Source organism: Hordeum vulgare, chromosome 7H, assembly GCF_904849725.1.
Source record: "Hordeum vulgare subsp. vulgare chromosome 7H, MorexV3_pseudomolecules_assembly, whole genome shotgun sequence".
In the NCBI taxonomy this organism is placed as follows: domain Eukaryota; kingdom Viridiplantae; phylum Streptophyta; class Magnoliopsida; order Poales; family Poaceae; genus Hordeum; species Hordeum vulgare.
Window position 1 is genome coordinate 502,673,432 of NC_058524.1, and position 72,089 is coordinate 502,745,520.

Consider the following 72,089-nt stretch of genomic DNA (forward strand, 5'->3'; position numbering starts at 1 on the left):
TCAAGTTGCTTGAAATTCGTGATATCGTTACTGTAAGGAGATGATGTTAGCCGGAGGAAAATACTTGGATATGTAAGCATCTTTGCATCTATCCCAAGAATCGATACTATTTTTAGGCAAAGAAGAAAACCAAGTTTTTGCGCGATCTCGCAACGAGAAAGGAAAAAGTTTCAACTTAATCACGTCATTGTCCACATTGATTTTCTTTTGCATATTGCAAAGCTCAATGAAGGTATTGAGATGGGATGCGGCATCTTCACTAGGAAGGCCAGAGGATTGCTCTTTCATAACAAGATTCAGCAAAGCTGTGTTGATTTCATACGATTCCGCACTAGTGGCAGGAGCAATCGGAGTACTAATAAAATCATTATTATTAGTTCTCGAGAAGTCGCAAAGTTTGGTGTTTTCAGACATGATGTCTTCAACAAACAAACAAGCACACAAGCAAGCAAGAAACCGGCAAAGGCAAAAGAAAACGGTGAAGGAGAAAGGCGAATGAAAACAGCAAATGTGAAGTGGGGGAGAGGAAAACGAGAGGCAACTGGCAACAAAAGTAAATGCAAGAGAAGAGTTTGTGAGACCTACTTGGATAGATCTTGATTTCTCCTCCCTGGCAACGGCGCCGGAAATACTTTTGCTACTGCAAAAAAAGACATTCCAACGGCGCCAGAAATAGGAGTGTTGCTTGATACTCCTCGGCAACGGCACCAGGAATCCTTCAGCTGCGGCTACGCCTTAAGGGACTTCCTAGGCAAGTATGCAAAGGATTTCCCCCGTGGCCTTGGAGCCTTGCATTGGTGTTCCCTCGAAGCAGAAAGGGTGATGTAGCGTAGCGGTGGTAAGTACTTCCCCCAGTTTGAGAACCAAGGTATCAATCCAGTGGAGGAGTATCTCAAGATCCTGCACAAACACAAAAACTTGCTCCCAACGCTATGAAGGGGTTGTCAATCCCTTATAGATTGTTTGCCAAGTGAGAACTGAAAGCAACAAAGTAACAAAGCAAAGTAAAAGCGGAGGTGTAAACGATGGATGTGAATGGACCCGGGGGCCGTAGTGTTTACTAGTGGCTTCTCTCATGAAAGCAAGTAGATGGTGGGTGAACAAATTACTGTCGAGCAATTGATAGAACCGCGCAAAGTCGTGACGATATCTATGCCATGATTGTTTCTATAGGCATCACGTCCGAAACAAGTAGACCGATAGTTTTTGCATCTACTACTATTACTCCACACGTCGACCGCTATCCAGCATGCATCCAGTGTATTAAGTCCATAAGAACAGAGTAACGCCTTAAGCAAGATGACATGATGTAGAGGGATAATCTCAAACCAATGATAAAAACCCCATCTTTTTACCCTTGATAGCAACTACTTGATGTGTGCCTTGCTGCCCCTACTGTCACTGGGAAAGGTCACCACATGGTAGAACCCAAAACCAAGCACTTATCCCATTGCAAGAATCATAGATCTAGTTGGTCAAACAAAACCCAAGACTCGGAGAGACTTACAAGGATATCAAATCATGCATATAAGAAATCAGCAAAGACTCAAATATAAATCATAGATAATTTCATCACAAATCCACAATTCATCGGATCTCGACAAACTCACCGCCAAAGAAGATTACATCGGATAGATCTCCATGAAGATCATCGAGAACTTTGTATTGAATATCAGAGAGAGAGAAGAAACCATCTAGCTACTAACTACGGACCCGTAAGTCTGAGGTGAACTACTCACGAGTCATTGGAGGGGCGATGATGATGATGAAGAAGTCCTCCAACTCCAAAGTCCCCTCCGGCAGGGCGCCGGGAAGGGTCTCCAATTGAGATCTCGCGGAAACGGAAGCTTGCGGCGGCGGAAAAGTATTTTCGAGGCTCCCCTGATTTTTTACGGAATATTTGGGAATTTATAGGCCAAAACCTAGGTCAGGGGGCGGCTAGGGAGGCCACAAGCCTGCCCACCGCTGCCTCCCCCTGGTGGCAGAGTGGGGGCTTGTGGGCTCGCTGGAGCCCACCTGGCTTGGCCCAAAAGCCCCCTGGTCTTCTTCCGTTCGGGAAAAAATCATTTCGGGGTTTTTCTTCCGTTTGGAGTCCGTTCCAAAATCAGATCTGAAAAGAGTCAAAAACACGGAAAAAACAGGAACTGTCACTTGGCACTGAATTAATAAGTTAGTCCCAAAAAAGATATAAAAGGTACATAAAACAACCAAAGAAGACAAGATAACAGCGTGAAACCATCAAAAATTATAGATACGTTTGAGACGTATCAGATGTCGCCCGGACCAGCCGTGGAACTAGACCAACTTAGGCCAAACGCCTAAGCTTGGGGAGTACGTGTCTCTCACCGACTTTATATTCATGCTCACACATTCACTTTGATAGTCGGTGTTCACACTCTTCCATTGTATCATCCGTGCTAGTTTATTTCTTTTTCTTGCATTCTTCTCGTGTGTTTGTTTAAAGATGAGAAAAACAAAAAAAATAGTTGTAAGTTTACTTTCGAGCATGCATATTGGTAATTAAAAAGAAAACCCAAAAAGATTTCCCGTTCTTCTTTTTCTTTGGGTCGAGGTAGAAGACCATGATTAAAATGATTAGTGCCTCTCATATGCATTATTATTTATCCGTCAAATAGTCATATTACTTTGTCTTCTCCTCTAAATTTGCTTGTAGATTCCATCTTAGTCCAATGCACGAACACTCTTATTATTATTCACATCATTCGGTCGTGCAAGTGAAAGGCAATAATGACGATATATGATGAAGTGACTGAGCCTGGAAAAGCTGGTACGAACTCGACCTATTTTGTTTTTGTAAATATGACTAGCTCATCGTTCCTAATTCAGCATTGTTATGAGAGAAACATGTTTGCAATGACAACTTAGAGATCACAGTTTCTGATGCCATGCTTAATTATCTAGGAGCTTATAATGGTTTGTCTTGGATGCCAACATGAATTTCAAGATGATTATGATGTAGTATGATAGGATGGTATCCTCCTTTGAATGATTCAAGTGGCTTGACTTGCACATGTTCACGCATGTAGTTGAAACAAAATCAACATAGCCTCTACGATATTCATGTTTATGGTGATTTATATCCTACTCATGCTTGCACTCAACATTGGTTAATTTCAATGCATATTGATGAGTGTTGTCGCTCTCTAGTTGGTCGCTTCCCAGTCTTTTGCTAGCCTTCACTTGTAATAAGCGGGAATACTGCTTGTGCATCCACTTCCATAAACCCAAAGTTGTTCCATATGAGTCCACCCTACCTACCTATATGCGGTATCTACCTACCGTTCCAAGTAAATTTGCATGTGCCACTCTCTATATCTTCAAATAATAATTTGTTTTGTATGCCCGAACCGCTCATGTGGTGACAAGGGGCGGTCAGTATCTTCCATGCTAGGCGTGTTATCCTCGATACGTGTTTATTCACTATCACTCACGAGAAAGGGGCCGGTAATCGGAATACCTAGTTCCATGCTCAAATCAAATCAAAAATATAATTGCAAACAAAACTCCCCCTGGATTGTTGTTGGTATGGACGGCACCCGAGGATTCGGCTAGTCGTGGAGTGTGATTGATCGGTGGTGGGGGAGTCAAAACTTTACTATTCTGTTTGGGAACCGCCTATAATATGTGTAGCATGGAAGCTGGTGAAAACTCTTGGTCATCGCGTTGACAATGAAAGCATGCCACCCAAAATTATTTATCTCTGTTTTAAAAAGCTTGAGCTCTGGCACCTCTGCAAATCAATGCTTCCCTCTGCGAAGGGCCTATCTATTTACATTTCTGTTGAGACATCCTCTTCTTATTAAAAAGCACGAGTTAGAGAGCACCTCCGCAATTTATATGCTTTGCTATTAATTGATATTGAGTATGACTATGACTGGATATTCTTTTCCATGAATTACAATTTCCAGTCGGCCTTTGGTCTTTGAAGGTGCTCTACATTTATGTTTTGCGGTCTCAGAAAGGGCTAGCGAGATACCATTTATTCATATTGTATCATGATTATTTTGATTGAAGTGTTGATGTTTGAAACTTATTATTATTGCTCGCTAGTTAATTACGCCATTGATATGAGTATACCATGAGACCTAAATGTCACTGCTTATGTGGTTAGCTTATGATCTTGCTGAAAATATGAATATGAGTTAGACATAATTACAACAACAAGATCAAACAGAGTTCCTAAAAGTTTTTTTTTGTCTCTTTCAGTTTATCAACTGAATTGCTTCCGGACAAGCAAGGCTTTAAGCTTGGGGGAGTTGATATGTCTCCAACGTATCTACTTTTCCAAACTCTTTTGCCCTTGTCTTGGACTCTAATTTGCATGATTTGAATGAAACTAACCCGGGCTAACGCTGTTTTCAGCAGAACTGCCATGGTGTTGTTTTTGTGCAAAAATAAAAGTTCTCAGAATGACCTGGAAACTTACGAGGAATTTTTATGGAATATATAAAAATATCAGAGAAAGAATCAACTGAAGATACGGTGCCAGTGGGCCACGAGCCCAGCAGGCGCCCACCCCTAGGGCGGGCCTAGCAGGCTCATGGGGCCCACGTGGCTCCTCCGACTTCATCTCCAATTCCATAAAACCTCTCTCGCCCGGGAAAAAATAGGAGGGAAGAGTTCATCGCGTTTCACGATACGGAGCCGCCGCCACCGCATGTTCTTCCTCGGGAGGGCAGATCTGGAGTCCGTTCTCGGCTCCTGAGAGGGGAAATCGACGTCGTCGTCATCATCAACCATCCTCCATCGCCAATTCCATGATGCTCTCCATCGTTTGTGAATAATCTTATCGTAGGCTTGCTGGACGGTGATGGGTTGGATGATTTCTATCATGTAATCGAGTAAGTTTTGATGGGGTTTGATCCCTAGTATCCACTATGTTCTAAGACTAATGTTGCTACTACTTTGCTATGCTTAATGCTTGTCACTTGGGCCCGTGTGCCATGATTTCAGATCTGAACCTATTATATTTTCATCAATATATGTGTGTTCTTGATCCTATATTGCAAGTTGTAGTCACCTACTATGTGTTATGACCCGGCAACCCCGGAGTGACAATAGCGGGAACCACTCTCGGAGATGACCATAGTATGAGGATACCATGTATTCACCATGTGCTAATGCTTTGTTCCGGTTCTCTATTAAAAGGAGACCTTAATATCCCTTAGTTTCCATTAGGACCCCGCTGCCACGGGAGGGTAGGACAAAAGATGGCATGCAAGTTCTTTTCCATAAGCACGTATGACTAAATACGGAATACATGCCTACATTACATTGACGAACTGGAGGTAGTTACATATCACCCTATGTTATAACTGTTACATGATGAATGCCATCCGACATAATTATCCATCACCGATCCAATGCCTATGAGCTTTTCCTATACTGGTCCTTGCTAAGTTACTCTACTGCTACTGTTGTCACACTTGCTATACAAATTACTACCGCTACCGTTACCGCCGCTATCGTTACTATCATACTACTTTGCTACTAAAACATTGTTGCAGATACTAAGTCTTTCAGGTGTGGTTGAATTGACAACTCAACTACTAATACTCGAGAGTATTCTTTGGCTCCTCTTGTGTCAAATCAATAAATTTGGGTTCAATACTCTACCCTCAAAAACTGTTGCGATCCCCTATACTTGTGGGTTATCAAAGAGCTAGGTAAGATCCTGGGGGAAAACCTATGGGTTACGGGCCCACTAAAAGGAAACCACTGTTGAATCGATTGCTTAGAAGATAGATTGCACCTGTACAAATTTAAAACTTGATGAGCTGAGGGGCCTGAAATAATTTGAAAGAATTTTGAACGAAAACACGAATCTTATGAGACATGCTAAAACTTCTAGATAGGAATAGAAAGAGATAAATAAACAAGAGAAGTTGGATAAGAATTTCCAACATGGGAAAGGATTTAATGGATGAAAGTATATGATGAAGCATGAAATATTGAATTGAATCCACCGGAGAAGAAAACAATAACGAAGAATGATGAACTTCAAGAACTTTAGGATCCTCACAATGAATCCCCGGATACAATATAGAAGAAAAGATAGCGGAAGCATCAATGAAAAGAAATGTATGAGAATTTAATCTTTGAAGAAAAGGGCGGGAGGATGGGAAAAAACAAAGAAGACTTAGAATGGATGAAAGGAACCCCGGAATAAAGTAAGAGGATTGACCTTGCAAATATTGGATGGAATTGCATTATCATGAAGAGAAGCACTCCGGATTGAAAAGAATTTCATGACAACTTTGATTGATCAAAAGGATTAGCACTCCCATAAAATATGAGAATACAACTTAGGAAAGATAAGAAATCACCACTTGACATCGAAGCAACTTGAATTACCATACAACAACAAAACAAAGGATGATGCTTACAAAACCAGTTGGAAACAATCACATAACAGAGATTTCGTCCGATATTTTTGCGGTAAGGCTCGCATGGGTTCGATCTTACAGCAGCCATCATGTAGAGGGCAGTGCACACGACATACGATGCGTCTCCGAGTCGTAGCAAGCTACAAGGACTCTTTAAGACACAATAATAACCGATGTAAGAAAGATCGTGAACAAATGAAACACTAGATGTCGAACCCCAACCTCACATCATGTATCTGTTGGAAGATAGCCTAGGTAACTACTTGAATTCCCACCTCAGAACTCCCGAAATCTTCCGGTTATGCAATCAGGTCCACGGATACAAGAAGAAAAATCCATCACTCAATGTAACACATCCGTCAACACATAAACAGAGGTCTTGGAAACTCATCTACCTCAGACCCTCGTAATCACAATGATACCAATTACGACAGTACATCTCGACGCTCTCCCTAGTACTGGGTGACGCCCAACTCCTCTCGCCACAAATAGTATTGAAGCAATTTCGAACATCCTCCGACCTGAGATACTAAGGAGACTGAAGAATAACGATGTGTCAAGAATCCCGTGGAATCTACTCCTCGGGAACAGGAGGCACCAAGTATAGAACTCTGTCACATCGGCATCATAGAGAATCCAAAATACCCGTGTGATCCTAAAATTTTTTGAGTCAGAAGAGGACTAGATTAAATTTCATACGTCAGGATTCCTCACCAGAGCATAGAAGAGGAGTAAAAGAATCCTACTCTCCGATATATAACTAGACTCAAAATAGTTCTACTAGACTCGACTCGACCAAGTTCGATCAATGAAGGGGGCTCCTAGGTCTGTACAGGCTCTGATACCAACTTGTAATGCCCAAGATGCGATCCTATCCTTATTTTGGGTTGAGGGCTGCGACGGGGATAGAAGCGCATCTCGTCCTTTCGCAAGAATGGATATCATTACAAGTACATGTGCAGAAGAGATGAGTATATGGAATTGGCTTACACTCGCCACAAACTACATCAAGATCACATCAATACAACAACATATTCAATCATCATACATAAGAGCAGGGTCCGACTATGGACGAAATCAAACGATAAAATGATATCCACCCTTGCTATCCTAGGCTACCATCCTCGAACCCATCCTAGATTGATGATGAAGAAGAAGAACTCCAAATCAAACAAGCATCGCGCTCACGTCAAATCATCGCATTGCGTGTACCTACAACTATTGTTGTAGTAATATGTGAGCCGCATGGACTCAGCAATCTCATTTCCAAGGGTATCAAGTTTAGCAAAGCTTAATGGGTGAGGGATGGATAAGTGGTGAGGCTACAACAAGCACTAAGCATTTATTTGACTGGCTAGCTTACGAGTACAACAAAATAAGGTGGGTGTCCTACACATTACGAATGAGAACTAGTAATGATCACTAAGTGATCCTGAGCACCTACCTACGAGTCAAACATAAACCCACCGTGTTCTCTTTCGGAGCAGACCTCACGATAAGGGACTGTCACGGTTACGCACACGATTGGCATATTTTAATTGGATTTACTTCAAGTTCGTTTTGACCGGATGTTAAACAAAGTTTCCAAGTTGCCACATAACCAGGGGCATGGCTTTCCGAAAGATTTAACACTGCAGGGGTGCTCCAACTAGTCCATCACAAACTACCACAAGTTGCGTGGAATAACCTCCATCCATGGAAAACCCGTAATCTCCTCAGAAATTCCAGTGGAAAACCTCAACCTCGAGATATCCCTAAGTATCCTCAAAATCCCGTCCACAAGACATTTGAGAAAGGTAAAACAAATCCAGCAAGGCCGCCCGATGTGTCGACGAACCCGATAGGAGCCGTGTATCTCGTTCTCAGGACACGAACGGATTGGCTAAGTTTCCGACTGGCACACCCATTGGTGGCCCCTTCTATTTCCATTTTGGACTAACACTCATGAGGAGCACTGGCCCGAGGGTTGATTAATTATCTACGGGGTCCAGAAAGTAAATATGCAAGTTTTATTAGTTAGGCAAATACAGTGCCAAAGTTGGGCCTTGCAAGATAAGTTTTATCCCCAAACAAAAATCAAGGGGGTGCCCATAACAACCCCGAGCATGGTAGGAACGCTCAGTATGGAACATAACACCGGTACACAAGTAACTAGGGCGGCAAAAGTGGAACCAAACACCGAGCAAAAGGCCAATCCTTCCACCCATTACCAAGTATAAATGTTTATTGAATTAAATAGCAATAATATGGTGATATCTCAAAAATATCCATGTTGTCACATGGAAGCAACTGCACCTCCAACTAACAACACTATAAGAAGGGCTAAGCAAGCGGTAACATAGCCAAACAATGGTTTGGTGGGAATGTGGATGGGTTAGAGGCTTTTAATGGCAATGTTGGGTGGTTTGACATACAAGTGGTAGGTAATGAGATGTAACAATAAGAAGCGAGACAACTTGCATAGCAATGATGGTAGTGGTATCCAGGGAAATGTGTCATCTTGCCTGAGATCCTGCTTGGAAGAAGAACATATCCATGAAGAAGATAATCCGTGAAGTAGATGAACGGGACATAGTCAAATGAATCCTCACACTACGAACGCTTTTGGAACTCTATCGTTAAGAAGCAATCCGGAATCAAACAATCAACACACTATACACCATAACATATACATGATATAATGTGCAAACAAATATGATACATGCCCATATAATTATGCATGACATGGCAAAGCAAAACAATCAAGTACTACACATTTAGTGAAGCTCAATATGCAATGAGTTGCATATTGACGAAACTCCACGTTTTAGTTCACTCCCGTTTAGGTACTCATCAATATTAAATGTTGTTTAATGTGGGTGGTCATGGCATAAGGTGAAGATGGAATTAAGCAAGTTTAAATGGAGAAGGAGAACATACATATAACAAATAATGACTCTCATATTAAGAGAAATGTGGTTGATGTTGTGTCAACTAAAGAATCATTTTAAACGTTGTTAATCATGGCAAGAGTTGAAGCATGAACAAGTACAACATCTAGGCATATTAAATGAGGCCGGAAGCAACATATAGCACTTCCGAAACGACCTCATATGCATATTATTATTTCGGTGTTGTTCTACCCTAATCACCATTTTAGAGTTATAAATCAGAAAAATAAATGCCACCATGTTATTCTACACATTTTTCTAGTCACGTTACATATATAAAACATTTGCATCGGAGTTACGTATCAAAAGTTATTAAATAAATCATTTTGGCATGGCATTTGCGCAAATTATGTGAAAATAGCAAGTTAAACATCTTAAACATGGTTTAAAGTGGTATATAATTAATCTACACAATTTTCATATATAAAGTTTTTGCATGCGATGCACCGTTGAAAAGTTATTGTATGCATGAAAAGTTATTATACGCTATAGGTTTAACGGTTCGTATATCAAACAGACACTCAATGTGACGAAATTTGGCACACGGTCTACCTACACTATATTAGGACCGCACGCCAACTTTTGACCCATTCCGAGAATATTTTTCGTGCACTTTTAAAGACATTTTTTAATGATGCCGCGGGCGTGTGCAAGTGTGTTCTCAAAACGGTCAATGGGGTGAACTAGCAACTACGAACGGATGCAAGTTTAAAAAAAAGATGACAACAAAGTGTCGATGCTATGCACATGATGTAAATGATGTGATGATGAATGCGACAGCCAAACAAATCACACGATGACAATGGAATAAAAGGGGAATCTTCTGGAACATCGGTCTGAGGCTGTTACACTCCTCCTCTAAGGCCGTCTTATGCTGCACCTCGTGTGCCTCCTCCACCACCAAGGCAGCCAAGACTTCCAGCTCTGCCACCCGAGCTATTGTTCCCCCTTCCTGTCCTGAGGATCACTAGTAGAAAATGGCCCATTTGTCCCAGTTCCAAAGGTCCATTAGCCCCGGTTCTTGAACCGGGACCGAATGGTCTCCACGTGGCCGCTGCGGCGAGCCTGGGCAGGAGGTTCTTTAGTCCCGGTTGGTCGCACCAACCGGGACAACATGGCATCCACGCGCCAGCATCTGCCCAGAGTTGGGGTTCTTGTTTTTTTTTTGATCGGGGGGGGGGGGGGGGGTTCAAGGGTTAATTTAGTGGTTTCATATTGTTTTAGCTAGCTAATAGAGAGAAGTATCCTCTCTTTCTCAATGCTTGGTTGACGGTAGCTACTATACATATAGAGAGAACATGACGCTAGCTAATAAGAAAATGAAGGAAACCATTTACAATACTTAACAACTTTTACAATATAACATCTTTTACAATGCCTAACATCATCTACCTAAGATCCAATCACAAATATCTCACATGGTATTCTCCGTCACTAGATATGACGTGGTCAAAAAGGAATCACATCAATTCCTCTTTAATTGCTCGTATGCCATCATCTGATAGGGGTTCATCCCGCTTCTTCCAGATCTAATTTAAAGAAGGGGGTCAATACATGCATATATATGAATAAAACTCAACACAATTGATGGTAATATATAAAATAAAATTGTGAATATTATTTACGTACTTCAAATTGTTCGTCAGAGATGCCCTGCCCAGAGGTCGAGAGGCGAATGAACTCGCATACGTAGAATGCACATTTTTCAATCCCACCTACCTTGTACAAGCACTTTACGAGAATATATAGAGTTCAATCAAACTGATAAGCAAGCATGGTAATGATATATTGATAAAAATTTGAATCAATTAGAGATGCGCGGAACTAGCTAGCTAGTACTACTTACTAGGGGGTGCGTAAATTGCAAGTCTTTGGGTATACCACGAACCTTATTTGTGAACTTCTTCCAAATCCTGCTAGGCAAATAAAATGATTACTTGATATCAGGAAGTTAACGAAAGTTGCATGTCGGTATGGTCCCGGTATTGAGTGAACTTACTTCTTGAGCATTGCAGTAATGTCCGCATAATCCTCGGATCTTTACGTCTCGAGTCTAAGACACTTACTTTTGTCGCGTCAAGCTTAATGGATAGCAGAATCCAGTGGTAAATGTGCACGCATATATAACTCATCAATTACATTTACTAATTAACCTCGAGTAAGCGAAACCGAGTATACAGAGAAGACATCAACACTCACCTGAACTTGTAAGGAAAGAGTATTTCCCTTTTGTTTTGATTTACAAGCAACGAATTTAGCAACTTAACCTCGTTCTCTTTCGTTTCATTTCGTATCGACAATACATTTACCGATTCTGGGCTAATGAACCCTACGTCGAAGATTCCTGCTTTTTTTAATTCGACGATCTTCAATATGCATAATATATATAGTGAGGATAATTATAGATACATGCAATGAACGAGGTGAACTAGAGACTTAACTATAGAAGTAATACTTACAAACAGTAGGAAGTCAGGAGTTGTTTATCGAGGGCGAGGTAATTGTATAAATGAAATAACTCCTCAAATTTCACAAGCACCACTGCAGTTCCAATGAATTCATGATCTTTTTTCACTCTCATATACACAGCCGTTTTCTCCTTGAAGATGTGCATGTACCACTCATGCAATTTGTGCATCCTCGGTGTTAGAGGAGGATGACCAGGTTTGACGAGAGGCTTCCGAGCACGAATTTATATTTTTTATTCATTTGTTACCTCAGCCATCTTAAAAATTACAGAATCGCTCACATAATCACCAGGATTGGTACCGGGCAGCAACCCCAAATCAGTAGCGACGACGATATCGCTAGACACCTTGAGAGGGGGGCACGATAGCTTCTTCTGTTGGCCGAGCTGGGGAATTGTTTTCCCACTTCTTCGTTTTGCTACCATTGCATCACTGCTAGCCGCCAAAGCGGCGGCGGAGTCTGTCTTCCGCTTGAGAGAAGGAGGAGGAGGCGGCATCTTTCTTACTTGTGTAATTTTTGGCGGACCGGCGACGACGTCTGTCTTTCGTTGTTGCGGAGGAGGTGCACTGCTCTGATACGTCCATTTTGCATCATGCTTTCATGTTGATATTTATCGCTTTATGGGCTGTTACTACACTTCACGGTACAATACTTATGCCTTTTCTCTCTTATTTTGCAAGGTTTACATGAAGAGGGAGAAAGCCGGCAGCTGGAATTCTGGCCTGAAAAAGGAGCAAGTGTGAGATACATATTCTGCGCAACTCCAAAATCCGTGAAAATCAACGAGGATTTATTACGGAATTTATAAAACATACTGGGCCAAAGAAGTACTACAGGCGAGCCAGCTGGAGGCCACAAGCGTGCTAGGCGCGGCCTACCCCCTGGCCGCGCCTAGGGGGCTTGTGGGCTCCCTGTTGGCCCTCTGGCCCCCCTCTTTTGCTATAAGGAGGGTTTTGTTCCAGAAAAAATCAAGAGGAGGCTTTCGGGAGGAATCGCCGCCGCCACGAGGCGGAACTTGAGCAGAACCAATCTAGAGCTCCGACAGGATCGTCTTGCCGGGGAAACTTCCCTCCCGGAGGGGGAAATCGTCACCATCGTCATCACCAACACTCCTCTCATCGGAGGGGACTCATCACCATCAACATCTTCATCAGCACCATCTCATCTCCAAACCTTAGTTCATCTCTTGTAACCAATCTCCGTCTCGCGACTCCGATTGGTACTTGTAAGGTTGCTAGTAGTGTTAATTACTCTTTGTAGTTGATGCTAGTTGGATTACTCGGTGGAAGATTATATGTTCAGATCCTTGATGCTATTCATTACCTCTCTGGTCGTGAATATGATTATGCTTTGTGATTAGTCACTTTTGTTCTTGAGGACATGGGATAAGTCATGCTATAAGTAGTCATGTGAATTTGGTATTCGTTCGATATTTTGATACGTTGTATGTTGTTTTTCCTCTAGTGGTGTTATGTGAACGTCGACTACATAACACTTCACCATTATTTGGGCCTAGAGGAAGGCATTGGGAAGTAGTAAGTAGATGATGGGTTGCTAGAGTGACAGAAGCTTAAACCCTAGTTTATGCGTTGCTTCGTAAGGGGCTGATTTGGATCCACTAGTTTAATGCTATGGTTAGACTTTGTCTTAATTCTTCTTTCGTAGTTGCGGATGCTTGCGGGAGGGGTTAATCATAAGTGGGAGGGTTGTCCAAGTAAGGGCAGCACCCAAGCACCGGTCCACCCACACATCAAACTATCAAAGTAGCAAACGCGAATCATATGAACATGATGAAAACTAGCTTGACAGAAATTCCCATGTGTCCTCGGGAGCGCTTTACCTCCTATAAGAGTTTGTCCAGGCTTTTCCCTTGCTACAAAAGGGATTGGGCCACTTTGATGCACCGTTGTTACTATTGTTACTTGCTACTTTTTGCGAATCATCTTACCACACAACTATTTGTTACCGATAATTTCAGTGCTTGCAGAGAATACCTTGCTGAAAACCACTTGTCAGATCCATCTGCTCCTTGTTGGGTTCGACACTCTTACTTATCGAAAGGACTACTATAGATCCCCTACACTTGTGGGTCATCAAGACTCTTTTTTGGCGCCGCTGCCGGGGAGTGAAGCGCCTTTGGTAAGTGGAATTTGGTAAGGAAACATTTATATAGTGTGCTGAAATTTATTGTCCCTTGTCACTATGTAAACTAATACTTTGAGGAGCTTGTTCGGGGTATCTTCACCTCGAACGAAAGCACAAGGAGTTGCTCCTCAACCTGCTGCACCTACTGAAAATATTTGCTATGAATTTCCTTCAGGTATGTGATGACCCACTAGTATAGGGGATCAATCATAGTCCTTTTGATAAGTAAGAGTGTCGAACCCAACGAGGAGCAGAAGGATCTGACAAGTGGTTTTAAGCAAGGAAAAATCTGCAAGCACTGAAATTGTCGGTAACAAGTGATTGTGTGGTGAGATGATTCGTAGCAAGTAACAAGTAACAAAAGTAGCAACGGTGCAGCAAAGTGGCCCAATCCCTTTTGTAGCAAGGGACAAGCCTGGACAAAGTCTTATAGGAGGAAAAATGCTCCCGAGGACACACGGGAATTTCTGTCATGCTAGTTTTCATCATGTTCATATGATTCGCGTTCGTTACTTTGATAGTTTGATATGTGGGTGGACCAGCGCTTGGGTACTGCCCTTACTTGGATAAACATCCCACTTATGATTAACCCCTCTCGCAAGCATCCGCAACTACTAAAGAAGAATTAAGACAAAGTCTAACCATAGCATTAAACTAGTGGATCCAAATCAGCCCTTACGAAGTAACGCATAAACTAGGGTTTAAGCTTCTGTCCCTCTAGCAACCCATCATCTACTTACTACTTCTCAATGTCTTCCTCTAGGCCCAAATAATGGTGAAGTGTTATGTAGTCGACGTTCACATAACACCACTAGAGGAAAAACAACATACAACACATCAAATTACGGAACGAATACCAAATTCATATGACTACTATTAGCATGACTTATCCCATGTCCTCAGGAACAAAAGTAACTACTCACAAAGCATAATCATATTCATGACCAGAGAGGTAATGAGTAGCATCAAGGATATGAACATAAACTCTTCCACCAAGTAATCTAACTAGCATAAACTACAAAGAGTAATCAACACTACTAGCAACCGAACAAGTACCAATCGGAGTCGCGAGACGGAGATTGGTTACAAGTGATGAACTAGGGTTTGGAGATGAGATGGTGCTGATGAAGATGTTGATGGTGATGAGTCCCCTTCGATGAGAGGAGTGTTGGTGATGACGATGGCGACGATTTCCCCCTCCGGGAGGGAAGTTTCCCCGTCAGGATCATCCTGCCGGAGCTCTAGATTTGTTCTCCTCAAGTTCCGCCTCGTGGCGGTGGCGAAACCACGAAAAAGCTCCTCCTTGATTTTTTTCCTGGACGAAACCCTTCATATAGCAAAAGAGGGGGCAAGTGGGCCTGCAGGGTGCCCACAAGCCCTCATGGCGCGGCCTAGGGCGGTGGTCGCGCCGTGCAGGCTTGTGGCCACCTGCATGCCCCCATGTGGCACTTCTTCGGCCTAGTATTTTTGATAAATCGGAAAAAAAATCCTCGTTGATTTTTACGGTGTTTGGAGTTGCGCAGAATAGGTATCTCAAACTTGCTCCACTTTTAGGCCAGAATTCCAGTTGCCGGTATTCTCCCTCTTCATGTAAACCTTGAAAAATAAGAGAGAAAAGGTATAAGAATTGTACCGTGAAGTGAAATAACAGCCCAAGAAGCGATAAATATCAACATGAAAACATGATGCAAAATGGACGTATCAACTCCCCCAAGCTTAGACATCGCTTGTCCTCAAGCGAAAGCCTAGCTCAATAAATATGTCCACAAGTTTAGGGAGAGAGGTGTCGACAAAGAAGATACGAACATGCATGCATCATGATCATGATCAGAACAGCAATACCAACATATAATCTCTCATGCTAAAGTGATAATTCCTTCACAAAGTAAAGCATGGATCAAGAACCTTACCGAGAAGTAACAACCGATAGCCTTTAGTCATTGAAGCAATTGCAATTTATCACAACATCAGAAAGAGTCAAATATGAGCTTGTAAAGCAAATCCACATACTCAATCATTGTTTCGTTCTCTACAATTGCTACAACTCACGTGGTACTCATGAGATCAAAGCTTCAGCTAGACACAGAGAAAGATAGGGGCTTATAGTTTTGCGTCCCAACTGCTTACCTCAAGGGTAACGTCAACAATAATAATTAATGAATACTCACCTACAAGTTGACATATGAATATAGATCTTTCCCAAGCATATGATGTTAGCCAAGATAAAGGCGAAATAGGGAATTGGTGAAGATCACCATGACTCTTTCAGGGACAAAAAGTAAAGGTACAGGATAGGCCCTTCGCAGAGGGAAGCATAGGTTGTCATGCGCTTTTGAGGTTTGGATGCGTGTCCTCTTAGTGCGGAGGAACGTCACTTTATATTGCCTCCTGTGATAAAAAACTTTATTATGCAGTGTGTCGCTTTTATGTCTTCCTCATCACAAGTTCATATAAAGCTTATTTTCCACACACTAATAGATCATACATATTAGAGAGCAATTTTTATTGCTTGCACCGATGACAACTTACTTGAAGGATCTTATTCAATCCATAGGTAGGTATGGTGGACTCTCATGGCAAAACTAGTTTGAAGGTTTATTGATGCACAAGTAGTATCTCTACTTAGTGCGGGAGGTTTTGGCTAATATGAGGTGGAAGCAATCGTCACATGCTAAGGGTTCTCTAATCATATAACATTGTTCAGAGCCAAGCAAACACAATTCATTATGTTGTCTTCCTTGTCCAACATCTACTTCTAGGCATGCAATAGTTTAGTGAGTGTTCACAATCATAGATGGTGTCAGAGATGATATATTTATATGTGAACCTCTCCTTCTTTATCACTTCCTATTAATTGCAACAATGACCAAGGTCTACGTTTGCCTACCCTCAACAAATTTCAATCCTCCTTCTTTTTATATGTGAAGCCATCACTTCCCATAAGATCATTACATGATCTTTCATGCTTTTGTTCTATTCTCACTCTTTTGATCATGGCAAGAGGCAAAGACCTTCAACTAAGACACTCTTTATTATATGTCTCACGAGCTCGAATACATCGGGGGTGACACAAAGCAAAACCCAAGACTAAAACACTAAGACTTTTAGACGACTAGAGAAAAAGAAAACTTAAAAATAAAAACTAAAAAAAGGTAAAGGCAAAAGATGTGATGGTGATACGATACCGGGGCAACTCCCCCAAGCTTTGGTAGACAAGTTTGGTAGACAACCTCATGAAAAGGAGTTGCCTAGTAAGGATGAAACTATTGCCTTAGCTTCTATTGTCGTGCCTCCTACTGATCCCTTAGAGCAATACTTGCTTGAGCATGAAAATAATATGCATATGGATGAAATGGATGAGAGAGATAGAGTTGTCTTAGAATAATATCATATCCTTAAGAATAACTTGCATGTTGAACTGCTTGGGGATCCACCCCCACCAAAGGGTGATCCTTTGTTCGAGCTTAAGAAGTTGCCTGATACTCCTTAAGTATGCCTATCTGGATGAAAAGGAGATATATCATGTCATTATTAGTGCTAGCCTCTCACAGCATGAAGAAAAGAAGTTACTAAACACTCTCAGGAAGCACCGTGCTGCAATTGGATATACTCTTGATGATCTTAAGGGCATTAGTCCCACTCTATGCCAGCACAAGATCAAAAATTGATCCTGATTTCAAACCAGTTGCTGATCATCAAAGGAGATTGAATCCTAAGATGAAAGAAGTAGTAAGAAAAGAAATACTAAACCTCCTGGAAGCGGGTATTATCTATCTTGTTGCTCTTAGTGATTGGGTGAGTCCGGTGCATTGCGTCCCTAAGAAGGGAGGTATTACCGTTGTCCCTACTGATAAGGATGAATTTATCCCACAGAGGATTACTACTGGCTATAGGATGGTGATCGATTTTAGGAAATTGAATAAAGCCACTAGGAAATATCATTACCCTTTGCCTTTTATCGACCAAATGCTAGAAAGACTGTCTAAACACACACACTTCTTCTTTCTAGATGGTTATTCTGGTTTCTCCCAAATACCCGTTGCACAATCTGATCAGGAGAAAACCATTTTCACCTGCCCTTTCGGTACCTTTGCTTACAGACGTATGCATTTTGGCTTATGTAATGCACCTGCCACCTTTCAAAGATGTATGATTGCTATATTCTCTGACTTTTGTGAAAAGATTGTTGAGGTTTTCATGGATGACTTCTCCGTTTACGGGTCTTCTTTTGATGATTGCCTCAGCAACCTTGATCGAGTCTTGCAGAGATGTAGAGATACCAACCTTGTCTTGAATTGGGAGAAGTGTCGCTTTATGGTTAATGAAGGCATCGTCTTAGGACATAAAATTTCTGAAAGAGGTATTGAAATCGATAAGGCTAAAGATGATGTGATCGAGAAAATGCCATGCCCCACAGATATCAAAGGTATAAGAAGTTTCCTTTGTCATGTTGGTTTCCATAGAAGGTTCATTAAAGACTTCTCTAAGATTTCTAGGCCTCTTACCAATCTCTTGCAAAAGGATATTCCTTTTGTTTTTTACGATGATTGTGAGGAAGCCTTCGAAATACTTAAGAAGGCCTTGACATCTGCACCTATTGTTCAACCACCTGATTGGAACTTACCTTTTGAAATCATGTGTGATGCTAGTGATTATGTTGTTGGTGCTGTTCTAGGACAAAGAGTTGATAAGAAGTTGAATGTTATTCACTATGCTAGTAAAACTCTAGACAGTGCCCAAAGAAACTATGCTACTACGGAAAAGGAATTTTTAGCAGTCGTGTTTGCATGTGAAAAGTTCAGGTCTTACATTGTTGATTCCAAAGTCACTATTCACACTAATCACGCTGCTATTAAGTACCTCATGGAAAAGAAAGACGCTAAACCTAGACTTATCAGATGGGTTCTTTTGCTACAAGAATTTGATTTGCATGTTGTCGATAGGAAGGGTGCAGAGAACTAAGTGTTGGGTAATGTATCATAAATTCATAATTTTCCTACGCATATTCAGATCTTCCTATGGAGAGACCAGCAACGAGAGAGGGGTAAGAGCATCTTCATACCTTTGAAGATCGCTAAGCGGAAGCGTTGCTAGAACGCGGTTGATGGAGTCGTACTCGCAGCGATTCCGATCTAGTGCCGAACTACAACACCTCCGCGTTCAACACACGTGTAGCCCGGTGACGTCTCCCGCACCTTGATCCAGCAAGGAGGAGGGAGAGGTTGGGGAAGAACTCCAGCAGCACGATGGCGTGGTGTCGATGGAGAGACGAGGTCTCCCGGTAGGGCTTCGCCAAGCACCGGGAGAGAGGAGGAGGAAGAAGGACAGGGCTGCGCCGAGAGAGAGAGGGAAAACCGCGTCTCTCAATGGCCAAAACCCCTCTCTATTTATAGGAGGAGGGGGGAGGGCTGCGCCACCCCTAGGGTTCCCTCCCTAGGGGCCGGCGGCCACCAGATGGGAGAGGGGGCGGCGGCTAGGGTGGGAGGGGGTGTGGCGCACCACCTGGTGGGCCTAAGGCCCACCTGCGCCTAGGGTTGCCCCCTCTCCCCACCACTTGCGCATTGGGCTGAGTGTGGGAGGCGCACCAGCCCACCTAGGGGCTGGTTCCCTCCCGCACTTAGCCCATCTAGCCTCTCGGGGTCGTTGCCCCCCTTCGGTGGACTCTCGGGGCCACCTCCGGTGGTCCCGGTGGTCCCGGTACGTTACCGGTGACGCCCGAAACACTTCCGGTGTCCGAAATCATCCGTCCTATATATCAATCTTTACCTCCGGGTCATTCCGGAGCTCCTCGTGACGTCCGGGATCTCATCCGGGACTCCGAACAACTTTTGGTAACCTCGTATAACAATTCCCTATAACCCTAGCGTCATCGAACCTTAAGTGTGTAGACCCTACGGGTTCGGGAGACAGGCACACATGACCGAGACACCTCTCTGGCCAATAACCATCAGCGGGGTCTGGATACCCATGGTGGCTCCCACTTGCTCCACGATGATCTCATCGGATGAACCACGATGTCAAGTATTCAATCAATCCTGTATATGATTCCCTTTGTGTGTCGGTATAGAACTTGCCCGTGATTCGATCGTCGGTATACCTATACCTTGTTCAATCTCGTTACCGGTAAGTCTCTTTACTCGTTCCGTAGCACGTCATCATGTGACTAACTCCTTAGTCACATTGAGATCATGATGATGTTCTACTGAGTGGGCCCAGAGATACCTCTCCGTCACACGGAGTGACAAATCCCGATCTTGATTCGTACCAACCCAACAGACACTTTCGGAGGTACCCGTAGTGCACCTTTATAGTCACCCAGTTACGTTGTGACGTTTGATACACCCAAAGCACTCCTACGGTATCCGGGAGTTGCACAATCTCACGGTCGAAGGAAAAGATACTTGACATTAGAAAAGCTTTAGCATACGAACAATACGATCTAGTGCTATGCTTAGGATTGGGTCTTGTCCATCACATCATTCTCCTAATGATGTGATCCCATTATCAATGACATCTAATGCCCATGATCAGGAAACCATGATCATCTATTGACTAACGAGCTAGCCAACTAGAGGCTTGCTAGGGACACATTGTGATCTATTTATTCACACATGTATTACTGTTTCGTGTTAATACAATTATAACATGAACAATAGACGATTATCATGAACAAGGAAATATGATAATAACCATTTTATTATTGCCTCTAGGGCATATTTCCAACACCAAGTAGCAGATAACTTGTCTAGGTTGGAGAATGTTCTTGATGACCCACAACCTATTGATGATAGCTTTAGTGATGAGCAATTGAATGTCATCAATACTTCCCGTAGTGCACCGTGGTATGCTGATTATGCAAATTATATCCTTGCCAAATATATACCACCTAGTTTCACATACCACTAAAAGAAGAAATTCTTCTTTGATTTGAGACATTACTTTTGGGATGATCCTCACCTTTACAAGGAAGGAGTAGATGGTGTTATTAGACGTTGTATACCTGATCATGAACAGGGACAGATCCTACAGAAGTGTCACTCCGAGGCTTACGGAGGACACCATGCGGGAGATAGAACTGCACACAAGGTATTGCAATCAGGTTTCTATTGGCCCACTCTCTTCAAGGATGCCCGTAAGTTTGTCTTGTCTTGTGACGAATGTCAAAGAATAGGTAATATCAGTAAATGTCAGGAAATGCCTATGAATTATTCACTTGTCATTGAACCATTTGATGTTTGGAATTTTGATTATATGGGACTTTTTCCAAAATCCAACGGGTATACTCATATCCTAGTTGTTGTTGATTACGTTACTAAGTGGGTAGAAGCTATCCCAACTAGTAGTGCTGATCATAACACCTCTATCGGGATGCTTAAAGAAGTTGTTTTCCCAAGATTTGGAGTCCCTAGATATCTAATGACTGATGGTGGTTCACATTTCATTTATGGTGCTTTCCGCAAAACGGTTGCTAAGTATGATGTCAACCATAGAATTGCATCTCCCTATCATCCTTAGTCCAGTGGTCAAGTAGAGCTAAGCAATAGAGAGATTAAACTAATTCTGCAAAAGAATGTCAATAGGTCTAGAAAGAATTGGTCTAAGAAGCTTGACGATGCACTGTGGGCTTATAGAACTGCCTATAAGAATCCCATGGGCATGTCCCCGTAGAAAATGGTTTACGGCAAAGCATGTCATTTACCTCTTGAGCTAGAGCATAAGTCTTATTGGGCAATCAAAGAGCTCAACTTTGATTTCAAACTTGCTGGTGAGAAGAGGTTATTTGATATTAGCTCACTTGATGAATGCAGAGCTCAGGCTTATGAAAATGCCAAGTTGTTCAAAGAAAAGGTTAAAAGGTGGCATGATAAAAGGATACAAAAACATGAGTTCAATGTAGGTGATTATGTCTTGCTATATAATTCTCGTTTAAGATTTTTTGTAGGCAAGCTTCTCTCTAAATGGGAAGGTCCCTACATTGTTGAGGAAGTTTATCGTTCCGTTGCCATCAAGATCAACAACACGGAAGGTAATTTTCCGAGAGTGGTAAATGGGCAAAGAATCAAGCATTATATCTCAGGTACTCCCATAAATGTTGAAAGCAATATTATCAATACCATAACTCCGGAGGAGTACATAAGGTATATTTATCAGCCTGTTTCAGACTCCGAAAACGAAGAGGTATGTGATTCGGTAAGTAAACATACTCCAAAACTTTTCCAGTAGGAATTTTTCTCCGTTTTGGACTTTTTGGAAAAATAGAAAATTTTGAAGTAGTCCGGAAAGCGCACGAGGAGGCGACAAGCTTGCCAGGCGTGGGCCACCCACCTGGCCGCGCCTGGGGGGCTTGTCACCACCTCATGTGTCTCCCGGACTCCGTTTTCTTGCGGAGTACTCCTTCTGGTTGGAAAAAATCATTATATATTCTCCCGAAGGTCTGACCCTCGTATCACGCAATTTTCCTCTGTTTTCATTTGAAGCCTGTTTCTGCTGCAGATCTAGATCGCTATGGCATCCCCAAAAGCTCCAAAGGACAAGATCTTCGAGAAGGTCATCAATCCCTACCTCGCGGGAGTGCTGGAACACCCTCAATCTATCGAGATGCGTGAGGGGTGCTGCACTGTGATGTTGAGGGGCCTAAGAATACCGGAAGCGTGGAGGCGAGGCTCGAAGCAATGGAGCAACAAGTCTTCAAGTGCCAACGGATGGTGGAGCGTGGACTCAACGCCAACCACATGATGATCACGGAGTTCACCAACAAGCACAAGATCGATGGCAATGACATCGGGAAGCACCTCTCCAGGCTCTATGACAGAATTGATCACCTCCAAGCCCAGATCTATGACCTGCAGAACCAAAACTGTGAGTATGAGTATAGATTTAAATCAATACGGTTGGCTGCAGATTTGAGGATTCCGGAGACTCGGTCATCTTTCCATGATGGAGCACCGATGCCTTGGAAGACGGAGGATCAAACCCATGTTCCAACAACTCCACCACCATCACCTCCAAAGGAAGATAACTAAGCATGGGTATGGGCAATCCCCTTGGCTTATGCCAAGCTTGGGGGAGTTGCCCCGGTATCGTATCACCATCACATATTTTGCCTTTACCTTTTCTTAGTTCGATCCTTTTTGGTTTTATCTTCCTCTAGTAGAATAAAGTTCTTAGTGTTTTAGGCTTGAGTTTTTCTTTGTGTCACCTGCGATGTATTCGAGTTCGTGAGTCATATAATAAAGAGAGTTTTAGTTAAGGGCCTTGCCTCATGCCATGATCAAGAGAATGATAAAATAACAAAAGCATGAAAGATCATGTGATGATCTTATGGAAAGTGATGGCTTCACATACAAAAAGAATGTTGATTGAAACTTGTTGAGGGTGGACAAACGTAGACCTTGGTCATTGTTGCAATTAATAGGAAGTGATAAAGAAGGAGAGGTTCACATATAAATATATCATCTTTGACACCATCTATGATTGTGAACACTCACTAAACTATTGCATGCTTAGAAGTAGATGTTGAACAAGGAAGACAACATAATGAATTATGTTTGCTTGGTTCCGAGAAATGATTATATGATTAGAGATCCCTTGGCATGTGACGCTTTCTTCCACCTCATATTAGCCAAAAACTTCCGCACTAAGTAGAGATACTACTTGTGCATCCATAAACCTTCAACCCCAATTTTGCCATAAGAGTCCACCATACCTACCTATGGATTGAATAAGATCCCTCAAGTAAGTTGTCATCGGTGCAAGCAATAAAAATTGCTCCCTAAATATGTATGACTTATTAGTGTGTGAAAAATAAGCTTTGTACGAACGTGTGATGAGGAAGACATAAAAGCGACATACTGCATAATAAAGTTCTTTATCACAGGAGGCAATATAAAGTGACGTTCCTTCACACTAAGAGGACACACATCCAAACCTCAAAAGCGCATGACAACCTCTGCTTCCCTCTGCGAAGGGCCTATCTTGTACCTTTACTTTTTGCCCTTGAAAGAGTCATGGTGATCGCCACCAATTCCCTTTTTCGCCTTTATCTTGGCTAACGTCATATGCTAGGGAAAGATCTATATTCATATGTCAACTTGGAAGTAAGTCTTCATGAACTATTATTGTTGACATTACCCTTGAGGTAAATGGTTGGGAGGCGAAACTATAAGCCCCTATCTTTCTGTGTGTGCGACTGAAACTTTGATCTCATGAGTACCACGTGAGTTGTAGCAATTGTAGAAGACAAAAGGATGATTGAGTATGTGGATTTGCTTTACCAGCTCTTATTTGACTCTTTCCGATGTTATGATAAATTGCAATTGCTTCAATGACTAAAGGCTATTGGTTGTTAATTCTCAGTAAGGTTCTTGATCCATACTTTACTTTGAGAAGGAATTATCACTTTAGCATAAGAGATTATATGATGTTATTGTCGTTCTGATTATGATCATGATGCCTGCATGTCCGTATTTTGTTTTGTCGACACCTCTCTCTCTCTAAACATGAGGGCATATTTATTGATCTCGGTTTCTGCTTGAGGACAAGCGAAGTCTAAGCTTGGGGGAGTTGATACATCCATTTTGCATCATGCTTTCATGTTGATATTTATCGCTTTATGGGCTGTTACTACACTTCACGGTACAATACTTATGCCTTTTCTCTCTTATTTTGCAAGGTTTACATGAAGAGGGAGAAAGCCGGCAGCTGGAATTCTGGCCTGAAAAAGGAGCAAGTGTGAGATACATATTCTGCGCAACTCCAAAAGCCGTGAAAATCAACGAGGATTTATTACGGAATTTATAAAACATACTAGGCCAAAGAAGTACTACAGGCGAGCCAGCTAGAGGCCACAAGCGTGCTAGGCGTGGCCTACCCCCCTGGTTGCGCCTAGGGGGCTTGTGGGCTCCCTGTTGGCCCTCTGGCCCCCCTCTTTTGCTATAAGGAGGGTTTTGTTCCAGAAAAAATCAAGAGGAGGCTTTCGGGAGGAATCGCCGCCGCCACGAGGCGGAACTTGAGCAGAACCAATCTAGAGCTCCGACAGGATCGTCTTGCCGGGGAAACTTCCCTCCCGGAGGGGGAAATCGTCACCATTGTCATCACCAACACTCCTCTCATCGGAGGGGACTCATCACCATCAACATCTTCATCAGCACCATCTCATCTCCAAACCTTAGTTCATCTCTTGTAACCAATCTCCGTCTCGCGACTCCGATTGGTACTTGTAAGGTTGCTAGTAGTGTTAATTACTCTTTGTAGTTGATGCTAGTTGGATTACTCGGTGGAAGATTATATGTTCAGATCCTTGATGCTATTCATTACCTCTCTGGTCGTGAATATGATTATGCTTTGTGAGTAGTCACTTTTGTTCTTGAGGACATGGGATAAGTCATGCTATAAGTAGTCATGTGAATTTGGTATTCGTTCGATATTTTGATACGTTGTATGTTGTTTTTCCTCTAGTGGTGTTATGTGAACGTCGACTACATAACACTTCACCATTATTTGGGCCTAGAGGAAGGCTTTGGGAAGTAGTAAGTAGATGATGGGTTGCTAGAGTGACAGAAGCTTAAACCCTAGTTTATGTGTTGCTTCGTAAGGGGCTGATTTGGATCCACTAGTTTAATGCTATGGTTAGACTTTGTCTTAATTCTTCTTTCGTAGTTGCGGATGCTTGCGAGAGGGGCTAATCATACGTGGGAGGTTTGTCCAAGTAAGGGCAGCACCCAAGCACCGGTCCACCCACATATCAAACTATCAAAGTAGCGAACGCGAATCATATGAACATGATGAAAACTAGCTTGACAGAAATTCTCATGTGTTCTAAGGAGCGCTTTACCTCCTATAAGAGTTTGTCCAGGCTTGTCCCTTGCTACAAAAGGGATTGGGCCACTTTGTTGCACCGTTGTTACTATTGTTACTTGCTACTTGCTGCGAATCATCTTACCACACAACTATCTGTTACCGATAATTTCAGTGCTTGCAGAGAATACCTTGCTGAAAACCACTTGTCAAATCCTTCTGCTCCTCGTTGGGTTCGACACTCTTACTTATCGAAAGGACTACGATAGATCCCCTACACTTGTGGGCCATCATGCTCCAACGTGCCTGAGGAGGAACCGAAGGAGGAGGACTACTCCGACGTGCTAGAGGAGGAGCCGAAGAAGGAGGCGGAGTGCTCCACGCGCCGGAGGAGGAGCCGAAGAAGGAGGCAGACTTCTCCGATGCGCTGGAGGAGGATCTGAAGTAGGAGGCGGAGTGCTCCGACGCGCCAGAGGAGGAGCCAAAGGAGGAGGACTGCTCCGACGCGCTGGAGGAGGAGCCGAAGAAGGAGGCGAAGTGCTCCGTCGTGCCGGAGGAGGAGCCGAAGAAGGAGGCGGACTGCTCCGACGCGCCGAAGGAGGAGTCGAATAAGGAGGCGGAGTGCCCTCACGCACCGGAGGAGGAGCCGAAGAAGAAGGCGGAGTGCCCTCACGCGTCGGAGGAGACAGAGTGCCCTGATCATTCGCCGGAGGAGGATGACGAGTGCCCTGATCAGTCGCCGGAGGAGGATGAGGAGTGCACTGATTACTCGTCGGAGGAGGAGGAGGAGCAGGCGTCCAATTTGGAAGATTGATGTACTCCTTCGGCCATAGACATGAACTCCTCAAAGCATGAACCAACTTATTATTCTCATCTTCACATGTAAGGTGGCCAGGCTCGAGTTGCTCAAAATCCTTATTTACTTCATCCACCATTACAAGAGCATAACCACGTGGAATCGGACGGCAGTGAAAAGTTCCATTGGATTGAGGAGGTGCAACAACGCCGATAGCAGCCTTGAAAGTGAGGTTCCGACATTTCGTCAAAAGCTCGCTGGCTCGAAAGTTCCTCTAGAATTTATAGTTTTGTGCCGCTGAGATGGTTGGTGGACAGCTCGCTGGCTCGGAAGTTCCTCTAGAATTTATAGTCTTGCCTTGATCTTCTGCATGTCGCTCAGCTCCGCTTTCCTCTTTCTCGCTCGGCTTCTGTAACCGGCTGCGCCGGGAAACCCAACCTTCCACGGAACGGAGCCTAGTGTGCCTCGTGTTCGTTCAGGGTGCTCAGCATTCCCTAGGGCCTCAGTCAGCTCGTCCTTCTCTCTTTCGGGAAAGAACGCCCCTTCTTGCGCTGCGGTGATACACTGATGAAGCTTGTTGATGGGTGTTGCAAGTTGCTCGTCCATCCAACGACACTCCCCTGTTTCAGGGTCCAAAGTTCCACCAACTCCGAAGAACCAATTCCTTGAACGGTCGGGCCAGTTCCATGTTTGTGGTTGGACCCCTTTAGCAATCAGGTCTTTCTCAGCTTTGTCCCACAACAGATGGCCTTTGAGGTAGCCACTTGACCTCGTGTGATGGTGATATTGCTTCTTTGCAGCATTGTTCTTGTTTCTCTCTGACATTTCCTTACTCTTGTCCGATGACTTGTAGACCACAAATGCGGGCCAGTGATCTCTAATCTTCTCAAACCGGCCGACGAATTCTGGAGTCTTCCCTTTGTCGACATACTTTGATTTCAACTCTTTCTTCCACCTCCTAAATAGTTCTACCATCTTCTTAAGAGCACACGCCTTGACTAGTGGCTCTATAACTGGCTTATTCGGATCCTCCTCTAGCGATAGGGTGAAATTTTCCTTCAACGCGGTCCAAAGATCATCTTCCAGCCTATCGGTGACATAATCACCTTCAGTGATGTTATCGCCCTTAGGCTTATTCCGTTGCTTCATGCTGATCGGGATGTTGTCCCTGACAATAGCTCCGCATTGAGCAGAAAATGCGTCCCTGGTCCGCTTGGGTTCGATTGGTTGGCCATCGTCCGACAGTTCTGTGATCGTGAACTTTTGATCCTTGCCCAACCTTCTCGTCGGGCCTCGTCTCATTACCGAAGTTTGGCTCGATCCGGACTTTTCAATAGCTCCCTCCTCCGTTCGGTCACCGGAGCCGTTATCATGGTCTCCTTCCTCCGGGATTCGGTAGTCACCGAAGCCATCATGATAATGTCCTTCCTCCTTCATCGTTCGATCACCGAAGCCATCATGATAATGTCCTTCCTCCGGGATTCGGTAGTCACCGAGTTTGTTGAGCAAAAAATTGACATTACTACCGTCGCCGTGGATTATATCCCCCAAAGTTTCTTCTTTTTTCCATGTCTCCTCGAATATCCATTGTTTCTGCAAATATTTCAAAGTGGGGGAAGCCCATTATACATAATCCCAAATATTATCATAAAAAGTTAATTTGTAACTTAATCTAATCTAACTACTTTTATAATTTTTATAACTTTATTTGCTATTGAAACTGAATCTAATCTAAATATTTTTATAATTTTTATAACTTGTGTCGCATTAGGGAGTTCAAAAATGTACCCAACATATTCTAATATGACTGTAATACACACACATGGATTCGTAATTAGACTACGTCTTCTCACACACATGGATTAGCAAATAGGGAGATGGAGAGATCGATGGACGTTCTACCGGTGCATCGACGGGCGACGACGGCGGGCTTCGGAATGAAGACGGGCGACGGGCGACGACGACGACGGCGATGGGCTCGGGGGCGACGGCGACGACGACGACGGCGATGGGCTCAGGGGCGACGGCGACGACGACGACGGCGATGGGCTCGGGGGCGATGGCGACGACGGGCGGCGACGGGCGACAGCGGCGATGACGACGGCGTTGGTCTCGGGGGCGACGGCGACGGCGATGGGCTCGGGAACGATAATGACGATGATGGGCTCGGGGACGACGACGATGACGATGGGCTTGGGGGCGACGACGACGGCGACGACGACAGGCTCGGGAGCGACGACGACGACGATGGGCTCGGGGCGACGACATGCTCGCGGAGGAGGCGCGGGCCGGCGTCGACGGCCTCGGGTGCGACGACGATGAAGAGAGAATGGGGGAAAATGGAAGTTGGTGGAAATTTCGACAACTTCCGCAATATACGAACATCTTTGTTCCGGTTGGTGGCCCAAACTGGGACCAAAGCACACCTTTAGTCCCGGGTTGTTATGCCAACCGAGACTAAAGGTCAATTTCGACAACTCCCGCACTCTATGCGGAACCTTTGGTTTCGGCTTGTGGCACCAACCGGGACCAAAGCTACACTTCCGCTGGCCCAAAAGGGCGGGAAGAAGAGTACTTTCATACCGGTTGGTGGCTAGAACCAGGACAAAAGGTTCGTCGGCCCATTTGATATTTTTCATATATTTACTGATTTTTGTTTTGAGCTAAATGACCCTTAAATTGAAAAGCACAACAAATGAACTCTGAAAATGTTGAAAGTTGGCATGGTATAATCATTTCACGCACATAGCATGTGCTAAAAAGTTGAGAGGGTTGCAGCAAAAACTGGATGCACATCGTGTACAAAACAAACAATCTCTTTCGAAGTATTAGGGTTCCATACGAACACTCATGTGTTACAAAGAGATTTCATTTTTTTGAACTTATTTGAACTCCAGTCTTTTTGTGTGTTCAAAATGCACCATTCAAATACACATCATCAATTTTCAACTATTTCTGACTTCATTTGGTATTTTTCATGCATTTATTGATTGTTTTGAGCTAAATGACCCTTAAATTGAAAAGCACTACAAATGAACTCTGAAAATGTTGAAAGTAGGCATGGTATCATCATTTCACCCACATAGCATGTGCTAAAAAGTTGAGAGGGTTGCAGCAAAAACTGGATGCACATCGTGTACAAAACAAACAATCTCTTTCGAAGTATTAGGGTTTCATACGAAAACTCATCTGTTACAAAGGGATTTCATTTTTTGGAACTTATTTGAACTCCAGATTTTTTGTGTGTTCAAAATGCACCATTCAAAGACACATCAACAATTTTTAACTATTTATGACTTCATTTGGTATTTTTCATGCATTTACTGATTTTTTAGCTAAATGACCCTTAAATTGAAAAGCACTACAAATGAACTCTGAAAAGGTTGAAAGTTGGCCTGGTATCATCATTTCACCCATATAACATGTGCTAAAAAGTTGAGAGGGTTGCGGCAAAAACTGGATGCACTTCGTGTACAAAACGGACAATCTCTTTCGAAGTATCAGGGTTTCATACAAAAACTCATCTATTACAAAGGGATTTCATTTTTTTTAACTTATTTGAACTCCAGACTTTTTGTGTGTGCAAAATGCACCATTCAAAGACAAATCATGAAATTTTTAACTATTTCTGACTTCATTTGGTATTTTTCATGCATTTAGTGATTTTTCTGAGCTAAATGACCCTTAAATTGAAAATCACTACAAATGAACTCTCAAAAGGTTGAAAGTTGGGATGGTATCATCATTTCACCCACATAACATGTGCTAAAAAGTTGAGAGGGTTGCGGCAAAAACTGGATGCACTTCGTGTACAAAACGGACAATCTCTTTTGAAGTATGAGGATTTCATACCAAAACTCATCTGTTACAAAGGGCATTTCATTTCTTCACTTTTTCTTCGCTTGTGTTCCTTGCTTATTGCACCGTAACCATGGATAATCTTCATCGTTTAACAGGGTGCTTGGGTCAGCCTTGACTTTGACGAGAGGAATTTCATGAAACTTTTCATCATCTTCACACATGTTTGTCTTGCCCTCCAATCCCACGATGTCTCTTTTTACTGAAAGAACTATGTGGCGTTTTGGCTCATCATATGATGTATTCGCTTCCTTATATTTTCTTTTCACCGGTTTGGTAGACATGTCCTTCATATAGAAAACTTGCGCCACATCATTGGCTAGGACGAATGGTTCCTCTGCGTGCGCAAGATTGTTCAGATCCGCTGTTGTCATTCCGTACTGTGGGTCTATCTGTACCCCGCCTCCTGACATATTGACCCATTTGCAATGAAAGAAAGGGACCTTCAAATCATGTCCATAGTCAAGTTCCCATATGTCCACTATGTAACCATAATATGTGTCCTTTCCCCTCTCGATTGCTGCATCAAAGCGGACAACGCTGTTTTGGTTGGTGTCTTTGATCTTGGGTGATCATGTAAAATGTATTCCCATTTATCTCGTACCCTTGGTAAGTCAATACAGTCGAAGATGGTCCCCTGACCAACGAGTACATCTCATCAGAAACAGTGTTGTCACACATGAGACGTTTTTGCAACCAACTGCTAAAAGTCCTGATGTGTTCAAATGTAATTCAGTCGTCACAGTGCTCCGGGTGTATGGAGCTCAGAATATTCTTGTGTTCATGGACATACGGGGTCACCAAGGTAGAATTCTGTAGAACTGTGTAGTATGCTTGAGACCAAGAATGCCCGTCCGTAGACATTATTGACTCCGCTCCTAGTGTGCCTTTTCCAGTCCGTCTCCCCTCATACCGCGATTGAGGGATACCAATCTTCTTAAAGTCAGGAATGAAGTCAACACAAAATCCAATGACATCCTCTGTTTGATGACCCATGGAGATGCTTCCTTCTGGCTTAGCGCGTTTACGAACATATTTCTTTAAGACTCCCATGAACCTCTCAAAGGGGAACATATTGTGTAGAAATACATGGCCCAGAACGACAATCTCGTCGACTAGATGAACTAGGACGTGTGTCATGATATTGAAGAAGGATGGTGTGCACCAGCTCGAAACTAACAAGACATTGCACCAAATCACTTCTTAACCTTGGCAGGATTTCTGGGTTGATCACCTTCTGAGAGATTGCATTGATGAATGCACATAGCTTCACAATGGCTAATCGAACATTTTCCGGTAGAAGCCCCCTCAATGCAACCGGAAGCAGTTGTGTCATAATCACGTAGTAGTCATGAGACTTTAGGTTCTGGAACTTTTTCTCTGCCATATTTATTATTCCCTTTATATTCGACGAGAAGCTAGATGGGACCTTCATACTGAGCAGGCATTCAAAGAAGATTTCCTTCTCTTCTTTGGTAAGAGCATAGCTGGCAGGACCTTCATACTGCTCTGGATGCATGTTGTCATTTTCATGCACACATTGATGTTCCTCCCGTGCCTCCGGTGTATCTTTTGTCTTCCCATACACTCCCAAGAAGCCTAGCAGGTTCACACGAAGATTCTTCGTAACGTGCATCACGTCGATTGTAGAGCGGACCTCTAGGTCTTTCCAACATGGTAGGTCCCAAAATATAGATTTCTTCTTCCACATGGGTGCGTGTCACGCATCGTCATTCGGAACAGATAGTCTGCCGGGGCCCTTTTCAGAGATTACTTGTAAATCATTGACCATATCTAGTATGTGATCACCAGTACGGAGGGCGGGCTTCTTCCGGTGATCTGCCTCACCTTTGAAATGCTTTCCTTTCTTTCGACATTGATGGTTGGTTGGAAGAAATCGATGATGCCCCATGTACACATTTTTCCCGCATTTGTCCAAATATATATTGTCGGTGTCATCTAAACAATATGTGCCTGCGTTGTATCCCTTGTTTGTCTGTCCTGAAAGGTTACTGAGAGCAAGTCAATCGTTGATGGTTACAAACAGCAACGCATGTAGGTCAAATTCCTCCTATTCGTTCTCATCCCACACACGTACACCATTTCCATTCCATAGTTGTAAAAGTTCATCAACTAATGGCCTTAGGTACACATCAATGTCATTGTCGGGTTGCCTAGGGCCTTGGATGAGCACTGGCATCATAATGAACTTCCGCTTCATGCACAACCAAGGAGGAAGGTTATACATACATAGAGTCACATGCCATGTGATATGCTTGCTGCTCTTCTCCCCAAAAGGATTAACGCCATCTGCACTTAAACCAAACCATACGTTCCTTGGGTCACGTGTAAAGTCGCTCCACTTTCTCTAGATCTTTCTCCACTGCGACCCGTCAGCGGGTGCTCTCAACTTCCCATCTTTCTTACGGTCTTTTATGTGCCATTGCATCAACTCGGCATGCTTTTGTTTCTGAACAGACGTTTCAACCGTGGTATTATAGGAGCATACCACATCATCTTGGCAGGAACCATCTTCCCGGTGCGCTGGCCCTCAACATCATCAGGGTCATCTCTTCTGATCTTATACCGCAATGCGCCGCATACCGGGCATGCGTTCAAATCCTCGTACGCACCGCGGTAGAGGATGCAGTCATTAGGGCATGCATGTATCTTCTGCACCTCCAATCCTAGAGGGCATAGAACCTTCTTCGCTTCGTACGTACTGCCGGGCAATTCGTTATCCTTTGGAAGCTTCTTCTTCATTAAATTCAGTAGCGAACTAAATGCCTTGTTAGATACACCATTGTCTGCCTTCCATTGTAGCAATTCCAGTGTGGTATCGAGCTTTGTGTTGTCATCTTCGCAATTTGGATACAACCCTTTTTTGTGATCCTCTAACATGCGATCGAACTTCAACTTCTCCTTTGACTTTCGCATTCTCTATGTGCATCAACAATGACCCGACGAAGATCATCATCGGGCACATCGTCTGGTTCCTCTTGATCTTCAGCTTCCCCCATTGCAGCATCACCGTATTCAGGGGGCGGGTAGTTGTCATCGTCCTCTTCTTCTACGTTGTCTTCCATCATAACCCCTCTTTCTCCATGCTTGGTCCAAACATTATAGTGTGGCATAAAACCCTTCTGAAGTAGGTGGAAGTGAAGGGTTTTATAGTCGGAGAATTCCTTTGTATTCCCACAAACAGTACATGGACAATGCATAAAACCATTACGCTTGTTTGCCTTAGCCGTTTCGAGAAAATTATGCAGGCCATTAATATACTCGAAGGTGCGTCGGTCACTGTACATCCACTGATGGTTCATCTGCGTGCGTTATATAACAAAGTGTATTAAAAACTACACAAATCTTGATGAAAATGGAGCTTGGACAAGGAGCTTCTAAAGGAGAAATCTTAAGTGTGGCTCGGGCATTTCATCGAACACCTCATGTGCATAGGAGGTGAGCTAGAGCACCACAAAGCTCTCCCACGGTCGGTTGAAAAAACAGAGCAGTGCACTGCTCTTCTCATGGGGGTATATGTAGGCCAACCGTTGGTCCCGGTTTGTGGCTGGAACCGAGACCAAAGGACAACTTGAGGTCCCGGTTCCAGCCACAAACCGGGGCTGCTGGTTGTGGGCCAGGAGTGAGGCACATTGGTCCCGGTTCGTGTCTGGAACTGGGACCGAAGGTGACAAACGAACCGGGACAAATGGCCCACGAGGCCCGGCCGGCGCCCAGACCTCACGAACCGGGACCTATGCCCACATGGGTCCTGGTTCGTGAGTGAACCAGGACTAATGGGATTTCATCAAGTGGACCAAATCCCTCTTTTCTACTAGTGGATGGGTTGTGCTTCAAGTGTGGTCGTCCAGGACACCGTGCCAGAGATTGCAGGTAGAATTAGAATCATCTTGCGTTCCCTTCCAACAACCAGCCCCACAAGAACAATGTCAGGCCTTCTTATGGTCATGGTCAGGCTAACAACATTGAACTGAATGAAACTCAAGACTAGCCTGCTACTGTGATGGGTACTCTTCTTGTTAACTCAGCTCCTGCTTCTGTATTGTTTGATACAAGAGCATTGCATTCTTTTATGTCTGAAGATTTTGCATACATGCATGAACTCAAATGCGAAGAGATGAACCTTCCAATAGTGGTAAACACCCCCGCGGGCCAATGTCAAACCTCCATGGTTAGCCACAATGTCACCATTGAAATTGAAGGGTTGGAATTCCATGCCTATCCCATTATGTTGAAGTCTTCCAATATTGATCTCATCATGTGGATGGATTGGTTGAAAACTCATACTACTTCGATAGTTCGTGCCACCAAAACCGTCCACCTCTTGCATCCTTCTAATGAGATAGAAAGCTACCATGCTAATCTTGTTCGAAATGTCGAAGCCCAGATTTATGCCTTAAATTCATTGAATGCATCACCTCTTCAGGGGATTGAAGACATTCCGGTTGTTCATGATTTCCAAGATGTCTATTCAGAAGAACTTTCAGGAATCCCCCCTATGAGAGATGTCGAGTTTTTAATAGACTTAGTGCGAGGCACCACTCCTATTGCCAAACGACCATATAAGATGCCTCCTCATGAACTCCTTGAGCTCAAGCAGGGAATCGACAATTCACTTCGTCAAGGTTTCACTCGTCCAAGCTCCTCCGCTTGGGGAGCACCTTCTCTCTTTGTCAAGAAGAAGGATGGTATGAATCGTTTGGTCCAAGATTATTGACCCATCAACCAAGCTACAATTCATGACAAATATTCGCTTCCTCGGATGAATGATTTGTAAGATCAACTTGTTGGTTCCTCGGTATTCTCTAAACTCGACTTGAGGTTGGGTTACCATCAAATTCATGTTCATGAAGAATATATTCCCAAGACCGCATTCGTTACTTGCTATGGTTCATACGAGTACATCGTCATGTCTTTCGGTTTAACCAATGCTCCAGCAACCTTCTCTCGGTTGACGAATTATATCTTCATGGACTACCTCAACAAATTAGTCATGGTTTATCTGGATGATATATTGGTGTATTCCAAAAATAAAGAAGAACATGTTGAACCTCTTTGTTTAGTACCAGAGAAGCTTTGAGAACATCAGCTATATGCCAAATACTCCAAGTGTGAGTTATGGTTGCCCGAAGTGACCTACCTTGGTCATGTGATCTCCAAGGATGGTATTGAGGCAAACCCTCAACGAGATTAGGCTATTCTGGACTGGACTCCCCCGAAGAATGTCAAGCAAGTTAGAAGTTTTCTCGGACTCGCCAGCTATTGCCGTCGTTTTGTCGAGAACTTCTCCAAGATTGCAAAGCCCTTAACCAATCTGCTTCACAAAGGTGTTAAGTATGAGTGGACAGAAAAATGCTAGGAAAGTTTCTAGGCACTCAAGGACAAGCTGACATCTGCTCAAGTGCTTGCTCGTCCGGATACTTGTAAGTACTTTGTCATTTATTGTGACTCTTCTCGTCAAGGATTAGGTTGTGTACTAATGCAAGAGCGCAAGGTAATTGCTTATGGCTCACGATAGTTGCGTCCTCATGAAGGAACTACCCAGTTCATGACCTTGAACTTGTTGCGGTTGTCTATTCTTTGTTGTTATGGCGACATTACCTTCTCGGTAATCATTATGAGATCTACACCAACCATCAAAGTGTGAAGTATTTGTTTACTCGGCCAGATGTGAATCTCCGTCAAAGGCGATGGATGGAATAAATTACTAACTATGACTGCGGTATTTCTTACACACCACGCAAGGGAAAATTCATGAATGATGCCTTGAGTCGAAAAGCTTACTACAACAACCACATGGTTCAAAAGGCTAACCCCCTCTTCATGAAGAGCTGTGCAAATTGAACATTCAGTTAATTCCACATGGTTCCCTGAATAACCTTGTCTCGGAGCCAACTCTTCCGAGAGCTATTAAGTCCGCTCAAGCCAAAGCTACTCATGTTAACCGAATCAAAAGGGATCTTGACTTAGAGAAATCCAGGGATTTCTCGCTTGCTGAAGATGGAACCTTGTATTTCAATGATCACATTGTGGTACCCCGATTCGAGCTTATGAAAAATAAGGTGATGAAAGAAGCACATGACACAACCCTGTCTATCCACCCAGGAAGTCCCAATATGTACTTAGACATTCGTCATAACTACTAGTGGTCCAATATGAAGCAAGACATTGCTCGCTATATTGAAGAATGTGACGTTTGTCATCGCGTCAAAACAGAACAATAGAAACCGGCTGGACTTCTACAACCAATCCCTATTCGTGAATGGAAATGGGAGAAGATTCAGATGGACTTTGTTACTGGCTTTCCAAAGTTGCAGAAAGGTAATGATGCTATCTTTGTTGTCATCGACCAGTTCTCAAAAGTCACACACTTTCTACCAGTCAAGGAGACAATTACTGCTAGTCAATTAGCAAACTTGTATATCTCCAGAATTCTGTCACTCCATGTCATCCCAAAGGAAATCAGTTCAGACTGTGGCAGTATTTTCACTTCCAAGTTCTAGAATATTCTTCAAGATGTGATGGGAACTCATATAACTTGGAGCACTGCTTCTCATCCCCAATCCCAAGGCCAAGATGAATGAGTTAACCAAGTGCTTGAAGATATGATGTGTATCTCTTTTGGCAAGAAATGGGAAGAATCTCTTATGCCGAGTTCTCTTATAACAACAGCTATCAAACCAGCTTGAAGATGGCCCCGTTTGGAGTGTTATATGGACGTAAATGTTGAACCCCTGTGAACTAGTCGGAAAATGGGGAACGAGCACTCATTAGTCCAGACATTATCCAACAAGACAAAGAGCAAGCCTGCATTGTCCAGGATAATCTCAAGGCGGCCCAATCCCGTCAGAAGAGCAATTATGACAAGAAGCACCGGGTTCAACCTATCAAACCGGTGATAAGTATTATCTACGTGTCACTCCTTTGAGAGGCACTCATCGGTTCGGAGTCAAGGGCAAGCTAGCTCCTCACTACGTTAGTCCTTTCTGTGTTCTTGAGAGACTTGGACATGTGACTTGTAAATTGGAGTTGCCACCAAAATTTTCATATGTCCATGATGTCTTCCATGTGTCACAACTTCGATGTTGCTTCAAGGACCCGCATTGTGAAGTGGACCCTCAGTTGATCGAGGTGCAAGATGATCTCACTTACAAAGAACATCCAATTCACATTCTTGAAGAAACTGAATGTCGGACTTGTTAGAAGGTTACCAAGTTCTTCAAAGTGCAGTGGTCAAATCATTCCAAACATGAATCCACTTGGGAACGTGAGGATAATGTTCGGGCAAAATGCCCCAATCTTCTCCCTTCTACCTCTTAATTCTCGGGACGATAATTTCTTTTAGTGGGGGAGAGTTGTAACACCCCTGGATTCATGTTGCAGTGATGCTTGTGTTTAAGCTACAATAACTATAAGGATTAAGCTAATCCATTTTGCTAAACCATGTTTGATCACAATGGAATCACATCTCAATTAAAATTTTCCAAATGATTTTCAAAATTCATTTAAAAAGTGGATTAAATAGTTTTGCAAACCTGAAAACTAAAATCATGTTTAGGTTGCAAATATTCCCCAGGTATTTATAAAGTTGTAACCGAATTTTGTAAAGTATTTTGGTGCCTTAAAACAATAATAACACACGCAAAATTATTGCTTAAATGTCCTTTAGAATTATGTTAAATTGCTAAACTTTTCAAATGGGCCTCAAACTTTTTGTGGCTGTGTCTAATATTGCTTTTGAATTAAAGGACTAAATTACATATTTTTACAAAAGTGCACTGGTGTTGTTTTGAAATAAAACACAGGTTTTTATTAAAGAAAAGGTATTAAAAATGCTAAAATGGGAAGGGGCTAAGTGCGTGGGCACTTAGGCTTGCAAGCCCAAAGGCAGGCCCAACCCACCTACCCCACATCTTCTTCCTCCTATTCATCACGAGAGACGTGGGGGAGCCGATGCGCGCCACCGGTCGCTCCCCTCGCTGTGGCGTCCATCCGCCAGCTGGCCACCGGCTACAAGAGCCCCACGATGCCCTAGAAACCCTAGCCTCCCCAAACCCTCTCGTTACTCCCAACGCTCGCCCTCTTCCTCCCCCGCTCGACCCCGAGCGCTGTTGTTGCCATGGCACCGGTGTAGCCGCGGCCACAGTGCCTCATGCGCCTTGCCTCTTCGCCCAGGAGCTCCAACGTTACATTCTCCTTCGTCTATGCCAAGTCGTTGGACCCCGGAGCCCCTGCATCGCCACCCCCACGTCATCTTCCTTCTCGGAACACCGCAGCTCTCCATCGACGAATCTGGCCACCTCGAACCTCCCCAAAGATCGTTTTTCTCTACTACCGGTCCTCTCTAAGTCCCTCGATCCCCCCTTTTCCTCTTCGAATCTGAGCTCGTAGCGAACGAATCCACTCGAGCCGAAGTTCGGCTCCGCTCGAGCTCGACGACGACGAGCCTCCGGTGACCAATTGGGCCCGAGCTCATGCTCTTTGGCTCCACTGCGACGCGTAGATCCTCCCAAGCCCTTTCGTTTTGCTCGCTAGTGCCCCATAACCGCCGTTGCCATCGTTTCCGGAGATCTGTTTCCGCCGTTGCACTCAGCACCGTCGATTTAGGTTGCCTCCGGCCACGTCCTTGGAGAAATTGGACTCGCGACATTGCTCCCATCCGAACAGCGCCGGTCGCACTCGATTTGGCCATATGTGGCTAAATCCCACCGTTGACCGAAGCCCTCCGCTGCGTTTCGGGCTCACCGGAGCTGCTCCGGCACCGCCGCCGGCGTGGCTTAGCCGGGGTTACCTCTAGTGACACTGCCAGAGGGCCAGGACGCCCTAGATGACCAGTTGACCATGGTCAACTCGCTCACTGGCACTGCTCAGTCACTACCATGTGGGCCACAAACCCCCCTAGGCCACTGACACGTGGGCCAGCCAACTTAGGCCCTGTTTGGGACCATCCAAATTATATAATCTGGTTTTTATAATCTATTATGTCTCCAAACATGACAGATTATATTACAGTTTATAAAAACTAGATGGACAGATTATTAAAAACTCATAATCTATTCTACCCCAGCTAAAATCAGATTATGGATTACTAATGACCCATTACCCTTGAAAACTTGAAGATAATTACCTACTGCCACCGCCACCGTCCTCCAAACATGTCCACCTAGATTACTACCTTTACAACTAAAAAACAGAGGGCAGACATGTCATTGTACAATATAAAACCTGGATTACAGTTTATATAATCTGGTCTCCAAACATGTCCACCTAGATTATTTTTATAAACCAGATTATATAATCTATCTTCATAATCCAGATTATTATAATCTATTGTGGTTCCAAACAGGACCTTAGCTAGTTAACCTATGATAGGTAGGTCCCCCTCCTAATTAACCTAATTTAGTTAAATTAAGACTCTGGATTACTTCTGTGTCAATGACAGCTCAGTGAAAAGAGACTGTTGACTGGTGATGTCACAATGATGTCATGTTGATGTAATAAAAAGATTTTGCAATTAGAATAAATCAATTTATTTCAGAGTATAAAATAAAACTTTGAAAATTAATATAAATTAATATGTAAGGCAGATGAAAGTTGCTCAGAAAAATCACAGGAATCCGAATACGATGTCCATTCTCGTCATCGGCGTGGCCGGGCTGGACGACACCATCCTCGTCATCGAGCTCAGGGTCTCGCTGCCACCGGCGCCAGGAGCTTGGCGGCGGTGAAGGGCGCTGCAGGCCTGCAGCCATCTCCTCGTGCCCGCAGGTATGTGGCTCGCATCGCCGCCGTCACGACGTGGTGGATGGCAGTACCTCGCCGGTGTCTAACCGTTGCAAACTCCATCTGGTGTTGGTGGTGGTCTGGATCCGGTGCGCCCGGCCTCGCAGCCACCGGATCCGGCTTCGCCAACGCCGGATCCGGCGATTCCTCGCCTTCTTGGACCGAAAACTTCAACCTTTCCGGTGGTTCGCTGCGGGAATGTGGAGGGGAGCTCCGCGAGGCGAGGGAAGGTGAAGGGGAGCCAGGCGATGCGAGGGAAGGTGGATGGGAGGGAGAAGAGCGTATCGCGGCGGCTAGCCGGAGCAGAGCTTTACGGCGGAGAGAGGGGGAAGCCGGTGAGCGTCGCGCACGAGAGAGAGAGAGCGAGTCGTGAGTTGTGTCTGAACGGAGACATGGGCTGCGTGTTGAGTACGAAATGATTGAAGGACGTTTTTGAAAAAGTGCCACTTGCGACAGATATTTAGGGACGGAAGGAGAAGGAGATGATTTGGAGGAGAAGGAGATGGAGCTGGTGTCCTCCTCCCGCTCCGTCCTATCCTCTTGCAACCGTGAGGGCTCCCCTCCCCTCCCCTCCATCTCCATGAACAATGAGCTCTTCATTTGCTCATTTTTCTCGCGCTTCTTGCAGGACTGGTTGCTCCCTCCACATCCAGGACGGCATCAGCAGCTGCTAGGCGCCACGGGAAGAGTCTAGTATGGTAAATCATCAACTTTGTTTTACCTCACCTCAAGAATCTAGACCCTCCTTCTCTCTCTTTTTTTCAAAAAAAAAAAAAAAATGGTCGTTAGCCTTGCCTATCTGGTTATCTGCTCTAGAGAAAACAAAAACAAAACAGTTTCTTTTGTAGCATCAAGAATGGCATGTATGCACATTCCATCATTATCTTGTGTTGTATTTGACGTGGCTTTGTTAACGCAAACAATCCAGTGTCTTGGGTGGAGACACGAATGGTGAGTTCAAGATCGGGAAGCGGGCAGCTCTTGCTCTGTTCTTTGCTACACCCACGCTCTCACTCGCCTTCTCGGCCCACTCCAAGACCAAAACCATAAATCCTTATGACGAAAGACGCTTGCTTCAGCAGAACAAGAAGATTCAGGAAGCCAACCGTGCACCTGATGATTTCCCAAACTTCATCAGAGAAGGTGATCCTGTACATTCTGATGATGTATACTAGTACGTATTTATGTAGCATGCCTCAACTGGTTTGGTTGTCACCACCAAAATTCTTTTGGATATAGGCTGCAACTGAACTTACTTGATTCCATGTGATTCCAAACTACGCAAGCTAATCTTTTGCTCACACAAATATCGATGGATTTATTTTTAGCCTTCTTTTTGTACCTACTGCCTACGCTTGTTGATTTGCAAGTCAGGTGCAAGTTTGGATCATCAGCATTTTAAACTTCACTCGGTTGATGCTTGGTTATTCAGGGAATCATTGTTCATTTGTTTTTTTGTTTCTATCTTCTAATTCTGGGACCTGGATGACTAACTAAATATCACGCTATATATTGACTAAATGTGTTTCAGGTTTTCAGGTCAAAGTAGTGACACCCGACAACTACATAACACGGGATTCCGGATTAATATATGAGGATGTCAAAGTTGGTACAGGCGATTGCCCGAAGGATGGTCAGCAGGTTCTTCGCTGAATTATACTATATTTATGTCTAGCTAGCCTCTTTTCGAAAAAGTAAGAGAAAAAATGTGTGCGATCTGGCATTCATGTTTTCTTTTCTTTTTACAGCAAGTAAATGTTTCTTATTTCATATTTAATTTCTTGTGTGCAAACACGTTTCACATAATTTGTCAATTCTCATATTCTTTTGTTAAGCATGGACCAGTTGGTTCTTCCATTGTTATTATACTACTAAAGGATGATTAGGGATATGGGTAATAATGTTGCAGCTACATTTTCACTACTAAAAGTCTAAACCCAAATAAGTAATTTTTAATCCTTTTTGTAAACTGGTGACTAATAATTTCAGACAAACATAAGAGTGTTTCCTGCTTGTGTTTTTACCTCCGGTGATCTTTTTGCTAAACTATGCTTTGAGGAGGTCACCTTTAATTCTTTTGATTCAGGAACTGTTCCCAGATTTTCATGCATGCATGATGTACTCCCTCCGTTCCTAAATATAAGTCTTTTTAGAGATTTCATTACGGACTACATACGAAGCAAAATGAGTGAATCTGTACTCTAAAGTATGTCTACATACATCCGTATGTAGACTCTAGTGCAATCTCTAAAAAGACTTATATTTAGGAACGGAGGGACTACAAAAGATGCATTAACACCAAGGCCTTCAGTAAATATAGACTTGCTAACAACATGTTCTGATCCACTAACAGCAGGTCTAAAGTTTGCAGTAAACAGTAAACTCAACATGAACAAGTCTAAAGAAAGTCTAAAGCATTCTAACTTTCACATGAACATGTTCTGAAAGCAAGTCTAAATTTACTGAAGATTTAACTGAAATCCAGTGCAAATTAGTGAAAAAATTCAGTGCAAACCTGTAGAACGGGAGGGAGAGAGGAGTACGGGAGGGAGAGAGGAGTACCTCCAGCAGCTATGTTTCTTGTGTGGCGGCTGGCTTAGGAACGGGATGGCTGGGAGCATCCTTTTTAGGTCAGTCCCACTACATGGGCCTGGGCCCTAAGAGATAACTTGTATGGGCTGGGCCATACCGGTTCAACACTCCCCCTCAAGATGGGTGGTAGATATCTATCATTCCCATCTTGTGACATGCCAAGTTACAGTCCTTTGTTCCCAGACCCTTTGTCAAACAATCTGCAAACTGCTACCCAGAACTGACATGAGTAAGGTTGATGACCCCGGCATCAAGCTTCTCCTTAATGAAGAACCGATCAATTTCCACATGCTTTGTCCTATCATGTTGAACTGGGTTATTAGCGATGGCTATAGCTGACTGATTGTCACGCCACACCTTCAAGGGCCCCTTCCTCAGAAGTTTCAACTCACTCAGTAGGTACTTCACCCAGAGCATCTCACACAACCCTTGAGATAATGCTCTATACTCAGCTTCTGCTGTTGATCTAGACACAACCGGCTGTTTCTTGCTTCTCCATGATACCAAATTTCCTCCCACAAACATGCAGTAACCAGAAGTTGATCTTCTATCATCTTGACAACTGGCCCAGTCAGAGTCACTATAGCCATCCACCTCAAGATGTCCACTCTTCCCAAACCACAACCCTTTACCCGGAGTCCCCTTCAAGTATCTCAGGATTCTGTGCACAATATCAAGATGCCCACTCCTTGGTTCATGCATGTATCTGCTCACCACCCAGATAATGTCACTATAGCATACGTAATGTCAGGCCTGGTATGACACAAGTACAACAAACTTCCAACCAGTTTCTGATACTCTTCCTTATTCACTAGCTCTCCTGATTGTGCTGTCACTTGGTGATTTTGTTCAATCGGAGTAGGGGCAGTACGACATCCCATCATGCCCACGTCACTCAAGAGATCCAAGGTGTATTTTCGTTGGCACAAAGAGATTCCCTTCTCTGTTCGAGCCACTTCAATGCCAAGAAAGTATTTTAGGTTACCCAAATCCTTTACCTCAAACTCCTTGCTCAAACAACCCTTCAATCTCTCTATTTCCTCCTCATCATCTCCAGTGATGATAATGTCATCCACATAAACAGCAAGAATGGTGATCTTCCGATCAGAGTGCTTGTAGAACATCGTGTGGTCACCGTTACACTGACCATACCCCATACCACGGACAGCACGTCTGAACCTATCAAACCAGGCCCTTGGTGATTGCTTCAGTCCATACAAGGATTTCTTCAGCCTGCATACCTTCCCCGTAGTCTCTGAAGTACCAAAACCTGGTGGTATTTCCATGTACACTTCTTCTTGCAACTCACCATGCAAGAAGGCATTCTTGACATCTAATTGATGCAACTTCCACCCAAAGTTTGCAGCACAGGAGACCAATATCCTTATTGTGTTCATCTTTGCCACGAGAGCAAACGTCTCATCATAGTCAATTCCATAAGTTTGACTATATCCTCTGGCGACCAATCTGGCCTTATACCGTTCCACCTTCCCTTCAAGTTTCTGCTTCACTGTATAGATCCACTTACAACTCACTGCTTTCTTTTCTGCCGGCAATGTGGTTAGCACCCATGTCTTGTTTTTCCTTAGTGCTTCCAACTCTTCTATCATCGCTTCACGCCACCTCGGATCTTGCTTTGCAGCCTTCCAATCCTTTGGAATTGACACAGTTTGAAGGGAGGCAACAAACGCCTTATATGTGGGTGACAAAGCCTTATAAGACACAAAATTGCCAATATCAAGATCATCACAAGCATCATCCTTCGGTAGAGCCTTTCTTGCTACTTCACCCTTTCTTGCTGCTTCACGTGTAGCCTTTCGCAATGCAATGGGCAACTCCACTGTGTCAGATGAGCTCCTCTCACTATCTTGCTGCTCCCCCTGCACTCTTGCCTCATTGCCTTGCTGCTCCCCTTGCACTCTTGCCTCATTTCCTTGTTGCTCCCCCTGCACTCTTGCCTCATTTCCTTGTTGCTCCCCCTGCACTCTTGCCTCACTGCCTTGCTGCTCCCCTTGCACGTGTGGTTGCCGTCGAGAGTACACTAGGGTGTTCGTCTGCCATCGATCCCGAACAGGAACCCGAAGAGCACCAATCTTAAGTGTATCGACGGTTGGCTCGACAGGAACCTGCACATCATCATCAGTGAGAGTACTAACCGGAATTGTTTCCACTATTGGTTGGACCTGAACTTGCACATCATTAGCAGTGTTATTGCCCACAGAATCACCCTGAGTATGAGACACATCCTTCTCCCCCTCTTGACCATCGTGCACATGATGTAGGTGGTCAAGCTCTGCAAATAGCAAACTGAGCTCAGTCGGCGTACCATAGAATGGCTCGGACTCCCTGAAGGTAACATCCATACTCACGAACCTACGTTTTTCAGAGGGAGACCAACATTTATACCCCTGCTGACTAGAAGAGTATCCCAGGAAGACACACTTCACTGCCCGAGGATCAAGCTTTCCAACAAATGGTCGGTGATCACGAACAAAGCAAGTACTGCCAAACAACTTTGGGGAAACAACAAACTTATTATCTCCAATGAGCAACTCAGACGGAGATTTCATACCTAATATCCTGGAAGGTGTCCGGTTGATCAAGTACGTGGCTGTCATAACTGCTTCATCCCATAAGAACTTAGGCACATTCATGGTAAACATTAATGACCGAGCAACCTCAAGAATGTGACGATTCTTCCTTTCGGCCACTCCATTCTGAGGTGGGGTGTTCGGACATGAAGTTTGATGAAGAATTCCTTGGTTAGCCATGAAATCCCCAAAAATATTGTTCACATACTCTGTACCATTGTCAGTCCTGAGCACGTTGACCTGCACCTGAAACTGGTTCTTTACAAGAGCATGGAAGTTTTGAAAACAGCTAAACACCTCATCCTTGTGACGCATCAAGTAAATCCAAGTCATACGAGAATAGCAGTCAATGAAGGTAACAAAATACTTCTTTCCATTCATTGACACTACTGGGCTAGTCCATACATCCGAATGAATGAGCATAAAAGGAGATATGCTCCTAAGCCCCTTACTCACATATGAGGCTCGTGTGTGTTTTGCATATTCGCAAGCATCACATGTCAACTTGCCCTTGCCTATTCCACACATAACATCCGGAAAGATTCTACTCATCTTATCAAAAGATACATGACCCATTCTACAATGATGGATCATCGCCTGCTTCTCCTTGTCCTCCATGGTCGCAGCACACACCAAGTCCGGTTGCACCTCCTGGTCCATGTACCAGAGCCCCCTACGCCTGGTGCCAGTCCCAACCGTCTGGCTCGTCTGTCGCTCCTGAATCAAGCAACCGAACTTGTCAAGGATCACACGACAGTCTATTTGATCAATGAGAGCACTGAAAGAGACCAAATTGATAGGAAAAGCTGGCACATGCAAAACTGACGATAAGGAGATGGCTGAAGTGCATTTGACTGTGCCAACCCCTACGACAGGCTGATTGGTACCATCGGCAGTTTGTATAGTGCCCTTGTGAGTAGGAGCATGCTTATGTTAAGACTCAAACACACAGGAATTACCCGCAACATGCTTAGATGCTCCAGAGTCTAAGACCCACTCTGAAGCACTCTCATTAGGAGTAAGAAATGCCTTCATCGAATTACCTTCATCAGTGGAGGCCAAGCGAGCAAAGTCTCCATAGGCAGCCTCATCAACTCCCTTGCCCTGTGACGTCCCAGTGTCCTCTTCAACTACCATATGCGCCCTGCCCCCTGAGTTTCCTGAGTAGCCACCTCTGCCCCTAGAAAGTTGACCCCCTGAGTTCCATGGGTATCCACCTCTGCCTCGAGCATACCTGCCTCTGCCAGTGCCCCCTCTGTTGTATCCCCTGCCTCTACCACGAGTTGGACATTCACTCTTCCAATGACCTACCTCCCCACAAATATGACATGTGTTGGGATCTCCCCACTCCATGCGCTCAGTGACTGCAAATGTCGAAGCCGGCACAAACTTCACGTTTGCATGCTCAAGAGATAGCCTCACCTCCTCTTGAGACATTGCTGCAATAGTGTCCTCAATAGTTGGCAGGAGAGGTTGGTGCAACAGGGAAGCCCCCTTGCCATGAAAGCAACCTCTGAGGCCTTCCAACAGTTTCAGCACACGCCTGCGTGCAATCCACTTGCGCCCTGACTCGATGCACGCCGCATCATAGAGTTCCAGAGGATCACACTTATCCTGCTCTGCCCACAAAGCCTGCAGCTCTGCTACATATGCCATCACTGACATGTCATCGCCTTGGCGCGGCCGACTGATCTTCCCCTCAATCTGAGCAATTAGCATGAAATTACCCTTGCCTGAGTATTGGGTGGATAGAGTCTTCCATATCTCGGCGGACGTGGATAGTCCCTCCACAGAGCGACCAATGGAGGGCACCACTGAGTTCAACAACCACCAGCCAACAAGCACAGAGTTTATGACCTTCCACTGCTTTCCCTCCGCGGTAGTCTTGTCTCCGGGTTCATCAACCGCAACCAATAAGTGCCCATCAAGTTCCTTCTGTTCCACAGCCAGCAATGCCCTTCTGGACCAGCTCAAGTAATTTGTGGCCCCCTCTAGCTTCATGTCCAGGGGTGACATTTCGAGCTTCTGAGCCACTTCCTGTCGAGGAACGATGACCCCAGAGTTGGAGTTGGACTCCGCGAGGATCTTAGCGAGCTTCTCGAAAGCAGCAGCGAGAGCATTTGGTTCAGCCATCTTTGGTGTTCCAGCAGCACCACAACCTCACTTCTTCTCGACAGCAGAACCAACACACAGCAGCAAAAACAGCAACTCAGATGCACAGCAGCAGGAACAGCACAACAATAGCTCCACTAACAGCACAGCAGCAGCTCCAGGAACAGACCACCACCAGCACCTTCTCCTCTAGCAGCAGCACCCAGCTCCCGGTCTCCCCTGCAGTGCACACCACCACCACCAGCTGCAACCTCCTTCTCGGGCAAACAGCAGCAGCCGCAACCCCAGACTCCAGCAGCTGCCCTTCTTTCGCTTCCTCCTCTCTCCTTCTCCCTTCCACCTCCAGAAACACAGCAGAACAGAGAGAGATAAGAGAGCCGGGGCAGGAAGGAACCAGCACCAGCCGTCGCCCTGTCGCCCGCGCAGCCGCTTCTCCTCCTCGCGCGCGCGCACAGCCCGCGCACAGCCGCCTCCTCTCCAGCGCGCAGGGCCGCCGTCGATCCCCACCGGACCCTGCAGCCACGCCGGCCGGCGCCTCCGTCCGTCAGGCCTTGCCGGACCTGGCCTCTGATACCATGTAGAACGGGAGGGAGAGAGGAGTACGGGAGGGAGAGAGGAGTACCTCCAGCAGCTATGTTTCTTGTGTGGCGGCTGGCTTAGGAACGGGATGGCTGGGAGCATCCTTTTTAGGTCAGTCCCACTACATGGGCCTGGGCCCTAAGAGATAACTTGTATGGGCTGGGCCATACCGGTTCAACAAACCATACTCCCCAGAAAATTCAGTGAACAAAATTCAGTAGAAGTGCTGTTGTAGAACTGTTGCTGCTTGTGATGTCTTGGAAATTTATTCAGAAGTTTGCAATGTTGTACTCTGATTAATTGAGCTGCAAGAAAATGATGCATAGTCCATGAGTAAATGCCAAGATTCAAGATACTTGCATGCATGCCTTCTTGGCTGTAGTTTATTTTCCTTTCTTTAATTTGTTCTGATTGTAAATAAAGAGAGCATGATTGTAATAAAAAGAATAGGTAGTTATCTGACTGAATCTAAGAATAGGTAGTTAGGCAAAAAAGAATAGGTAGTTTACTTTAAATGATTTCAGTTTACTGAATTAAGTGCACGGTGTATATATGGATTAAAAAAAATCAGTTTACTGATTTTGGAGTAAACTGAATTTTATGTGCATAGCCGCCTTTCTTTGCCAACTGAATTATGCATCAAGGGGCAAGGAGTATCACTTTATTTCACAGTAGCTAGAATAGAAACTTAGAAACCACAAAGAGCACTTGGGCACTTTCTTTGCCAACTGAATTTTGACAGTAGCAAAGATCAAAATTTCAGTCTATACCCGATGCAGACTTGCATAGCACTTGGGCACGAGACCGATGAGCATGAGGAGGAGCCGTCGTCGTCGATGGGCCAGACCTGCAGAGACACAATGTACTCCATGATTCAGTACTTCACAACAATGAGCACAACAATACAGAACATGATATAGTAACAAGGTTCAGAACTTAAATGTTGTTTCAACTTAAATTCAGTAACAAGGAAGAACATGATTTAGTAACATCAGATGCCTGTGAAGATCAGAAAGCAAGTGGTGTGGTCAAACGAATTGGTGATGAAGTAGGGGATACATACAAGTTTCAGAAAAAGTTCTGAACCAACAACCCACGGGATACATACAGAGCTTTGCAAGGCCACCCAAGCAACTTCAACTGTTGTGCTGCATCATCGGACAGCATCCAGTCGCCAAATCGCCAGGCCCGTGCTTCTGCAACTGCAACTTCAAATTTTCAGTCAAACATTACAGTTTGGGGACATCTTGGAGACAGTTTGGATCCTCACCTTTGCTCTGTCGTCGCGGGCAGTGCTGGTTGCTGGGCGGCGAAGGCGGGGATGGTTGCTGGTGTCGACGGGGAAAAGTGGAGAGCTTCTGCCGACTCCAGCGAGGTGAGCGAGGTGGACGAGGTTGGCGGCGAACTGGTGGGAACCGGCTTCGTGGCCTACGGCATCCAGCCGGCGAGGAGGTGGTACACGACAGGAAGGTCCAGCTCCGGCTCGCCAAGCTCGGGAAAGGCCGCCGCCGTCGCCCATCAGAGACAAAAATCGAGCCTTCTCCTTCCGATGGCTCACTATGGGGAACGAGCAAGGGAACAGGGAGAGGGAAGCAACGTGGTAGAGGTGTGGGGGAGCCGAGCAGGGGAGCTCCGGCGCGCAGAGGCTACGAGCGAGGGAGACGAGCAGGGGCAGGGTTTGTCGCTCCTGCTCCGGTACAAGGAGTATATATGAGTGTACCCTGGCACCCTGCCCCTTGTATTATTAACCAGAAAAAAACAATAAAGTGAAAAGAAGCCAGGAGCGACAAGCCCGCACCAAAACTTCCATTGATCTGTTTTTCATTTCATTCGCTAAAGTATGTGAGTTTCCGTCGAGAGTTTCCATCAGAGATGGATCGATCCGATCGTAGCCGGCCGAAGCAAGGACGTACGTCTAGTAGCTACAGAATCAATCCAGCTGCCTGCTAGGGTGCTTGCCTAGCTAGCTTGCACGACGTGCTTTGGTTCAGGAGGATACTGTTAGGAATATGCAGAAAACCCCTTATACAACGGGATAAATACAAAGGGGTATATGGCTATATTATATATACTCTAACATATACGACCTGGTGGTCTAAAACCAACATGATAGTGACTGTCATCTTCCAAATTGCAGGTTATATTTCACTATGTGGGCTACAACGAATCAGGACGAAGGATAGATAGCACCTACATCCAGGGTTCGCCTGCCAAAATTCGGCTAGGCAACAAATCATTAGTTCCAGGAAAGTATTCACTTGTTACTACTCCCTCCGTTTCTAAATATAAGACCTTTTAGAGATTACACTATAGACTATATACGGATGTATATAGACATATTTTAGAGTATAGATTCACTCGTTTTGCTCCGTATGTAGTCTATAGTGTAATTTCTAGAAGGTCTTATATTTAGGAACGGAGGGAGTAAATGTTATGCCCTCCTTTGGTCTTCTGGAATCTTGAACACCAGACTCAACTATGCCTACCATTTCATGTTCTTCACTGTCAATGATATGCTAGACTGCCCCTCGCAAAAAAACAATCTAAACTGTAGCTGAGCTTGCAAAACTATGCTCCATCTGGTTATTCTGACGAACTTATCGCCTTCTCGGGACATATCATTGTAATGCCACAACTCATTTCAGGCTTTCTTGATGCAGGTTTTGAAGAGGGGATTCGGGACATGAAACCAGGGGGGAAGAGAAGACTAATTATACCTCCTGAGCTTGGTCCTCCTGTAAGTTCTTGCCGTCTCTTGCATGGTAGCCTTTTTTGAATGGCGTACGTCCACATACATACAGAGTGAGACTCGTCAGCCCTTGCGTCGCCTCCAGGGGGGAGGCTCTGGCGAACCCTAGCCGCCATCGCCCACGACCCTCTGTAAGGTACCGGATGTCTCTCTCATGATCTACGGGGTACAAACTTCGATTATACACGAATTGGATTACACGAAGGGAGATGAATGAGGTAAAGGAAGAGCAGAGGAAGGAGAAGGAGATAGCCGCCGAGTTCGTCCATGATCCACTGGATACGTCTCCAGTTGCTTCCTCTCCAGATACTTGTAGCTCGTAGTAGTCAGCGGTGCACCTCCAGGCCCAGCCCATATGACATCCCAGGGCCAGCCCAAGTACATATATGGGCTAGGGAAGGTCCCTCCTTGAAATTCGGCTTGACCCAAAGACGACGCCACCGAGAACCACCTGGATCCCATTGCGCTCGACGTTCCTTGATTTGGTTAGAGTCGCAGTGGTAAACAAAGTTGAGGTAGACTTCAATGAGGTAGTAGTGGCCGATGAAGACCCCATCAAAAGAGTTGTTGATGTAGGGGTCGTTGTCAGTGCCATCGTGGTCAAAGCTGAGGTTGTACTTGTGGTTGATGGAGCCTTTCACATAGACGACAACGACAATGGTGACACCCCTCCCTCCTTGAAAATGTTCTTGATCGGAGTGTGTAAGTAACGACATACCACTAGTGGCCCGCACTCCCTAGTCGATAGGCATCGCCATCAGAATCTTCGATGACTGAAGATTGATAGCTAGCATGGTCACACCCCCAGGATCCCATGACTTGTGCACATCAGTTGCAGCTTGACTACATTCATGTGTGGATGGGCGCCTACGCTTCGGTTGTGCTCTCCGGCGAAGTGGTTGGTGGTGGTGGATTTTGGACGATGGCGGGCGTACCGGTGGTCGGAAGAACGCTCTCGCCTAGTTTCGCGCGATAGCGTTGGTGTAGGCGTCGAGCCAAGCGTTGAGCCGGTCGATATACGCACTGATCAATGGATCCATGGCCCTTCGACGATTCTCTTGTATGGTGGTGGTGCAAAAATTTGGGAGAAAGAAGGGTGGTGTATGGCTCTGAATACCAAATGTAAGGTACCAGATGTCCCTCTCACGATCTACGTGGTACAAGCTTCGATTACACACAAATTGGATTACAGGAAGGGAGAGGGATGAGGTAAAGGAAGAGCAGAGGAACGAGAAGGAGATAGCCGCCGAATCCGTCCGTGATCCACTTGATACGTCTCCCGTTGCTTCCTCTCCAGATACTTGTAGCTCATAGCAGTGAGCGGTGCACCTCGAGGCCCAACCCATATGACATCCCAGGGCCAACCCAAGTACATATATGGGCTAAGGAAGGTCCCTGACACCCTCCCTCCCTTCTCGCTTCCCCGCCGCTCTCGGAGGAGGCCGGCGAGCGAATCGCACCCGGCAGATGGCGGGCAATCCTCATCTCTCCGCAAGGGGATCTTTGGCCGAGACAGGACGGCAACCCTGGGCGCCCGACGTTGAGGCGGAGTTGGCATAATTGAGCGGTGGCCCGATGGATTCCGGTGGCGGCTGGGCCACGACCACTGCGGGGGATAGTGTGGGGCCGGCCATGGCGACTGGCGGCGGCGGAGTTGGAGTTTCCCACCCGAGACCGGTTCTCCTCCCATCATCACGGACGTCGTTGCCGGTGAAAACCAAGCCGATAAGACATAGTTGCCAGCGAAAACCAAGCCGATAGCGGGCAATGGCGGCGTTGTACGTCATTACCTTGATGATGACATTGTCGTGTAACTATTGTCGGCCCACTCGTGCTGCTTCGGGGGAAAACCTAGGATCTGGTCTTCCAGATCGGACAATGGCGACACTGCGGTGTCGTTTCTTTCTTGGGAGCATCATTTGTGGAGTAGTGCTGAACGACAAAGCCAGGAGGTGAAGTGGCTTCGTCTTGCATGGAGTTTTGGTGGAGATGTCAAATCATGTCTGGCCGACAGGTGCTACGTTGTGCCATGTCTGCTCAGCTGGTGCTACGCACGACAGATCTTCGAGAGACTTCAAGTTGCGGTTGGTGATACTTGGCGGCATGGTGTTGCGGTGTACATCCAGCCTCTACACCTATAAGATGTCACCAAAACATCCAGAATACACACAACCAAATAAGAAAATAAAAAGAAAGGAAAAAAAAAGGTCCCGCCACAACGATTAACTCGTCTCAACAATAGCACTCATTCCACCATCAAATACAACACCCAAAAAACATAAAAGGTCTCTAAAAGCAATGCCTCCAAGAAGGAAACAGTGCACAAGCGTCGTCGTTGTCCGATCCAGGATCTTAGTTTTTTACCTTGGAGAATGTCCGTGCTCTCAAAGCAATTCCTTCAGCAAGGCAATCGCCAGACACAACCAATGGAGACCAAACCTTAGGTTTTCATCCTGAAAGTCACGACTCGGCACCCGAGGAGTACCACCAAAGATTCCAGAGTTGCCGCCCCCACTTATCACTGTTGCTCCGTGTTAGGAAAGCAACTTATCTCTATTGAAGGCTCAAAGGGCATATATATATTACACACGACTTGAGGTGTAAGGAAAGTAAAGATAGACTAATAAGGGATCCTAGACCAATACTAGTACTTCCTAACACTCCTGAGAGTTATCTAACACCTGGCTGACTCCATTGCCTCCAAAACCCCGTCTGTGTAATTGATCCTCCAATCTCGACCACTATGACCTTCTCCATCGCTGTCTCCACCATGAAAATCGAGAAGCCGACATGTCTCAAGGTGTCATGAGCCAACAGAGCTTCGCGCCACGTCCTCAGGACCGCCACCTTTATCATCACAGCAGCAGATCCCCATGCCGCCCCGATCCGGCCTGCCACCGCCAGGCTAGGCGCCGGCACTACCGTGGTGCCTAGCAACTCGCGCCGTCAGGCACCACCATGCCAGCCTGGAGTCACGTCCGAGAGCCGTCGACCCGCCCAAGCCCATCTGGACCGCGCAGGATCGGTGCTCATGTCCCCAGCAACAGGGGTGCACCCACCGTGGAGCAGTCACGCCTCCAGTGGCTCGCGCTCGTCACCGGTATCCTGCCGATCCACGCAGGTGGATCATCGCCAGATCACGAGTCTCCATCGTCAGAGTAGTACGGCGCCGCCATGCAAGGAAGAAGGCGGCCGACTCACCCCACGTGGCCCGCGGTTGCCGCATGCTAGATCCGATCGGGCGGCATCGAGATCGGCCGACGCCCAGAACGGTGGTCTTCCTCCTACCACCATGCCAGGGGACTGCAAACTATCTAGTTGCATGGTGCGACCATTGTTTTACTAATCTTATTAGTAGGGTTCTTTTCTATATGGGCCCAGTAGTTTACAGAGATATTTAGAGTACAAAACACCAAACAGAAATGTCGGGAAACAAGAGAAATCAGCCCAGCAATTGCAGTAGTCTGGAGACAAGAAAATTAGATTACCTGCATTAAATTGAACTCTACTTCCCTAAAGCCTGAAGTACATTGAAGACAAGAAATGTTTTACTAATCTTAGCAATAATATCCCTATCCATCCAAATTTATTTTAAGTTTTTGTGTTAAATACATAGTTGGAGGCACCTTATTTGGAAATATCTTTGCGGTGAGATTATAATACTAAGCTCCATAAAGCCTGAAGGACTTAGCTGAAGAAGGAAAATGATTTTTTTATGGAAGCAATATAAATGAAAAATCAGAATGGAAAAACTTATTCTGAAATGGTAATAGTTATGTAGGAATCAAAGTAATTTCATAGGTCCCACCAAACCAGCGTATAGTGGCTGCAACATAGATCTTTCCTCATCTGTGATGCTGCCTCGTACGGATATCTTTGGCATAAGAATAGAGTACCAGCCACTGTCAGGAGCAAATATGGTACACAGTTTCTGACTTACGTGTTTTGTTTGCTGAAGGTTGGGCCATCGACGTTCTTCAGCGCGAAACAGTTTGAAGTATTCGACGTCGAGCTACTCTCAGTGCAGGACTGCCAGCGGAGGACAATAGCTTTTTACTCTGATGTTGTTTGCACTTGATCATCTGGTCTGTTAGTGCCGACCGGTGCAGCATTCTCCTCCTACAACCCTGTAGGGAAATTTTTTTAGCTATTGTTGTACATGCCAACATAAGAAAACGTGCGCGAGGAAAAGAGAGGGAGTTGTTGTATGTGTATAGCCAAATGCTTGCATTATACCGTTGCCATGAATCCCATGATGTGGGGGCACACTGGTACCTTTCTCCACAGATGATGCACACCTCAATACCTTCCATTGTACATTCAGGAATGTCGGTAATGTAAAATCCCCATATTAGTAGTTAGTAAAGTAATTAGGAATTGATTGTACATCATAATAATCTCATAAGCATCATGTTTAATTAATGTTAATTTGAAATTGAGGATAATTCAACCCTCAAGTTTTTCATAAAGGCAAAACCCTTATTAAAAAACAATTTTAGAAAAACATTGATCTTTGATATATTTAAATTGCGGGACTCATCTGATGAGTTCTCTTATTTGGGCTTTCGATGATGTTAGGAAGGTATAATAGATATTCCCTGGATTTTGATACAAATAACACAATTATAGTTAAACCATAAATAAATATAAATCAAACACGATAAAAAAATGAACCTGAAAATCTCGAGATTATTTGTGTCGACTTGTTCTAGCCCATAAGTATCACACGAAAGGTTTCAGAATTCTTTTTGTTGCTTTGGATTTTTAAATAGCTCAAAACAGTAGCAAAAACAACTAACAAAATTTGAAATTGGATTTTTAAATAGCTCAAAACAGTAGCAAAAACAACTAACAAAATTTGAAATAGGAAGGCAACTGTGTTGGGGAATGTTGCATGAGAAACAAAAAAAATTCTATGCACACGCAATACCTATCCATGAAGATCAACAACTACGAGAGGGAGAGTGGATCCACATACTCTTGTAGATCACTAACCGGGAAGCATTAAAAAACATGGTTGATGTAGTGGAACCACTCTATGCGGACATGACTGAGACACTCTTCGGCCAATAACCAATAGCGGGACTTGGATGCCCATATTGATTCCTACATATTCCATGAAGATCTTTATTGGTCGAACCATGATGTCAAGGATTCGGACAATCTTGCATACAGTTCCCTTTGGCCATCGGTATGTTACTTGCTCGAGATTTGTTCGTCGCTATCTCCGTACCTAGTTCAGTCTCATTACTAGCAAGTCTCTTTACTTGTTCCATAATACAAGATCTCGTGACTAACTCCTTAGCCACATTGCTTGCAAGCTTCTTGTGATGATGTATTACCGAGTGGGCCTAGAGATAACTCTCCGTCATACGGAGTGACAAATTCCAGTCTCGATTCACGCCAACCCAACACACACCCTCGGAGATACATGTAGAGCACCTTTATAGTCACCTAGTTACGTTGTGATATTTGATACACACAAGGCATTCCTCCGGTGTCGGGGAGTTGCATGATCTCATGGACATAGGAATAGATACTTGGCATGGATAAAGCAATATCAATAAACTAACACGATCAAATGCTATGCTTACGGTTGGTCTTGTCCATCACATCATTCTTCTAATGATGTGATCCCGTTATCAAATGACAACTCATGTTTATGGTCAGGAAACCTTTACCATGTTTGGTCAACGAGCTAGTCTAGTAGAGGCTCACTAGGGACATAGTTTTGTCTATGTATCCACACATGTATCTGAGTTTCTGATCAATACAATTATAGCATGGATAATAAACGATTATCATGAACAAGGAAATATAATAATAACCACTTCATCGTTGCCTCTAGGACACATTTCCAGCAGTCTCCCACTTGCACTGGAGTTAATAATCTAGTTCACATCATCATGTGATTTATATAGTAATGAATCTAACACCCATAGAATTCTGGTGTTGATCATGTTTTTCCACTGGAAGAGGTTTAGTCAACGGGTCTATAACATTCAGATCCGTATGTACTTTGCAAATGTTTATGTCCTCCTCCTTGATGTAATCGCGGATGGAATTCAAACGATGCTTTATGTGTTTGGTCCTTTTGTGAAACCTGGGCTCCTTGGCTAGAGCAATGGCACCATTGTTGTCACAGAAGAGGGTCATTTTGTCCAGTGCACTAGGCACAACTCCAAGATCCGTCATGAACTGCTTCATCCAGACACCTTCCTTCGTTGCTTCCGAAACAACTATGTACTCACAGCTTCACATGTAGAATGTGCTGCCACGCTTTACTTGGAAGTACACCAGCTTACCGCTCCACCATTTAGAATAAATATGTATTCGGTTTAAGACTTAGAGTCATCTGGATCTGTTTCAAAGCTTGCATCGATGTAACCCTTTACGAAGAGCTCTTGAGCACCTTCATAAATGAGAAACATTTCCTTAGTCCTTTTCAGGTACTTCAGGATATTCTTGACCGTTGTCCAGTGCTCCATTCCTGGATCACTTTGAAAGCTCCCTGTCATACTTATGGTGAGGCTGATATCTGGTCTCGTGCACAGCATCAAATACATGATAGAGCCTATGACTGAAGCATAGGGGATGACACTCATCTTTTCTCTATCCTCTGTAGTCGTTGGGCATTGAAACCTTTCTTGGACTGATCCATTTTGAACTTCTCCAAAACCTTATCAAGATATGTGCTTTGTGAAAGTCCTATTAAGCGTCTCGATCTATCTCTATAGATCTTGATGCCCAAATGTAAGCAGCTTCTCTGAGGTCTTTCATTGAAAAACTCTTGTTCAAATATATCTTCACGCTTTCTAAAAGTTCTATAGTGTTTCCAATCAGCAATATGTCATCCACATATAATATTAGAAACGCTATAGAGCTCCCACTCACTTTCTTGTACATACAAGTGTTAGAGCATACTTCTCCACATGTGGTTTTGATAATTGTTGACAATCCCTATGGACTAATGGTTGCCTTGAGTTATATTCGAAGGATTTGTGCATAGGCACTTCTTGAAGTACATGTGTTGGTTTCAAGGAGTTTATATTGTGATCAAGGTGGTATTCAAGGTTTATCCAAAGATTGGTCATGTCAGAGTTGAGCTTATTGCAAGCATGTCTTGAAGAAGAAGACTGTGTGAGCATTCATGTTTACCTTCAAGACACCATCTTTATGAAGAGAGAAGATAAGATACAAGGTTGATCAAGACTAAGTCAAAGAGTGAATCAAGTTGATCAACACAGAAAGCGTACAAGATGTACCGAGAGGGATCAAGTGATCCCATGGTATGGTAAGCATTGTCCATTACACTTTGTGTACTAACCCATGGTCTACGTGAGAGTTCTTTGTGGGGTTAGGTATATTTCCATGGGCTTGCATCAAGAGGAAGATTCCATACATCCCATGGAAGATGACATCAAGTGGTGATCGTCATCAAGGTTGTGGTGTGCAAGCTCAAGTGAAGCATCACAGAGAGATCATGTTTGAAGCTTGCGGTCCATTGTGGTGACAATAGACTTGTGAAGATGTGCCGAAGAGTGTCTCACCCATAGTGGAGTATGGGGGAGCAATCTACTAGTCTTCATCGAGCCCGTGCAATCAAGAAAGGTGGTCCATCTTGAGGAGGAGAAGATCATCGTTATCTAGCTCAAGTGGACTATGCGCAAGGCAATGGTTTGACTTTGATAGGGTTTTCTATTTTACCGGTCTCACGGTGGTAGTTGGGAGACCGGGTTATAGGATCGATAGCCATACTATCAAGGGGGCTCTCAAGTGAGTAGCTTGATCGTATCGTTCTTTGAGGACTCAAACCATTGCATTCTTGGCATCATCATATTTCTTGGTTCTTGGTCGGCTTTTCTCTATGTGGGTTCTTGAGTTTATGGTCAGCTTCATGACAAGCTCAAGTTCATCAAAAACATAATCCATATGCATCTTCTATGATGTTTTCGATATTGGAGTTATTGTCAGTTCTTCATTGATAGATGTTTCACATCTCTATATCATTGGTTGTTGGATAGCTCTTGTTGTCCTGAATCCAACAAGCTTGAGTTTGCTCAATTCGGAGCTCATATGCGAAGGTTATGGCAGTTCTGGTTTTACTGTTTCCATCTGGTTGCTTGGGTTCTTTGTTACTGGCCCGACGGCGGTAGTGCCGCTGGGGGGGGGGGGCTCCTTACGCGGGGCACCAGAAATTTCCTTGTCTGGTGTCTGGTGACCAACGCCACCTGAGCGGTAGTAGGGACGGTAGTACCAAGCGGTACTACCGCTGCCCCTACTACTATTGAGATCTGTGTGTGGGCGGTAGTACCTCTTGTGTGCGGGATGTGGGGGTAACAGTTGGATTTCCCCCCACCTATTTAAGGGGGTTTTCTTCCCCAATGGTGCTTAACAATTGAGCTCGTGTTTGCCCCCCATTGTTGACCTTCTTCAAGCTTTCTAACTCTCAATCCCTCAAATGATTCTTGCTAGTTCTTGAGGGAAAAGAGAGAGGAGATCTAGATCCACATTTCCACCAATCACTCCTCTATGTGAGGGGAACCCCTTGGATCTAGATCTTGGAGTTCTTCGTGTTCTTCTTTGTTCTTCCTCTCATTTTCTTCCATATCATTAGTTGTTGTGGTGGGATTTGGGAGAGAAGGACTTGAGCACTCCGTGTGCCCTTGCCATTGCATTTGGTGCATAGGTTTCAGTTCTCCTCGGTGATACGTGGAAGTGTAGTTTGGGAAGCTTATTACTCTTGGGTGTTTGAGCACCCTAGAGCTTGTTCCTCTCGGGTGCCTTGACGCCCTAGACAGTTGGTGGTGCCTCAGAGCTCAATCATTGTGGTGTAAAGCTCCGGGCAAGTGTCGGGGTCTCCAATTAGGTTGTGGAGATTGCCCCGAGCATTTGGGGTCACCTCGGAGCCACAATCCATTGTGGTGAAGCTTCGTGGTGTTGTTGGGAGCCTCCAATTAAGTTGTGGAGATTGCCCCAACCTTGTTTGTACGGGTTCAGTGACCGCCCTCAAGGGTCCCTTAGTGTAATCACGACATCTTGCATTGTACGAGGGCGTGAGGAGATTACGGTGGCCTTAGTGGCATCTTGGGGAGCATTATGCCTCCACATCGCTTCGAACGGAGATTAGCATCCGCAAGGGTGTGAACTTTGGGATACATCATCGTCTCCACGTGTCTCAGTTATCCCTTACCCGAGCTCTTTACTTATGCACTTTACTTTGTGATATCGATATTTTTTTCATGATATATATCCTGCTATCACGTAGTTGTCTATCTTTCTTAGCATAAGTTGTTGGTGCACATAGGTGAGTCTAGTTGTTTTAGGTTTTGTGCTTGACATATTAAACGCTAGTTTTATCCCGCTTCTGTTCAAGCCTAAACCGTAATTATTTTAAAGCACCTATTCACCCTCTCTAGGCGACATCCACGTCCTTTCAACAAGCTTCTCCATAAACTTGTATAAACCCAAGCGCTTTGATCACCTCATCAAAGCGAAGATTCCAACTCCGAGATGCCTGCACCAGTCCATAAGTGGATCGCTGAAGCGTGCACACTTTGTCAACATTTTTAGGACCGACAAAACCTTCTGGTTGCATCATATCCAACTCTTCCTTAAGGAAACCATTAAGGAACGCTGTTTTGACTTCCATCGGCCAAATTTTATAATCGAAAAATGCAGCTATTGCTAACATATTCCTGACGGACTTAAGCATCGCTATGGGAGAGAAAGTCTCATCGTAGTCAACTCCTTGAACTTGTGAAAACCCTTTTGCAACAAGTCAAGCTTTATAGACGGTTACGTTACCATCCGTGTCCGTCTTTTTCTTAAAGATACATTTATTTTGTATGGCCTTACGATCAAATGACAAGTCGTACAAAGTCCACACTTTGTTCTCATACATGGATCCTATCTCGGATTTGGCCTCTAGCCATTTGTTGGAATCGGGGCCCACCATCGCTTCTTCATAGCTGGTAGGTTCACTGTTGTCTAACAACATGACGTCCAAGACAGGATTGCCGTACCACTCAGGGGCAGTATGAGTCCTTATCGACCTACGAGGCTCGGTAGTAACTTGATCTGAAGCTTTATGATCATCATCATTTGCTTCCTCTTCACTTGGTGTAGGCGTTGTAGAAACAACTTTTTGCGTCATGCTACTATCCAATTGAAGCGACGGTGCGATAACATCATCAATTTCTACCTTCCCCCCACTCAATTCTTTCGAGAGAAATTGTTTCTCGAGAAAGGACCCGTTTTTAGCAATAAACACTTTGCCCTCGGATATGAGATAGAAGGTATACCCAACTGTTTCCTTAGGGTATCCTATGAAGATGCATTTGTCCGCTTTGGGGTTCGACTTATCACGTTGAAGCCTTTTCACATAAGCGTCGCAGCCCTAAACTTGAAGAAACGACAGCTTAGGTTTCTTGCCAAACCATAGTTCATACGGTGTCGTCTGAACGGACTTTGATGGTGCCCTATTTAAAGTGAATGTTGTTGTCTCTAATGCATAACCCCAAAACGATAGTGGCAGATCAGTGAGAGACATCATCGATCGCACCATATCCAATAGAGTGTGATTACGACGCTCAGACACACCATTACGCTGTTGTGTTCCACGTGGAGTAAGCTGTGAAACAATTCCACACTATCTCAAATGCATGCCAAATTCAAAACTCAAATATTCACCACCAGGACCAGATCGCGGAAACTTTATATTCTTGTTACGATGATTCTCTACTTTACTCTGAAATTACTTGAACTTTTCAAACGTTTCAGGCTTGTGTTTCATTAAGTAAATATACCCATATCTACTCAAATCATCCGTGAAGGTAAGAAAATAACGATATCCACCGCGCGCCTCAACACTCATTGGATCACACACATCAGTATGTATGATTTACAACAAGTCACTTGCCCGCTCCATTGTACCGGAGAACGGGGGTTTAGTCATCTTGCCCATTGGGCATGGTTCGTATGTATCAAGTGATTCAAAGTCGAGTGGTTCCAAAAGTCTATCAGCAAGGAGCTTCCTCATGCGTTTTACACCAATATGACCTAAGCGGCAGTGCCACAAGAAAGTGGTATTATCATTATCAACTTTGCATCTTTTGGCATCAATGTTATAAATGTGTATATCACTACTATCGAGATTCGACAAGAATAAACCATTCACATTGGGTGCATGACCATAAAATATATTACTCATATAAATAGAACAACCTTTATTCTCTAATTTAAATGAGTAATCGACTCGCAATAAGCAAGATCCAGATATAATGTTCATGCTCAACACATGCACTAAATAGCAATTATTTAGGTTTAAAACTAATCCCGATGGTAGTTGAAGAGCGAGCGCGCCGACAACGATCACATCAAACTTGGAACCATTCCCGACGCGCATCGTGACTCGTCCTTTTCCAGCCTCCGTTTATTCCACAGTTCCCGTTTCCAGTTACAAATATGAGCAACCGAACCGGTATCAAATGCACAGACACTACTACAAGAGCTAGTGGGGTACACATCAATAACATGTATATAAAATATACCTTTGTTGACGTTTCCAACCTTCTTATCAGCCAGGTACTTGAGGAAATTCCGCTTCCAGCGGCCAGTCCCTTGCAATAGAAGCAGTCAGTCTCAGGTTTGGGTCCAGCCTTGGGTTTCTCCACGGGAGGGGCAACTTGCTTGCCACCCTTCTTGAAGTTTCCCTTCTTTCCCTTGCCTTTCTTGAAACTAGTGGTTTTATTCATGATCGACACTTGATGCTCCTTTTTGATTTCTACTTTCGCGACTTTCAGAATCGTGAATAGATCCTCAAGCCGCCACTCTTCAGAATGATTGTATTTTGAAGTTGAAGGCAATCTATACTTTGACAGAGCAGTTGTACACTGGTGGCGTGATGACTATGAAGGCCGTCATGGGTAACAAAGAGCCCATAAGATCCATCAAGCATATGCTGGGATGTTTGTCCACGCTGCCACCCCTGATAGAGGAGCTCAAGAGGTCAGCCGCCCACAAAGGAGCACTAACCGCCTTAAGCCGGTGCTTGGTCTATGCTCCAGAGCTTAAGCGAGAAGAAATAACTCAGGGATTTCCAGAGCTGAAAGACGACGGGTCAAAGTTTACTGAAGAGTACTACCATCGATGTGTAAAAGACTCTCGCTTCGCGGCGACTCAACTGGCAGCCGACCTGGATTTAGGCAAATATCAGGCGGCTTATGATGAGCACAACAAACGGGTTAGTCCTGCTTCATATGAAATCACCGTCCTGACTCCGCAGTGCCGTAAGCATCTTTTTGACTTTGATGCCGGTCTGCCCACCATCTTGACTGACGAGGACAAGTTCCATGCCTTGACTAATTGCAATTGGAAATTGGGCGACTTACAGATCCAAGATGGCAAAAGCTCGAGGCAGGATAATCCGGAGGCGTCATGAGTCAGGAGTGACGTGAAGATCACTCATGGAATTTAGTTTGATCATCCAAGGCCGGGTTAAGTCACCTGATATGGTCTTCTAAGCCATGTAATAGGCTAGAGATTGAGACAATATTATGATATATCTGTACCTTGTGGTGATTTTTAAAGTCTCACCCTTTCATTAATATGAATCACCTTGCCAGGTGCTTTTGCCATGTCTGACAAATAATCTCTTTTCCTGTTTATCAGAGAAGAAAAATAAGCCGGCTCAATGAGTCACGGCGGTTTAGAATGGAGTTTTTATAAAACTCTTTGGCTATGCTACAAAGATACTTTGTAGTCATAAAGGTTGTCGGCTCAATGAGTCACAACAGGGTAGGACGAGTTTGCAAGACTCTAGTGCTACCCCAGGAAGGCTTTTGCAACAGCCTGAGTTGTTTAGACCGACTAATCAGGCACGAGTCAAGCTTTAGTGAAGCAGGTTCAGTGAACCCATGGTTTGTCTATTTTCCATATGCCGGCTCCCGCTAGCACCCTTCATGTTTTAACCTACGAAAGTTCAGGGTCCAAAAAGTGGATTGACTCGCGAAGAGTACATGGGACCATAGGGCGAGTCGCCAAACAAACAGTCCAGTATAACCATTGTAATGCGTTAATTTTTCGCTAGCCAAGAGGGTATTCAGGCTGAATTCAATGAGCAGAAGCCCCCAAGTGACCTATGATTAGGGAAAAGCCAGACATAGGATTACAGAAGCGTTTATGCTCTTACTGCAAAACGACTTGGGAGCTAGTAGCCCCCAAGAAGCCGGCTTAATTCTCAAAACCATATAGGGTGCCTATGTTTGAACCGTGCAACGTGGCAACTTTGGTTCTCTTTGGCATATCAGCATCCAGTTTTGAAATAAGCGTAGCATGGCGACTTATGCTCTTTGATGTTGATAGCATCCATGCTTGGACGACTTATGAAACAATAAAGACTCATGCTCTCAAGAAGCTGAAACGGCAGAGACCTCGAAGTTCGGGGGCGTCGGCTTTATTGCTTTATATATATAAAAAGAGATTACAATGACTAAATTATATACATAGATAAGGAGCCACTGGCTCTAAGTATAGTAAGGCCATAAGTAGGCAATGTTCCAAGGCCGGGTTGTTTAAACCTTTGTTGTTGGTCTACCTGGGCGAAGATCCACCAGGTAATAGGAACCATTGTGAAGACTCTTGCTGACGACAAAAGGTCCTTCCGATGGAGGGGATAACTTATGCATACCAGTATAATATTGAATCAACCGGATCACTAAGTCTCCCTCCTAAAAGACTCGGCTTTTGACTCAGCGGCTATGATAGCGTCGCAAATCTTGTTGGTAAATCACCGATCGTGATGCTGCCAAGTCGCGTTCCTCCACCAAGGCATCCAACTAATCTTGACACGCCAGCTCATTGTCTTTCTCTACATAAGCGGCGACTCATGGCGAGTCGTGCCTGATGTAGCTTGGTAACACCGCCTCAGCTCCATAGACCAAGAAGAAAGGAATGTAACCAGTAGATCGATTAGGGGTAGTCCTGATGCTCCATAAAACTGAAGGTAGCTCTTCAACCCAACATCCCGGAGTACGTTCTAGAGGCACCATAAGTCGAGGCTTGATCCCCCGCAAAATTTCTTGATTCGCCCTCTCCGTCTGTCCGTTAGATTGGGGGTGTGCAACTGCAGAGACATCAAGACACATGTGCTCTTTCTCGCAAAATTCTTGCATGGCACCTTTGGATAGATTAGTACCATTATCAGTAATAATACTATGCGGATACCCGAAGCGAAAAATCAACTTCTTGAGGAACTTGATGGCCGTGTCTGCATCGCAACTGCTGACCGGCTCAGCTTCAACCCACTTGGTAAACTTGTCAGCCGCCACCAATAGGTGATTCTTTTTGTTAGATGACATCTTGAAGGGGCCAACCATATCCAGTCCCCAGACCGCAAAAGGCCATGTAATTGGGATCATCCGCAGTTCCTGAGCTGGCACATGCATCTGACACCCAAATTTTTGGCATCCGTCACATCTACGTACTATGTCCTCAGCATATGCATGGGTTGTCAACCAGTAAAATCCATGCCTAAAGGCTTTGGATACCAAAGAGCGTGACCCGACGTGATGACCACAATCACCTACGTGAATTTCGTTAAGAATCGCACACCCTTCTTCACACGAGACACACCTTTGAAAGATTCCAGAAGTGCTTCACTTGTGCAACTTGCCTTTATGTATAACCATGGATTTGCATCGTTGGATGATTTGGCGGGCCAGAAAATCATCAGTAGGTAACTCGCCTCGTGCCAGATATGCCATGTAAGGGACCGCCCAATCTGGAGTGGCACGGAGAGCCGCCGCAAGTTGAGACCCGGGGTCAGGAACCGCTATATCCTCCTCCGAAAGCAGTTTCACCGATGGGTTATGCAAAATATCCAAAAAGACGTTAGGGGGAACCGGCTTACGTTGCGACCCGAGTCGTGAAAGAGCATCAGCTACCTCGTTGAGTCGACGATCAATATGATCAGCCTGATAACCATGAAAGTAACCCGCCATGTCTGACACGGTGCACCTGTAAGCCACCATCAAAGGGTCTCTGGAATCCCACGTGTTAGAGACTTGATGTGCCACTAGATCTGAGTTGCCCAAGCATCTGACTGGACTGAGATTCATCTCTTTGGCGATTCTAAGCCCATGGATCAAAGCCTTGTATTCCACCGCATTGTTGGTACACGGTAACATGAGCTGGAGGACATAGTAAAACTTGTCACCCTGAGGTGAGATTAATACCACGCCAGCCCCCGAGCCTTCCAGCTGCCTAGACCCATCAAAATGGATAGTCCAATACATGTGGTCAGGTCTGTCTTATGGAATTTGCAGCTCGGTCCAATCTTTGATGAAATCCACTAAGGCCTAAGACTTGATGGTCGTGCGGGGCGTATATTTCACATGATGGGGACCAAGCTCAATGGCCCACTTAGAAATCCGCCCAGTTGCTTCACGATTTTGTATAATGTCATCGAGCGGCGTGGAGCTGACTACCGTGATCGGATGCTCCTGAAAATAGTGCTTTAGTTTCTGACTCGCCATGAAGATCCCAAAAAACCAACTTCTGCCAGTGCGGATAACGTTGTTTGGAGAGGGTCAAGACTTCGCTGACAAAGTATACCGGCCTTTGGACCGGATATTCCTTTCCTTCTTCCCTACGCTCGACGACCACTGCTACGCTTACTGCCTTAGAGTTGGCAGCAATGTACAGGAGCATAGGCTCTTTGTCAATAGGAGCAGCTAAAACAGGCGTCTGACGTCAGCTGTGCTTCCCTGGCAATGGCTCCAGAAAAGGGCTGATCCTGCAATCTCTGGCGTAGCTAGACGAATGCTTATAACAACTAACCTTCTCCTGCAACAGCACCAGAAGAATGCTGATAGCACTCCCCGGCAATGAAACTAGAAGAATGTTGTTGATGGCCCACCAGCGGGTGGGTTCGCAGCAATTTTCGAGGGTAGAGTATTCGACCCAAATTTGTAGGTAAGCCAGTCAGGAGGTGAGAGTATACTCTCAAGTATTAGCAGCTGAATTTGTCAGATTCAACCACACCTGAAAGATTATATCTGCAAGCACAATAGTAACAACAAAGTAATATGATAACGACGGTGTCAGAAATGATCTGTTGACGACAGACTATTCCTAACGATTGTATCAATGGCGCTTCTGTTGCCGCGTCGACGGAAGTTGTCAATTCCCGTCAACGGTAGCGATCAACATTGTAACAGGTAGCAACAGTGTAACGAGCAATAGCAGTGGCAAGGAACAGCAGTAGTGACAGCAGTAGCAAGACAAGTAACATCAGTAGCAACAGTAGTAGCAGCAGAGCAAGACAAGTAACGCAGTAGCAACAGTAGGACAAACTCGTAGGCATTGGGTCGGTGATTTGTTTGGATGATATTCATCATGCAACAGCTATAACACGGAGAGATATGTGGCTAGCTCCCGTTCGTCAATGTGATGTAGGCATGCATTCCGTGTGTCGTCATACGTGCTTAGGGAAAAGAACTTGCATGACATCTATTGTCCATCCCTCCCGTGGCAGTGGGGTCCAAAAGGAAACTACGGGATATTAAGGTTCTCCTTTTAATAAAGAACCGGACCAACGCATTAGCACTTGGTGAACACATGAACTCCTCAAACTATGGTCATCACCAGGAGTGGTTCTTGTTATTGTCACTCCGGGGTTGCCGGATCATAACACATAGTAGGTAACTATAACTTGCAAGATCGGATCTAAAACACACATATATTGGTGACAACATAATAATTTCAGATCTGAAATCATGGCACTCGGGCCCTAGTGACAAGCATTAAGCAAGGAAAAGTAGTAGCAACATCAAATCTCAGAACATAGAGGATACTAGGGATCAATCCCCATCAAAACTAACTCGATTACATGATAGATCTCATCCTACTCATCACCGCCCAGCGAGCCTACGAATAGATTACTCACAAACGACGAAGAGCTTCATGGAATTGGAGAGGGAAGAAGGTTGATGATGACGATGGCGATGATTTCCCCTCTCCGGAGCCCAAGACGGACTCCAGATCTGCTCTCCAGATGAAGAACAGGTGGTGGCGGCGCCTCCGTATCGAAAACGCGACAAAAACTTCTCTTTTTACTTTTTCTGTGACGAAAGACAACTTATAGAGTTGGAGTTGGGGGCGACAGGTGCCTGTGGGCCCCACAAGCCTGCCCACCGCCACCAGGGGTGGTGGCGGAGCAGGGGCTTGTGGCCCACTGGCCCACCCACGGAGGTGGATCCTGGCGCAGATATTTTTGATATTTTCCAAAACTGCTCCCCGTAAATTTTCAGGACGTTTGGAGAACTTTGATTTTTGCACAAAAATAACACCAAGGCAATTCTGCTGAAAACAGCGTCAGTCCAAGTTAGTTCCATTCAAATCATGCAAATTATAGTCCAAAACAAGGGCAAAGAGTTTGGAAAAGTAGATACGTTGGAGACGTATCAACTCCCCCAAGCTTAAAACCTTGCTTGTCCTCAAGCAACTCAGTTGACAAACTGAGAGAGAAAGAAAAACTTTGACAAACTCTGTTTGATCTTGTTGTTGCAACTATGTCTAACTCATAACCAGAATTTCAGCAAGATCACAAGTTAGCCACATGAGCAAATGACACAAAGGTCTCACGGTAAACTAATATCAATGGCATAATCAGCTAACGATCAAATAATAATGAGTTTCAAATACCAACACTTCAATCAAAACAAGCATGCAGCAATATGAATATGTGATATCTCGCTAGCTCTTTCTGAGACCGCAAAACATAAATGCAGAGCACTTTCAAAGATCAAGGGCTGACTAAACATTGTAATTCATAGCAACGAAGATCCAGTCATAGTCATACTCAATATCAATCAAAAGCAAAGCATAAAAATGACAGAGGTGCTCTCTAATTGGTGCTTATATAAGCGGAGGATGACTCGACAGGAAAATAAATAGACAAGCCCTTCGCAGAGGGAAGCATTGACTTGCAGAGGTGCCAGAGCTCAAGCTTTGAAAACAGAGATAATAATTTTGGGTGGCATACTTTCATTGTCAACGCAATGACCAAGAGTTCTCAATATCTTCCATGCTACTCATGCTATAGGCGGTTCCCAAACAGAAAAGTAAAGTTTTAACTCCCCCACCACCAATCAATCACACTCCACGGCTAGCCGAATCCTCGGGTACCGTCCATACTAACATCAATCCGGGGGGAGTCTTGTTTAACAGTTATGTTTTCGATTTAAGCATGGAACTGGGCATCCCAAATACCGACCCCTTTCTCGTGAATGACTGTAAATAAACACATGTCGAGGATAACACTCCTAGCATGGAAGATACCAATAGCCCTCTGTCACCACATGAGCGGTTCAGGCATGCAAAACAGATTTATTTCTTGAAGGTTTAGAGAATGGCACATGCAAATTTACTTGGAACGGCAGGTAGATACCGCCAATAGGTAGGTATGGTGGACTCTCATGGAATAAATTTTGGGTTTATGGGAGTGGATGCACAAGCAATATTCCCGCTTAGTACAAGTGAAGGCTAGCAAAAGACTGGGAAGCGACCAACTAGAGAGCGACAACAGTCATCAAGATGCAATGAACTTGACTAACATTGAATGCAAGCATGAACATGATATAAATCACCATGAACACGAACATCATAGAGGCTATGTTGATTTTGTTTCAACTACATGCATGAACATGCGCCAAGTCAAGCCACTTGAAACATTCAAAGGAGGATACCATCCTATCATACTACATCATAGTCATCTCAAAATCTATGTTGGCAATCAAGACAAACCATTATAAGCTCTCAGCTAAATAAGCATGGCATCAAAAACTATGCTCTCTAAGTTGTCATTGCAAACATGGTTCTCTCACAACAAAGCTAAATCTGGGTCGACAAGCTAGTCATATTTACAAAAACAAAATAGATAGAGTTCATACCAGCTTTTCAGTCTCAGTCACTTCATAATATACCATCATTGTTGCCTTTCATTTGCACGATCGAACGATGAAAACGATAATAAGCGCATTGGACTAAGTTGAACCTGCAGGCAAACACAAAGGAGAAGACAAAATAATATGGCTCTTTGAAAGCTAAACAGGTAAGCATGTAAGAACCAATAAACATTGTAACCAATATCTTCTACCTTGACACAAAGAAAAAGAAAACTATTTACACGGGAAAGCTCCCAACAAGCAAAAGAAGAAAGAAAAATCTTTTGGGGTTTTCTCAAAAGGACACAAAACAAGAAAACGAAAAGAAACTAGCATGAATAATACAGTGGCAAAGTGTAAACACCGGCTAACAAAGTGAAAGCATAAGCATGAATGTAAAGTCGGTGAGAACACGTACTCCCCCAAGCTTAGGCTTTTGGCCTAGCTTGGTCTACTCCCATGGATGATCCTAGCGAAACCCAAAGTCATAATGGGTGTTATACGGGAGTGCTATAGCCACTGCCTGAATAGCTGCCTCACGAAGTCGAGCTGCAGTCGCCTCCCTCTCATACTCCTCTGCCTCTCCTATGGTTATGTAGTATATTCGTTTAACCTGAAAGTCAAAGAAAGAAGGAGCAGGAAGGGTAATATGGAAAACACGATGCCGGTTAAATATCAAGCGGTATAGAAGAGATCCATGATCTCTCTCAAGGAACTGGTAGCGTGTTAGAGCGACACGATCAAGGTAGGTTGTACGGAGAGGAGGGTCTTCTGGAGGATGGATACTCCAAGAAAATTTGCTAAGCGTGTAGCATAAACTCCACCAAAGAAATCCCCCTCACTGGCATTTTTATTCAGCCTCCTTGCTATAATAACTCCCATATTGAAGCTCCTGTCACCTGTTACTGCGCTCTTAAGGATACTAAGGTCGGAAGCGCATAGGTGACAATGTGCACCCTTGCCGTTAATGCACCTACCTATGAAGAGGGCAAGGTAGTGCAAGGCAGGGAAATGGATGCTTCCTATGGTGGCTTGCGTTTTATCTCTGGTTTCTCCAACAGTTATAATGGAGACAAAGTCTCTGACCGAAGACTTAGGAGGATCAATAACACTACCCCCATCGGGTATCTTGCAAATCCTACTGAAATCCTCCAGACCCACGGTATAGGATTTATCGTACAGATCAAACAGTATGGATGACTCATGGCCAGCTAAAAATTTAAATCTACGCACGAAAGAGGCAGTGAGCATAGCATACTGTTCACATTTATCCGAGAGGAATTCTTCTAACCCGGCATTGCGGACAACTGCATCAAACTCATCCTTGAAGCCTGCTTCGATCATGAACTCATCGGAAGGCCATTCACATGGTTGCACCGGTGCGTCCCTTAGTTGAAAAGGTTCGGGCTCCCGAAAGGAGAGACGAAGACCCTTCTTACTTGAGGAACCACCATGAAACTTCCTCCTGAACATAATTTCCTTTTGCCGAAATTTTTGAAGTTCTAGAGAAAAGTGAATGAGGACCAACCATACCTTGTAGCAACGACTCCTACTAGTGCCTAGAGACCGTATCACGCGCTAAAACTACTTGGGACCAGCTAAAATCAACTTTTATAGCTCAAGAACAGGGTCACCAAGGTAGCAAGAATTCGCGAAGGATAAAGCACTAGAGCAAAAACTAATTGGACCAATGGAGGAGTCACTTACCAAGGAGCAATTTCCCCAAAACAGTTCGGAGAATGGTGCTTTGAGCAAGGAGATCGAAAATCACAGCCAAATGAGCAAGAACACGGGTTTGAGTGCGAAACAATTTTTTCTGGAGGTGCAAGAAGAGGCTGAGAGCTGGAATGAGTGGAGGGGGTGCATGTGGGCCCCACAAGCTTGCACCCCGCCACCAGGGGGTAGGTGGCGGTGGGGGGGGGGGCTTGTGGCCCACTGGTCAGGCCCCCTGACCAGCTCTCAGGCCTAGAAATTTTCAAAAATTCCAGAAAAAATCATACTAAATTTTCAGGACCATCGGAGAACTTCTATTTTCGAGGTATTTTTCTCCGGGACGCTAAAACTGAAAACAGGAAAAGCTAAACTAATTCTATCATTTTTCTTCTAAGCAACAGAAAAGGAAAACTCAAAACAGAGGTATGTGGCTCTTTGATTCATCCGTTTCATGGTCATCGGAAGAAATCCGTCAATGGGATTGATCAAGTCCTTATGACAAAACTTTCTCGAATCGCAAGAGAGAACGGAGAATTTTCGAATAGCCAATAAGTCACCTCAATGGGGATATGGATCTCCCCAACAAGCAAATCATACTTCA

General features: G+C 44.6%; 2 protein-coding genes across 3 annotated transcripts; one reads left to right on the forward strand and one right to left on the reverse strand.

Moving 5' to 3' along the window:
- Positions 1-39,898: 39,898 nt before the first annotated feature.
- Positions 39,899-55,131, forward strand: LOC123412683 (peptidyl-prolyl cis-trans isomerase FKBP20-2, chloroplastic). 2 transcript variants are annotated; one of them, XM_045105627.1, is made up of 8 exons: positions 39,899-40,190; positions 40,662-40,753; positions 40,834-40,903; positions 41,134-41,348; positions 41,737-41,846; positions 50,217-50,325; positions 50,740-50,816; positions 54,787-55,131. In XM_045105627.1, the coding sequence occupies exons 2-8, from the start codon at positions 40,708-40,710 to the stop codon at positions 54,904-54,906; spliced, it is 747 nt and encodes a 248-aa protein (XP_044961562.1). In that variant the 5' UTR covers positions 39,899-40,190; positions 40,662-40,707; the 3' UTR covers positions 54,907-55,131. The 2 variants fall into 2 exon arrangements, with proteins under 2 accessions (XP_044961562.1, XP_044961561.1); XM_045105626.1 differs by having other exon boundaries at positions 39,899-40,753.
- LOC123412682 lies at positions 46,015-47,521 on the reverse strand. The gene is made up of 2 exons (XM_045105625.1): positions 46,432-47,521; positions 46,015-46,105 (listed from the first exon to the last, which is right to left on the reverse strand). Exons 1-2 carry the CDS (start codon positions 47,519-47,521, stop codon positions 46,062-46,064), a joined length of 1,134 nt encoding a protein of 377 aa, XP_044961560.1. The 3' UTR covers positions 46,015-46,061.
- Positions 55,132-72,089: the final 16,958 nt, after the last annotated feature.

Excerpts from the sequence above, each read along its gene's own strand:
- LOC123412683 (XM_045105626.1), top strand. The coding sequence starts at position 40,708 with ATGGAGCTGGTGTCCTCCTCCCGCTCCGTCCTATCCTCTTGCAACC. Across the intron at positions 41,349-41,736 it reads CCCAAACTTCATCAGAGAAG|GTTTTCAGGTCAAAGTAGTG; the intron begins GTGATCCTGTAC and ends AATGTGTTTCAG. Across the intron at positions 50,326-50,739 it reads CAACAAATCATTAGTTCCAG|GTTTTGAAGAGGGGATTCGG; the intron begins GAAAGTATTCAC and ends TTCTTGATGCAG.
- LOC123412682 (XM_045105625.1), bottom strand. The coding sequence starts at position 47,521 with ATGGCTGAACCAAATGCTCTCGCTGCTGCTTTCGAGAAGCTCGCTAAG. Across the intron at positions 46,106-46,431 it reads CTTGGCCTCCACTGATGAAG|GAGCGACAGACGAGCCAGAC; the intron begins GTAATTCGATGA and ends TGCTTGATTCAG.